At 36.4% G+C, this 72,089-nt stretch overlaps 1 protein-coding gene across 2 annotated transcripts; it reads left to right on the forward strand.

Annotated features, from left to right (window-relative positions):
- Positions 1-9,149: 9,149 nt before the first annotated feature.
- TNFSF13B (TNF superfamily member 13b) lies at positions 9,150-48,375 on the forward strand. Of its 2 annotated transcripts, XM_003914065.5 has the most exons (6): positions 9,154-11,108; positions 11,214-11,298; positions 26,668-26,724; positions 43,332-43,444; positions 43,533-43,683; positions 46,735-48,375. In XM_003914065.5, exons 1-6 carry the CDS (start codon positions 10,770-10,772, stop codon positions 46,845-46,847), a joined length of 858 nt encoding a protein of 285 aa, XP_003914114.1. In that variant the 5' UTR covers positions 9,154-10,769; the 3' UTR covers positions 46,848-48,375. The 2 variants fall into 2 exon arrangements, with proteins under 2 accessions (XP_003914115.1, XP_003914114.1); XM_003914066.5 differs by lacking the exon at positions 26,668-26,724 and having other exon boundaries at positions 9,150-11,108.
- Positions 48,376-72,089: the final 23,714 nt, after the last annotated feature.

Here is a 72,089-nt window from a genome sequence, read left to right on the forward strand (position 1 = left end):
TTTATAAAGTTGTCCATTTTGATTAAAATTTTAAGTATCAGGCCAGGCGCGGTGGCTCACGCCTGTAATCCCAGCACTTTGGGAGGCTGAGGCGGGCGGATCACAGGGTCAGGAGATCGAGACCACGGTGAAACCCCGTCTCTACTAAAAATACAAAAAATTAGCCGGGCGCGGTGGCGGGTGCCTGTGGTCCCAGCTACTCAGGAGGCTGAGGCAGGAGAATGGTGTGAACCCGGGAGGCGGAGCTTGCAGTGAGCCGAGATCGCGCCACTGAACTCTAGCCTGGGCTACACAGCGAGACTCCGTCTCAAAAAAAAATAAATAAATAAAAAATAAAAAAAAATTTAAGTATTCCTTGTACATTTGGGGAAAAGTTATCTTTTTGATAAACATAATTTATTATCTCCCTCTCGTTTTTATCTTTGCACTGAATGTTATAATGCTAAATAATATAGTTTCATTAACCATAAAACTAAAACTACGAGAAAAACAATTGGAAATACACAGGAAAAAACAGTAGATATGGGAAATTTTACTCATCTGTATTATTCTATGACATCATATAAACAAAAATGGAGATATTGTAGACTAAAATAATAAAATTATTAAGGATATCCCTTCTTTTCAAGTAGCTATGTTGTATTCACACAAATGACAATACTATTAATCCCTAAAGAAACTCTGATTAAGCTTTGTAAGTAGAAATAGTGAGAGAAAATAATCTGAATGCAATACAATAAAATAGAAGTTAGTGAGAAAAATGAAAAAAAATTCTGGAAATTAAAACAAATTAACAAATATCTCTTAAATAACTTTTAAGTCAAATTGGAAATCCAAAGAAAATTTTTAGATTAATTTATATTATTAATATTTTCTAGAAAATAATAAGCACAATATATAAAAAACAATAATAATAAAACACAATACATACCTGATATCATTGAATTTTACTAAGCAATGCTCTTAGGAAATTTAATAGCCTATCAACAAATAAGAAAGGAAATGAATGTTTGAACACTCAACTGAAGAAGTCAGACTAAAGAAAACAACAAAACAAACTTAAGCAGAATGAGACAAATCATAACGATAATAGAACCATCTGCTGATTACTTACATGACAGTAACAAAGCAGATAAGTTTTAGCTATTCTTTCAAGAATAAAAGGAGAAATCATATGCATACAATTTTTTTAAATGCGTAACCACAGATACAAAAGAAATGAAAAACCAGATGAGAAACTATTTTGTATAAATTTATCAAGTAAAAACTGAAATCGTTTAAAATGATCTTATACAATAGAATTTAACTCCATGGCACAGGAGTTTTCTTTTTTCTTTCTGACTTTTTTTCTCCCTGTTTTAATTTTTGTATGCCTAGTACCTAGAACAATACTGAGAGTGAATGGTGAATATCCTTCCTCTGCAATTGGTTTACCTACTTTGTTATTTCATTTTTTTTTGTACTCAAGAGAAATGCATGTATACTTCAGTTTGCCCTTAATTTTACTGCACAAATTTATTCATAATATCCTCTTACCTGTTTAGGATCTGTAATAGCTCTAAAATGTCCCTCTTTTAAAATTTCTGTTATTAAATTTCATACTTTCTCTCTTTTTACTTTGTCTTACTACAAATTATTCATTTTCTTTGTTGTTTCAAACAACCAATTTTTAATTCTCTTTATTGTATAGTTATTATTTATTTCACTAATCTCTTTTATATTTTTTACTCCTATCTTTTAGCTTAATTTGTTTTCACCTTTTAACTTGTTAGGGCTTTGTGAACTGTATGCTCAGATTATTTCTTTCCGTTCTTCTTTTTAAACCATGCCATCAAAGATACCATTTTTTTCTCATAAAAACAGCTTTAAATGCATTTTATAAGATTTTATATACTTTATTTTCATCATATCCCAACAACTCTTTCTATATTCAGTAATACCATCAGACATTACCTGGGTCGATTTTTCTCAGCACTTTTCCCTCCCTCCCTCCCTCCCTCCCTTCCTTCCTTCCTTCCTTCCTTCCCTTCCTTTTTCTTTCCAAAAAGCTACCTATACAGATTTTCTCAGCATTTTAACCTATGACTTGATAAGCACTTTCAAACTGTAGTTTCAGGTCTTTCATAGATTAAGAAGCATTATTATTTTCTCCTGTAAGTTTTTATGTCATTGCCTCTGTTTAATCTATATCCTCTCCCTCCTTTTATGTTCCCATTTTTCTTGCATGTGAGTTGCAAAACACTCTGAGTTTTGAGATTTTAATTCTGTTTGAGCCTACAGGCCAGTAACTCAGTGCTCAAAAGTGACCATCCTTTTCTTCAATGCATATATTAAATTGTTTAATTGAAAACTATAGAGATATTTTTTAGTTCCTAAAAAATTTCTTCAGTTTAATCTTAAATCCTCTATTAGTTTTTAAAATTCAAGTTGTCTCCATCCCTTTGTGTTGTGTGCAGGCTGGGATGTTCTGTGCTCACCTTCTTTGATGGCTTCTCTCTCTTAAACACCTCCTGTGTTTGATTTGATGGCTCAGCTGGGGCAGTCTAGCCTCAGGAGGTGAGAAATCAAGTCCTGTCTAACCCATGAGTCAGGACTGGACTAGCAGGGAACTTTCTAGTCTACTCTGAGGCATTTGGGGGAGACTTTCGTTTCTTGTGATCCTCTGATAGTCTCTCAGCTTTAGGGACGTGGAGGACTAACCCTAAACACTTACTTCCTTTGTGGGTGCTCAGAGGCCTAGGAAACTTGGCATATTCCTGTGAGGCTGATGTAGTCACTGCCTGGGGCCCACAGATTTCTGCTCAATCATTCTATCTAAGACCCATTGAGACTTGGGTCTCAGATATAGTACTACAAATACTCTTGAGAAATAAACCTCAAAACATTATTTTTCTCTATCTAGGGCCAATTAGAGCAAAAAGTCCCTCACTAACACCCAATTACCTCTAAGTTCTACTGCAATATGGCTCAGAGAAGAAAGATAATTTACAACTGTCAGTAAAGGAGAAGAAAGATGCATTCATGTTGCAGTTTTCTCAGAATACACTATATCTCTCTTGTTTTTTTCTTAGTTTGAAATTATTCCCTTCTTACATGGAGATGCACAAATTCTGATTTTGCGTTTTTTTTTTTCTGAAAGAGGTGACTACATTTATTTTGGTTCCACATAGAAAAGACAGATTCATTAAATACATCTTCACATAATAGTACTTTTTCTTAAGATTCCTAACATATTAAAGAGCTTAAATTATTGGCTAGCCATAAGTAGAAAGCTGAAACTGGATCCTTTCCTTACTCCTTATACGAAAATTAATTCAAGATGGATTAGAGACTTAAATGTTAGACATAATACCATAAAAATCCTAGAGGAAAACCTAGGTAGTACCATTCAGGACATAGGCATGGGCAAAGACTTCATGTCTAAAACACCAAAAGCAACGGCAGCAAAAGCTAAAATTGACAAATGGGATCTAATTAAACTAAAGAGCTTCTGCACAGCAAAAGAAACTACCATCAGAGTGAACAGGCAACCTACAGAATGGGAGAAAATTTTTGCAATCTACTCATCTGACAAAGGGCTAATATCCAGAACCTACAAAGAACTCAAACAAATTTACAAGAAAAAAACAAACAACCCCATCAAAAAGTGGGCAAAGGATATGAACAGACATTTCTCAAAAGAAGACATTCATACAGCCAACAGACATATGAAAAAATGTTCATCATCACTGGCCATCAGAGAAATGCAAATCAAAACCACAATGAGATACCATCTCACACCAGTTAGAATGGCGATCATTAAAAAGTCAGGAAACAACAGGTGCTGGAGAGGATGTGGAGAAATAGGAACACTTTTACACTGTTGGTGGGATTGTAAACTAGTTCAACCATTATGGAAAACAGTATGGCGATTCCTCAAGGATCTAGAACTAGATGTACCATATGACCCAGCCATCCCATTACTGGGGATATACCCAAAGGATTATAAATTATGCTGCTATAAAGACACATGCACACGTATGTTTATTGCAGCACTATTCACAATAGCAAAGACTTGGAATCAACCCAAATGTCCATCAGTGACAGATTGGATTAAGAAAATGTGGCACATATACACCATGGAATACTATGCAGCCATAAAAAAGGATGAGTTTGCGTCCTTTGTAGGGACATGGATGCAGCTGGAAACCATCATTCTTAGCAAACTATCACAAGAACAGAAAACCAAACACCGCATGTTCTCACTCATAGGTGGGAACTGAACAATGAGATCACTTGGACTCAGGAAGGGGAACATCACACACCGGGGCCTATCATGGGGAGGGGGGAGGGGGGAGGGATTGCATTGGGAGTTATACCTGATGTAAATGACGAGTTGATGGGTGCAGCAGACCAACATGGCACAAGTATACATATGTAACAAACCTGCACGTTATGCACATGTACCCTACAACTTAAAGTATAATAATAATAAATAAATTTAAAAAAAAATAACTTTATATTAAAACTGGATATAAGACTCTTCTTAATAAATGAATTAGTTTTTCTAGCTTGTGGGTGTTGACCTTTTCTCTTTACACCACAGTTTCAAAAAGTGGACATTTGGAAAAATTCTGAAAGAACATTTAAAACTCTCTTATACAAAGTTCTTTGGTTGTATAAGATTACAATTCTTAAAACTAGCAGAATTAGGATGTCTTTGGATCCTAATCAAACTGATAATCTAACTAGCAGATGATGTCTTTGGATGAATTAACACCTAATCTTGTCTCACATTGGCATAAACAGTTAGGAAATAGTATGATCAAATAACAAATGTGAAGAGTTGAGTAATCCAGCAGGACAATTATGTCCTAACAGAGCCAGCTTCCCTCCAGAATCATGTTCTCGTCAACAGGGTTTCAGTCTGGGCCTGACGGCAGTTGCAAGATGGCAGTTCTCGGTGATCACGGGCAGGCTTGTAATGTCTACTGGGAGAACAGCATCTCTTTCTTGTCAATCTCTTTAAGAATGAGGAACTGTCTCTTAGCAGTTCCCCCCAGGAGACCACCTCACAACCAACTGTAAAAAGCCTGTCTCATTTGTCCACCCTTAGCAATCAGTGGTGATGTGGATGGAGTCATCGTGAGTAGATTTCATGATTAGGACTTCCCTAAAGTGTGAGATTATGTCAGCATCCCACAGAGATAGAGATCTAAACAAAGTCGGCTTCTAGATTTGGGGCAAGAAAGATTCTGTTAAGATGGTGAAGCAAAATTGGGCATACAGACGCTTCTTCTGGCTTCAGAGTCTACACTCTTAACCCCATCCTCTTCTCAAAAGTTAATAAGCAAAATTTAAAATAAACCATTAAAATATTTGCAGTCCATTTATTAAATTTAAATTTAAATTTATTTGTTTTATTGATACAAAACAGATGCACATATTTTCAGGATATATGTGAAAATTTGATACATCATATAATACGTAAAGAACAATTCAGGGTAACTGGGATATTAATCACCTTGAATATTTATCTTTTTGTTTTGTGGGAACATTAAAATGATTCTCTTCTAGCTATTTTGAAATGTACAACAGGTTAATGCTAACTATAGTTGCCCTACTAATCTATCAAGCATTAGGTTTTATTTTTTCTAACGTTAATCAACCTCTCTTCATCCCTCCACCCTTCTCCCTACTCTTCCTGGCCACTGGTAAGCACCTATCAACTCTCTATATTCATAAGAACTACCTTTTTAGCTCCCACATATAAATGAGAACATGTGATATTTGTCTTTTTATGCTTGGCTTATTTCACTTAGCATAATGACCTCTAGCTGGTGAGAATGTGGAGAAAGGGAACGCTGGTGCACTGTTAATGAGAATGTAAATTTAGTACAGCCACTATGGAAAACAGTATGGAGGTTCCTCAAAAAACTAAAAATAGAACTACCATACTTAAGCAATTCCATCACTAGATCTATAAAGAAAGCAATCAGTGTATCAAAGAAATATCCCCATGTTGATTCAGCACTATTCACAATAGCCAAAATATGGAATCAACCTAAGTGCCCATCAGTAGATGAATGAATTTTTAAAATGTGGTATAACACAGTGGACTACTATTCAGCCATAAAAAATAAAATCCTGTCATTTGTAGCCACCCGGATGAACCTGGAGGGCATTATATTAAGTGAAATAAGCTAGGCACAGAGAGACAAATACTGTGTAATCTGACTTACATGTACAATCTTAAAAAGTTGATTTTATAGAAGTAGAGAGTAGGAGAGTGGTTACCAGAGGTATTGGGGTGGAGGTTTCTCACCTGGTACAAAGTCAGGGTTAGATAGGAAGAACGATTTTCAGTGTTCCGTTGTACAGTAGGGCAGCTATTGTTAACAATAATATATTACATATTTCAATAGAGCTAGAAGACAGGATTTTCAATGTTCTCACCAGATAGAAATGATAAATGTCTAAGGTGATAGATATGTTAATTTTCCTAATTTGATCGTTACACATTGTATACATATATCAAAACATAACACTATCTCATATGTAATATGTGAATTAAATTTTTTTAAATTAAAAATTGTATACAGTGATTAACATTTCACCTTTCAAATCAAGTTTAACTATATAATAACTTACTGCACATACTCTCTCTCCATTATATATAGTGTGTATATCTGTACATTTTTATATATATTATTTTATGTATATATGTATAATATTTCTACTGGAAAACAGCATATTTTCCTGAAATGCAATACTTAACCTATATCATGCTATTTTCCATATTCTGAGTGCTTTAGGATGCCAATTTTATCTAGATATACTTTTAGGTACATTTACAGATCTAAAAGAGCTGTTGTCGCCATGCTTGACTGGTCTAAATCCTTGTTAAAAACACCCTTTTCCTCAAAGAAAAGGGGCATAGGAGAGATTCCTCAAACCTGTAATTCTTTATAGCACTATTTAGCCAGAAATTTATAATTCATTTTTAAAAATATTTTTGAGGTTGTCAGTGTAAGAACGTAGAGAGTGAATGTTTATTTTCTGCTGTTTCTGACTCCCGGACAAACTCACAAGTTATATTCTTTTCAACCCCATCTGCCTATTTCTGAGTGGATAGAACAGTTTCGTCAATCACAAAGCACTAGTATCTCAGTTTGTTGATTGAATGACAGAAGAATGCTTTACACTTACATTGAGAAAAAGATGTGTGTAAAAAGCAGCTAAACACTGTCAGTAAACACTGAATATAGTATAAGAAGATCGCTGCACAATCTGGCTCAGATACCGTGGTCTTTTGTCCCTGAATAAACTTGTGATGTGGTGTATTATTCAATGAACGTGAATATACTTCTTGTTTAACAGAATTTCTGTTAAATTATTGCCAAACCATTTCCTCTTCAGGAAACAGATTCTCGATTTATGGAGTAATAACTTCCTTTTGTTCATCGAATAAGAGATTGAAGAGTCATGAATGTCACTTTGTTTTCTACCTGTCTTTAGAGAAAATGCAACTGTCAGATCCCTGTGGAGGACGTGCACATTGCCATCCCTGCTTGCTGTCCCTCTGGCCAGAGGGACACCACGGCTGCCCTTCGTGGAAGAAGCACTTGCCCATTTTATGCATGGTACTGCTCGTTGCCGCAACAAACATCGGCCACTGGTTTAAAAATGGCTGAGTGTAGGCTGTCCAGTGACTTTCTTTTGAGATGGTCAGGCATGAAAGTCTCTGCCCAACAGAGTGACGAAGGCAGAGAGAATTCCCTAAAGCAGTCAAATTATTCCCTATCTTCAAAATTTTCTCTGAGGGATATGGAGGGGAATGACTCACCAGAAGTGGGAGAATGTCAACGGACGGAGAGAAGCAGTGGCTACGGGAAACCCTGAGCGAAACGCAGAGAGAAGTTGCTTTCTAGCACTGCCTTGCATCCTTTCATTTCTGCATGTATTTAGGTCATAAGAATACACAAACACATAATCTGAAGGATCTCAATTACTTTCAGTAAGAAGGCCTTCATACAATCTTCATACGAATTCCATTTTTTATGGCAAGGTTGCTCCGTATGACTCACCCTAATTGATCTGGAACAAGAACTGACAGAAAAGAATTGTACTGTGTCATGCCTGATGCAAAAGGGTTTACAAACATCCTTATAAAAGAAGACTTCCACCTGGAAGATGGAAGGACCTCTTATCTATGTACCTGTTAGACTGGGGCACAGTCACCTTATTGTGGGAGTTATAGGTAAGAGAAATTAGAGAGCAGCCTATTTTTGAGGCCAGGATAATGATCATAACGAGTTATTTTAAAAAGATCTTGGAAACTTGCAGATGCAAAGGAAAAAAAAGAACAGTCCTAATGGTAAAAACAAGTAAGTCTGACTGCGTCATTTTGTAGTGAGACAATGAGGAAATGAGAACTCATCAGAGGGTAACTGGGTGGCGCCTGTAAAAGTGAAGATGTGCTTATCCCTCAGCAGACATTTGCTGGGAAACCCTTGCAGATGTTACAAGCACAGTTGTAGAAAATGTCTATTAGAGCACTGTTTGTAACTGAAAAATGTTTCATTCATACTTTGAATGTAAAGAATAAAAGTGAATGAAAAACTGGAAGCATCACACTGTGCTTTTGATTTGCATTTCCCCAATCATTTAGTACAACCACCGTGAAAAACAGTGTGGAGATTCCTTAAATAACTAAAAGTAGAACTACCATTTGATCCAGCAGTCCCACTACTGGGTATCTACCCAGAAGAAAATAAGTCGTTATATGAAAAACATACTTGCACACACATATATATGGTAGCACAATTCACAATTGCAAAAATGTAGAACCAGCCCAAGAGCCCGTCAATCAATGAGTGGATAAAGAAACTGTGGTACATATATATAATGGAATACTACTCACCCATAAAAAGGAATGAATTAATGGCGTTCACATCAGCCTGGATGGGATTGGAGACTATTATTCTAAGTGAAGTAACTCAGGAATGGAAAACCAAACATTGCATGTTCTAACTCATAGTGGGAGCTCAATTGCAAGGACGCAAAGGCATAAGAATGATATAATGGACTTTAGGGACTCAGGGGAAAGGGTGGGAGGGGTGTGAGGAATAAAAGACTAAAAATTGGGCTCAAAGTCTATACTGCTCGGGTGATGGGTGCACCAAAATTTCACAAATCACCACTAAATAACTTAATCATGTAATCAAATACCACCTATTCCCCCAAAACCTGTGGAAATAATTTTTTTTTTTAAATGGAAGCATCCAAAGTGTAATTTGTTTCCACATTCTTGTAAGCCTCATTACGTATCTCAGGGACAGTTAATACCGTCATACGAATTCAGAGGTGAGGAAATGGAATCACAGAGAGTTTAAGTACTTTACCTAAGGAGAGTGAGGGGTGAGGCAGGATTTGCAGTCTAGAAGCCTGGGTCTAGAGTTCTCCACTCTGCACTATGTTATTTCTGTAAATTTCTTACTGAAGACTGTATGGAAATGTAGAGTGAGACAGAACTAAAGCTCACCAGTCTTAGTCCATAGGGGAGTAGTGACTACCCAGGGCTTGCTAAGTGCTCAGTAATGTTAATTGAAAGATCAATCAATATTTCAATGCTGGGGCAAAGAGTGAGAAACTGGGGAATGTCCAGGAACCAGCTATCAGGATAAGGCAGGACTAGAATTAATGCAATAGTCCTCACAGGTCCCCAAGTCAACAACAGAAAAATCAAAAGCTAAGGTGGCTCTTGTTTGATCAAGGACCTCTTGTATACCGACCTGTTAGGCTGCCGCACAGTCAACATGGGAGTTGTAGAAAAGCTACTTGAGAGTGGTTGATGGTAGCAGTGAGGCATTTGGAGCTGGAGAGAAGGCTGATTCTCCTCAACTAGTATCAGACTGAGTAAGGACTTAAAGCTTCAGAAGTCTGAGCAGCAAACCTGAGACCAGGCTCCTCGGGACAGGCCATTCATATGCATGATAGAGTTTCAGTGATGAGTCTCAGAAGAAAAAAGTTTATGCATGTTTTCCTTAAAAATATGTTCACTTATATTTAGGGAATCCTTCAGATAGCTAATCTAAATATGTCTGTAAAATGTAGTCTCATTCTTTTTATGACATTATTAGTATAATAATATGAATATTTCCCAGTGGACTTACTTCCACACTTCCTTCAAGGAGTCTCCATTTTATTTCATACTTGAAGACTGTTAATAAATAACTCTCTAGCTAAGAACAAGTCAATGCTAAAGCACTTAGCTTATGTGACCTTCACATTAATTATTTTTATGACAGCAGCAGGAACTTTCAGCTGCTTTTCCCCCTTCCTTATGAAGCCACGTGGCCCCAAGCAGACACAGTTCCCTTACTATGCTTAACGGTGGGCTTCTTAGACCTGTGCATATCTTAAAAGCTCTCCCTTGAAGGTGCCAATCCAAACTCCAAGTTTCCCCAGCAGATTTAAGGGGCTTTACATCTACTTGAGCGTGAGTGTTGTGAGATGACTTTGAAATTCTTACAAAAACTGAAAGTGAAATGAGGAAGACAGATTGAGCAATCCAATTGGAGGGTAAATGCCAGCAAACCTACTGTACAGTAGGGGTAGAGATGCAGAAAGGCAGAAAGAAGAAAATTCAGGAGAACTCTCCTGAGGGGTGAGCCAAGCCCTGCCATGTAGTGCACACAGGACATCAACAAACACAGATAACAGGAAATGATCCATTCCCTGTGGTCACTTATTCTAAAGGCCCCAACCTTCAAAGTTCAAGTAGTGATATGGATGACTCCACAGAAAGGGAGCAGTCACGCCTTACTTCTTGCCTTAAGAAAAGAGAAGAAATGAAACTGAAGGAGTGTGTTTCCATCCTCCCACAGAAGGAAAGCCCCTCTGTTCGATCCTCCAGAGACGGAAAGCTGCTGGCTGCAGCCTTGCTGCTGGCACTGCTGTCTTGCTGCCTCACAGTGGTGTCTTTCTACCAGGTGGCCGCCCTGCAAGGGGACCTGGCCAGCCTCCGGGCAGAGCTGCAGGGCCACCACGCGGAGAAGCTGCCAGCAAGAGCAAGAGCCCCCAAGGCCGGTCTGGGGGAAGCTCCAGCTGTCACCGCAGGACTGAAAGTGAGTTTGCAGCAGCTGCAAGCCTCAGGCAAGATCCTGCCTACACTGCTGCCTCTCCCTCGCCTCAGCTGTCTTTCCAATAATGTGGAATTTTTCTGTTCATAGATCTTTGAACCACCAGCTCCAGGAGAAGGCAACTCCAGTCAGAGCAGCAGAAATAAGCGTGCTATTCAGGGTGCAGAAGAAACAGGTATGTTTTGGGCGCAGACACTCCCTTAGGAGTCAGGGATTAGAGAAAAACATCTAGTGTGGGGGAGCTAGAGGTGAGTATCCCCTCTATGAACCTATTAAATAGAGACTATAAAATTTGCCATCCAAAGCAGACATTGCTTTAGAGCAAAGCCCCAGCACTGGCAAATGTAATAGGCTACATGGGTGTGCTTTTTCCTCCAATGAGCAGATGGTGTGAGTGGAAGCATTTCTCTGTGCATGTGTAAGTATTTATCTGTGCATTAAGCACAGAGGAGGTAAAAGGGCCATATGTGTTTCCTCAAGTAGATAATGCCCTCCCATGTGAGAAGCATTATTCATCATTCCAGAAAAATCAAAAAAAGCCCTACGTGTTAGATTTAGACTTTGCTTATCTCGGTCATAGAAAGTGATAGACATCTATTTTCTGAATGTGCATTACATGTTGTGAAACCAGGTAAAGGTTGTAATGAAAGGCCCTGTATGTTGTGCTTTAATTTTATTTGTTAAAAAGGTTATTTTACACACACATACGCGCACACACACACACACAGATTTTAAAGCTTTTCTTTAAGGTATGCTTTTCCAGGAGATCCATGCATTTATCATCTTCTTATCATCATCCTTTAGTGATTTCTGACTTTCTTCATGTTCTGCTCATTCCCCAGAACTCTACAGAGTTGGTGGGGCCTACCAAAATGATCAGCTCTAGTTCTTTCATTTGAAGGTGAAGAAAAGAGTCTTTGTATTACATTTATTAAATTATAACGTAACAACTTCTTGATATTATTGTCCTTCTATTAAATATATTGAAAGAATATTTTTGAACACCTGGAACGTATCGTACAGCTATAGACCAGAATAGGCATTTTCAAACATACTATTTTGTTTAACCTTCACAGTGGCTCTATGAAGTCCACAGAATACTTGCAATAATTTATGTGTATTTTCACTTCTGGAGAGAATTACATAAGAAACGTAGTGAGAGATAGACCAGGGACCCTTCTATCTCTGTCTCTCTCTCTCTCTCTCTCTCTCTCTCTCTCTCTCACACACACACACACACACACACACACACACACACACACGTGTGAGGTACCCTGACTATAAATTTATTTTTTGACTATATGCTTTATTCATTAAAAAATTATTTTTTATTTTATAAAACCGTAATTTTTGGTATCTGATTATTATATCTTTGTACCAGTGATCAGGAATAACTGGGCGTAAACTAGGAAACATGCACATTTTTATTATTTTAACACATGAATTATTTTTATTGTTTGCACTTTATAATCTATATTTCTGACATAATTGAAAATAATATGAAATATATACTATGGCATTTTTTGTTTTGACTTATACAATAAGGATTTTTCCTATTTCTAAGTATTTTTCATATATCTGTATAAATTTATCTAACAATTGTTTTAGTTATTTCTATTCTCTTTGTTATAATAAAACGTGCAAAAGTTTTGTACAGAATTCTTTTATTTCTGTGAAATTATATATTCCATATAAAATCCGTATAGTGAAATAGCTGAGCTAGGGAGAAGAAACATCTTCATCATCCTTGTTTCCAACTGCCATATTGTTTTCCAAATGAGTTACACATGCAATCAAAAATGTGGTGTACCAGTTCTCCACATTCTTGCTAGCATGTTATTTTTAAAATGTATTTTGACTAGTTTAGTAGTTGTAAAACAGTATCTCACATTTACTAATATGAATAAACTTTCTGTTTGTTTACTAATATGAATAAACTTTCTGCATATTTTGATTATTTATAGTTTTATCTTTTGCTTGTTTACTAATATGAATAAACTTTCTGCATATTTTGATTATTTATAGTTTTATCTTTTGCAAATTTTTATTTATAACTGTCTCCAGTTGTCTGTCCCATGTTTTTATAATTTTGGATAAGCTCTTCCTAATTAGATATATTGATTATTGATCAAAATTTTGATGTAAATATTTTAACGGTTTTGCTGCTTTTTTTACTTGAACATTTTGCATTTCTTTATAGTAAAGCGATAATCTTTAAAAAATTTTCCCTAGTATTAAAGCTAAAAATACATTTGTTCATGATTTGTTAAGTAGTTGACTCCCCGCCACTTTGACTTTTTGATAGTTGAGTGTTTTGTTTTAACTCATTAGTCCTTCTGTTGTTTATTTTGATGAATCATCTCGCATTGGCTTTAACTTCCCCCTCTGTCTTTCTTCCTTCCAAACTGCTATCGCAACCAAATGTATTAAATAGTTCTTTGTAACTCCTTGGTGTTGAAAAGCTTACTGTGTTTCATTCAGTTCCTCATAAGAGTTGAATCTATGTGAGACTCTTTTTTTTTCATTGATTAATTATTCTATTTATATGCTTTAAATAATCTTTTTAAGGTCATTTGTATTATAAGAGGCTTCAATAACTAGTAGGGTCAGGATTCTTCAATCTCCTTAACCTTCACTGCTAGTATCCTCCTGTTTCTAAGTACTAGTTTTAAAAATAAACTTTAACTTTACAATTTAAAAAAAGGCGTAGACTCATTTCAGCAGATTGAAGAAGGAAAAAAATAATAGAGTAGGAAAGAAATATCTTCTTGGGTCACATTGTCCCAAAATTCTCCTATTAATACTTTCATGTATTTGTGTTTTAATGGTATCCAGGAATAGTATACTGATGAGAATCTCTCACCAAATGATTTGCAATTTGTAGATTCAAACGAAGTGAAAAAACATGTACCCAGTTTTCCACAGCCCAGAAGTAGTTACTATAATTATTTCATGGTTTGTCCTAGACTTTTTAGTAAACCTTGATACAGTGTGCAGATAGGTATATATTGCACACAGTTGAGACTTGAACAACACAAGTTTTAACAGCATGGGTACACTTACAGGTGGATTTTTTTTTCAATAAACCTATTGGAAAATTGTTTGCAGATTTGCAATAACTTGAAAAAACTCATGGAAGAACTGTGTATCCTTGAAATGTTGAAAATATTAAGATTAATTAGCCGTGTCATGAATGGATAAAATATATGTAGATACTAGTGTATTTTCTTATTACTATCATAAAATATACACAACAGTTAAAAATTCTCAAAACATATGCATACAAACAGACTGTACATGGCGCCATTTGTAGTCTAGAGAAATGGAAACAAACATAAACATGCAGTATTAAGTCATAACTGCATAAAATTAACTGTGGTACATATTGTACTACTGTAATAATTTCATAGCCACCTCCTGTTGCTACTGCAGTGAGCTCAAGTGGTGTATCTGCTTAAAACACCATGTGATGCTCATCATCTCTGCATGAGCCAGTTGTATCTCCAATAAATTGGGAATTGCAGTAAGAATGATTTCTCATTATTTGTGTGTATTTTTCATCTTGCTTAATGCAATATCATAAACCTTGAATAACACCATGAGACCTATGGAAAGTGCGACTAATGATGCTGGAAATGCTCCCAAGAAGCAAAGAAGGGTCATGACATTATAGCTGACCCTTGAACAACACAGGTTTGAACTGCGAGGGTTCACTTATATGTGGATATTCTTCCACTTTTCACCCTGGAGACAACAAGACTACCCCCTCCTTTCCCTCCTCCCCCTTAGCTCACTCAATGTGAAGAATGAAGAACTCTCTAATGATCCACTTCCACTTAATGAATGGTAAATGCCTTTTCTCTTCCTTATGATTTTTTAAGTAACATTTTCTTTTCTCTAGCTTACTTTATTGTAAGAATACACTACATAATACATACAATTTATGAAATACGTATTGATTGAGTTTTTGTTATCAGAAAGGCTTCTGGTCAACAGTGGGCTGTTCGTAGTTAAGATTTTGGGAGTCAAAAGTTAAGCACAAATTTTTGACTGCATGGGATCAGTGACCCTAACTCCTGTGTTGTTCAAGGATCAACTGTATTTGTTCATATATGTATATGAACAAATATATATATATTTATACAAATATATATACATAAATATATATTCACACAAATATATATACATAAATATATATTCACACAAATATATATACATAAATATATATTCATACATATATACACAAATATATATACGTGTGTGTGTATATATATAGTGTGTGTGTTACGTGTATATACTCAAATAGGACATAGTATGGACACTCATAACATTCATAAATCCAAGGTGGAAGGTTTGAAGATAAGAATCTTAATGACAGGTGATGTCTACTATTCCTTGTTAATAAAATTATGAAATTCATTTGAATGTTGCTCTAGATACTATTCTTTGGTGGAGGGAAAATTTATTTTGTTTAGCATACTCCAAAATTAATGTTTATATTCCCAAAAAAGTTGTAACACAAGGACTTTTTTTAGTAGAAATTTTTTGGCATTGAGAAAATTCTATGCAGCTTTCTTTGATTTTTGTTTTCATTCAAGTTCTGATTTATTTTCAATAGGACTCAAAACCGTAAGTTGTCCTTTTTACTTTTAAAGTGTTTATTTATGTTCATGTTTATTAATTGTCTACATGTTTTAGAACCAAGTATTTTTATTGGAACTTCACACAAACTGTAGATGAAGGGAGGGGAATTACCATCAGCCAACATGTCCCAGTGATACTCTCTTCCAGGCATCCCATGGGTAAACAGTGATTTTACTTAATTTCTTAATTTTAGAATTTAGTACTTTGGCTTTAGTTTTGTTTTTCTTAATTACTTTGTGTTTCAAACCAAAATCTCATTAAGCTTAATGCATTTCATAATACCATTTTTGATTGTAGTATAATAAACAGAAATGTGGGGAAATCCAGGATTAAAAAATTGCCAAATAGCTCATATTAGCCAAAAATTCACTTTTAAGCCCATAACTCTGTTTGGAGATATTCCCAATTTAAAAAATAACTAAAACAATATGGCTTTGAAAATATTACATAATAAAATTTATTTACAAATGGAATCATGAAGATCCACATTTTGAACATCACTTAACTATAATTTTATTAATTTTAAGAACCTAAAGATAAACGTCTTTAGAGTCTGTCAAGAAAGTGAATTGTTTCGAATGGGTTATCACTGACCTAAAAAGGTTCATTGTTAAAATTAGGTAACCTTTGTATTTTCTTTCCTGTTAATTAATAACTATTGGAAATTTATGTGTTTTAGGTTACAGAAAGACAAAATTATTTTTATTGATAATGTTTATTATAATTGTCTCAATTATAATAATAAAATAATGGTAAAAATATGAACAATTCAAAGTAATGTAAAGCAAGAATAGAAAAAATTGTCCGTAGTTTACCTTCCAAATAATTATTGTGAGATTTTGGTCAATCTACTTTAAGTTATATTTTTCTTCATTTTTAAGTGAGCTTGGGATTGTGTAAGAATTACACACAGCTTGCGAAGAGTACAGAGTGTTGGCATGTACCCCATCCAGCTTCCCTAATCCTAACATCTTATATGACTGTGGTATTTCATTACAAAAAGGAAACCACCATTGAGACTTAACTATTAGCTAAATTCTACACTTAATTTGAATTTCACGAGTTTTTCCACTAATGATTTTATGTTTTAGGATCCATCAGGATATCACACTGTATTTACCATTTTTTAAATTAAAATTTTGAATGTAGCATATATAAACAAACACCTAATATTATAACTTAAGTTTTCTATAGGATAAACCTTTCTAGTTGCTAAAAGTAAAGATATCAATACTATTTTTGAGTCTTCTTTTTTGAAATCCAAAGTCCAACTCCTTTGCAAGGAAAGATGAGATGTCTGACCAGTCTGTAATGTCCAGTCTTTGCCCGGTTGGCATTTCTGGCTTAGCTGTGAGTTCCAGGCTGTAACATGAGTGTTGGAAGCATGCAGTGTAGAACTTGACCATCCAGCCCTTATCAAAATTAGTCTAACTTGAGCCTCTTACCCAGCAAGGGTGTGTTCCTTCGTGGAACAGAACCAGCTGGCTGCTGCTTAGGCGATCTTTGACCAGAGCTTTCCCTGAGAGTTCTTTTTTCTTTTCCCCTGCTTCAATACTGAGACTTTTTTTCAATGTTGCAAGAACTGTCTTCTGCTCAATTTCTGGAAAAGTATTTAAAATTGAAAACACTGACCTTCCAACCAAATCTTTGACCTGTTCTTGTTAAGCTTGAGATTTTGGGAAACGGAAGAGCTAGGAAACAAATCATTCCACACAGTCAAATGTGATATAATGTCTCTTTTACACAATCTTACATTATCGTGAGTTGAAGAGAAACAGAAAAATGATAGTACATATAGTTAATTAGCAAATTAAAATACCAAAAAATGGTAAATATGTTGAGAACGTTAAATGGTTAGGGCCAGGTAATGGGTATCAGGAATGTGAAGGGTGAGGAAGGGAAAGAAGTGTGGCTCCATTTTGAATGGAGAGGCCAGGTTAATTAAGCCCTTCTGTCTCTTCTTGAAAGCTCAATAATTCTTTATACTTTTGACTTATTTTTTTTTTAACATTGCAGACATGGGTAGGTGATTTTTTAAATAAATTCAAAATGTTTATGCCTGTGTTGTTTTTATCAATACTTCCATGTGAATGGAAAATGTTAGTTTTAATGCTTATTCTTTTTATAGATCAACTCCTACTTAAAAGAACTGCATTAAGCAGCTGCATTTTTGTCGTGGCGATATATTTTTTTAAAAGACACTAACGTTTCTGAAGAGTTAGAGACAGAGAAGGTTTCTCTTCGAATAGATTTGTCACCCACTGTTTCTGCAAATATCTGAGGTAGGCACTCCATAATATACAGAGAAGAGGAGAGCAATGCAACAATTATTAAGCATGTTTCAGGTGCAAACACTGTGTTGGGCTCTGGGAATGTATATCATTTAACTTCTGAACAACTCTGTTAGCTGGGCATTATTGTTTTCGTTTTAGATGAGAAAACTGCAACCCAGAAAATAAATTGCCTCTCTCAGCAAGCTAATTAATAGTTGGAGAAGTTAAGCCAAACTGATGCAAAATTTAAAAGAACCATAAAATAGATGTTACTTACAATTCATAAAACACATCTAAATTATGACTTCAGTCTATTTTCGCAACAGTATGAAATGGATATTGCTACTCCCATTGTTACAGGACCCAAAACTTACCCAAAGTTAATCTTTGGGTCGAGGGTTTCTGTACGATGGTCCCTTCTGTGGTTACCAGAGAAATGTTACAGGAAAGGAGTCCCGATCCGGACCCTCAGAGAGGGTTCTTGGATCTCATGCAAGAAAGAATTCAGGGCAAATCCACAGAGTGAAAGCAAGTTTATTAGGAAAGTAAAGGACTAAAAGAATGCCTACTCCATAGACAGAGCAGCCCCGAGGGCTGCTAGTTGCCCATTTTTATGGCTATTTCTTGATGATATGCTAAACAAGGGGTGGATTATTCATGCCTCCCCTTTTTAGACCATATAGGGTAACTTCCTGACGTTGCCATGGCATCTGTAAACGATCATGACGCTGGTGGGAGTATGGCAATGAGAACCACCAGAGGTCACTCCTCACCATCTTGGTTTTGGTGGGTTTTGACTGGCTTCTTTACTGCAATCTGTTTTGTCAGCAACGTCTTTATGACCTGTATTTTGTGCTGACCTCCTATCTCATTCTGTGACTTAGAATGCCTTCACCATCTGGGAATGCAGCCCACTAGGTCTCAGTTATTTTACCCAGCTCCTATTCAAGATGGAGTTGCTCTGGTTCACATGTCTCTGACATCATTATACAGATTTAAAATGCTTCAAAATTAAGTGTCAAACTCATGGTTTGACAACTAATTGATTGGAGAGGTAAGATTTGAATTCATTATCTATTGACTGTAAATTCTGATTTTTTTCAATGATAATAGCTGTACATGCTTAATTTTCAAATGTGACACCAGATTTGAGAAAAAGTATTGGGTCTGACAAGCTCCAGGGTATTACAATTATTGCTAGTGAGAGAGACATCAAGTTGAGGAATCAGAGAATGCTGTTAGTGGTAGAGATCACAGACTGCGAGATTATCTAGACCGTGGTCAAGAGAGCTGAAGTGGGTTTGAAGATGGAGCAGACTTGGGTAAGAGGACAGAATATCTGAGGTTATGAGGACAAGGTAGAAATAGGAAACAGAAATAATTCAAGAAAAGGTCTTGTTTTAGTAGGCATAGAGGCTTATCCCATGCAAACATCTTTATATTATCCCTTTCCTCTTCTAAATTTGTAAATTTTTCCAAGTGCTGATCTGTTGAAGAGTTTTTGCAAATGCAAGCTTTCTTCCTCCCCACTCCTCTCCTCTGCTTCTGCTCCTCTCCCCTCCTCCGCCTCTGCTCCTCTCCTCCTCTTCTTCCTCCTCCTCCCCTTCTCTTCTCCCTCCTCCTCCCCTTCTCTTCTTCCTCCTCTTCCACCTCTCCCTCCTCCTCCCCTCCTCTCCCTCCTCCTCCCCTCCTCTCCCTCCTCCTCCCCTCCTCCCCTCCTCTCCCTCCTCCTCCCCTTCCCTTCCTCCTCCTCCCCTTCCTCTTCCCCTCTCTTCCTCCTCCTCCTCCCCTTTTCTTCCTCCTCCTCCCCTTCTCTTCTTCCTCCTCCCCTTCTCTTCTTTCTCCTTTTCCTCCTCCTCCCCTTCTCTTCCTCCTCCTCCCCTTCCTCCTCCTCCCCTTCTCTTTGTCCTCCTTCTCCTCTCCTCTTCCTCTTCCTCCCCTCCTCTTCCTCCTCCTCCCCTTCTCTTCCTCCTCCACCTCCTCCTCATCAGGCTGACACAGGGAAAGGTAAGAGAAAGGGGAATAACTGTGCTGTGACAGCTCCTGACAGCAGCTATGAAGTCTCACTTTCAGGCCTTTTTCTCTTTGTCTGCCCCACTGGAGCCTCTGGAAATTACAAATTAAGACATTTTAGGAAAATGGTGCACAACCACTTACTTTAAAAATATTATAGAGTGCTACACTCCTGTGGATAGAGATTAAAAAATGTATTACTAAGATTTTCTCTTGCGGAAAGTGTTTGCTACATAACTGAGGGTTCAAAGTCTATTATGAGAGGGTCCACAATTCATGGAAATTGTTTTGTTTTACGGAACCCCTTTTCCCTCAAGCATTGACTTAATTTGATTTAACATGTTTCATAAAGCTGGATTTAGTGACTGGTTTTTAAGAATTGTTTGGAAAAATTGAGTGCTATTTTTCATGTAAATATTGTTTCGTATATTATTCTACGGATTTTTTTTTTAAGTTTGCTGTAAATCAGATACTGAAAATTTGTGAATGATTGTCCTTAGTATCAAGTGATTCACAATCTAGGGAGAGAAACAGTTACAGAAACAATCATGTGTATAGTAACATGTATTTCAGTAGATGATATGTAAAGTATAGTGGGATCAAATATGTAGCTTAAAGGATTGTAGAAAAAGTTTGTATTTGATTTGAGTACTGAAGGATGAATGGAGTTCCACTGGATAGAAGGTAAAGTATATTTAGTAGGAGGGAACAGCAGACATACAGTCGTGGAAGCACGGAAGATGACCTGTCATTCTGAGGTGTGTTTAAGTACAACTGGGTGTGGGTGGGTGACATGCATGAGACTGAATGTTGACTGGGCCAGGGCGTGGAGGAACTGGTTTGTATTCCAGGGAGATGCAGTGAGTGAATTGTAAGCATTCGAACGAGAAGAACAAATTTGCACTTAGAAAGATAATTCAGGAGGAAATGCAAATGATGGACTAGGAATTGTGGAAAAGAGAGACACAACTTGGCAGGCTAATGGAGTTGTCAGGAATGGTGAGGTAGGGATCCGAATTTGGGCTGCTATGCTCCTCCTCTTCCTCCTTCTCTCTCTGTGTCCCTCCTAACATCACCCTCTGCATAGATTCATGAACTGTTAATTCTGTCCGTGATGCTCCTATTGCTCCTCTTTTTTTCTGGTTTTAGTTGAAGTGTCACCTCCCAGAGAAGCCTTCCTGATTGGATCAAATGCCCGGCCCGGGCACCAGGAATTAAAGTTGAAACTTTAATTCTGTCCGTGTGATGATGAGTAATACCCATTTCTTCCACTGGATTGTAAACTCCCTGGGGAGTTTACAGGGATGGCATCCGCTGTTTTTTTGTTTTTGTTTTTTTTTCTAGTCTTAGCACAACACCTGACATAGATTAAGTCCTCAGTACATTTGTTAAAATGAAGTGGATAAGAGATGGAATCTAAATTGAACAAAAGTTAAAAATTTAAACCATTCAAACTTCATTATTAGTTGAACTCCAAGACTGAGAAGGGAGAAATCAGGCATGTTTATAAAGTTGGTAACTTGGACAACTCAGAGGATAGTTATATATTCACTCAGAAAGAAAATAAGTATGCATGAGAAAGGTAAAGCATTATATTCGAGACGTTGAATTTGAAGCATCGCTAAGGCATCCAAATGGAAATGTCCAAGGGGAAGGTGAAGACTTAATTGCTGATTGTGCAATTCATTAGTAACTTTATACAGGTGTTCATCTGTGTTTATATTTTTGGCTTTATCTTACTTGACATCAGGTTGGTTTACATGTGATATCATGAAGCTACTGTTCTTCACTGGCAGGATCCTGATATTCAGTGCATTCTGAGAATATATTATTAATAAATTGAAATATTCTAACATAATTCAGTGAAGTCGTGGAGAAACACAGATGATGATATAAGTATAAAATTATCGATTTAAAATGAAAATATTAGATAAATAGTAAACTGAAGCAACATTAAGTGATGAAAATGCTTTTTTTTTTTTTTTTTTTTTTACTCTTAGTGCCTATGAGGCAATGCAAAAGGCCTGCAATTTTACATCTCCTATATTGCTTTAAGCATAAAACATAGTTAAAATATGAGTGGATACATGACAATGATCAATTACTGCTTAAGATTCTGTCTATACAAACACACACACACACACACACGCAAGTTATAGAAAATTATCATTTGAGGCCGGGTGTGGTAGCTCACACCTGTAACCCCAGCACTTCAGGAGGCTGAGGCAGGTGGATCACCTGAGGTCAGGAGTTCGAGACCAGCCTGACCAACACAGAGAAACTGTCTCCACCAAAAATACAAAATTATCCAGGTGTGTTGGCGCAAGCCTGTAATCCCAGCTACTCAGAAGGCTGAGACGAGAGAATCATGTGAACCTGGGAGGTGGAGTTTGCAGTGAGCAAAGATTGTGCCATTGCACTCCAGCGTGGGCAACAAGGGCAGAACCCTGTCTCAAAAAAAAAAAAAAGAAAAGAAAAGAAAAAGAAAAACAAAAAAAGAAAAGAAAGTTATCATTTGAAATATCTATCATTACTCCATCAGCTGTGGTTATTTCTATTCTATCAACTCCTTTCCCACACCCCCTTCCAAAAAATACCTGGCACCCCTTTCTTACTTTCTCTGGAGCACTGTAGTGCTATTATCTTTCTGAATTCTCCAAAATTAAAAACTTATTTTTATTATAAATGTTTAATTCTCTTTCAAACACACATGACTATTGGTCATGACTTCAATTTTTATTCACAATGTATCTTAGATGCTGCATTTGCATAACTGCATTTGAGGGCAAACCATCATCACCCTATGTCTTTTCCCAGTCAATCACTGAGACCTTTGCTGTCACCCTCCCTTCACAGGAGCTCACTTCACACACACACGAACATGATTTTCCTCAAGCACAAGGTCTGTCAGGCAGACCCCTCCCAAGACTGAGAACTCTTACAAGGATTTCTAGTAGGCCAATATATACTTCTCAATCTAGTTCTCTCAAAATTCAAAGTTCTCAAATTTTATTACTTTTTAAAGTAAGCAACCAAAGCACACTGCTTATCGATGGTCAAATAACACCTTATAAACTAATTCATGTATTTTCATTTCATCCTCTAAATTCATGTATTTTCATTTCAGTGAAAGTGTTACTTTAATATCATGCTTTCCCCATTTTCTTCATAAGTCTACGTCAAATATTAGATCAATATTGAGATCTTTAGTGGTTTTCTCTAGTTAACATTTTTCTGCCACTGATTATTCAAAGCTAGTTCAAGAAAAATTAAACTGCTACATTCGTCATAACTTATATCTACCAAATGATAAGTTATGCAGAAATGAAAGTGAGGCATTGCCATCCAAGATCCTCCTTCTTTAATGATGTATGGTGTAATAAATAAGATGACAGGAAAAAAAAAAACACAAAGAGATAAAGGAAGACACAGGACGCACATCTCATCCAGACTGAAAGCTGGAGGAGGCTTCTTGAATGAGATGAATGAGAAGCACTATGAAGAATCCGTGGGTGCAGGTGGTACGGATGGGATAAACGTAATGGGAATGCTGTGTGTGTAATGTTTTTCTGTTTTTCATGGGAGCCACACACAATCTGCAATAATTGCATTATTTATGGTAGTTCATATTAGATTTAGCTGTGTTGAAATAATGTATAATAAACCAGTTTCAAGTTTTAATGGATTCATTCCAGTACAGAAAATAGTATAACAGATAGTAACAATTATCTAAACTTTCAAATCACTTTTTCTGATTAAATGGTATTTAGACATTATGCTTCAAAAGGTGGCCTTTCAAACTGTAAAAATGTTTCCCATATGGATAGTATTTAAATTACACTCTAATTGTGAAGTATTGAATTTTATTGTGTCAAATATTGATCAATAGCAAATTATTTTTGTCCTTAAAGTTCTTATTTTGGCGATTTTATTTTGTAAACATTTTTGTCATTACAATATTTTGTTTTTAGAAATATTTTATGTGAAGTTTATTATGATGAGTAAATTTTCTTATGCTGTAAAATGGTATTTTATAAGATTACGTATTTTATACATTATTACATCATAATCCCCAGAAACGTATATTCAGAAATGTGTCTCCATAGGCTCAGAAAGGTTTTAATGTATATTATTGCCTTGCTTAGTTAAAAGAAAAAAAAAAAAAAAAAAACATAAAAAATCTATTCTTAACCTGTTGTGTAATTCCTTTCAATTGCAGTAGAGGGAGAGATGTGTAAAAGGCATTTGAGAACCAAACAATAATCAATTAATATGACAATTGTTATCAAATTGTGTTTCTTATGTTAGACTATGCGTTTTCAAAACTCTTGTGGTTAGATATCTATGCTACTGGAAGACATTAAAAATAATATCGCCTTTTTTGCTCCTTTCTTTGTGAGACAAATCTTTAGCTGAGTGCTAATTTCCAGCCTAAGACCAGATCTATGTTGAATGAGAAAGAAAGTCTTAAAAGACTGAATAGGAGATAAGTTGATAATAGCTGAAACAGTTGAAATTTGATAATAGCTATCAAATTTCCTAAAGCGAGTTGTCTTGGAAAAGCCAAGTAACTTTCTCTGGAACAAGGACAATTGTTCATTCTGTATACATTCTGCAACCCTAGGCAATTTTATCATTGTTCAAACATCAGAGCATACTTACACAACTTCAGTGGCTGTAATTTACACCTCATTATTGAAACGTCAATTTTATATCTTATTTTCTCTTCTGAAGAAGAGTTCTTGAAATAAACTTTTCTCTTTAAAGCACATTTTCTGCTAAATGTTAGATTTCTGCTACTACATGAGAGAATAGAACACTGTTTTTCAACGTGTAGGTTGTGGCCAAGTTTTAATTGGGCTGTGGAGACTAAAATGGAGACATTTTCATAGTGTCAAGGCATTACTTATTAGGTAAACTTCTCTCTGACTACACAGAGTATCTAAATCTGCTTTAGTTCATTCAAGGCTGTTATAACAAACTACCATAGACTGGGTGGCTTATACACAGTAGAGATTTATTTCTCCTAGTTCAGGGGGCCGGAAGTCCAAGACCAAGATGGCTGAAGATTTTGGTATCTGATGAGGACTTGCTTCCTGGGCTTGTAGATGATGCCTCCTCACTGGGTTCTCATGTGGGAAAAAAGGGCAAGCTGGCTCTCTGGGATCTCTTTTATAAGGATACTAATTCCATTCATGAGTGCTCTGCCCTCAAGGCATAACCACCTCCCCAAAGCTTTACTTCCTAATACCATCACCTCAGCAGTTAGGTTTCAACATAGGAAACTGGGGGCAACACAGACATTCAGACCATAGCCATCTCCTACTGAAGCTTTTGGGAAACAGGGAAAGGATGACTTGAAATAGGAAGTCATGGCTGGGCGCAGTGGCTCACGCCTGTAATCCCAGCACTTTGGGAGGCCGAGGCGGGCGAATCACCAAGTCAGGAGATGGAGACCATCCTGGCTAACATGGTGAAACCCCGTCTCCACTAAAAATACAAAAAAACTAGCCGGGTGTGGTGGCAGGCGCCTGTAGTCCCAGCTACTCCGGAGGCTGTATGCATTGAGAATCATCTTCATAAAGTATTATTTTAACTCTGAGTAAAATATTTGCTAGATAAAAAACTAAACTAATATTTTCTTAATCTAAAACATGCAAGCTTAGATTTATGTTTCATATTTTTCACAGATGTTTACTGCTTTATTGTATCCTTCCAGCAGGTGTCCTTAATTTGCTTTTGCCTAAAGGCATTTCTCCTTATTTAATGCAATGTTAGTTTCTTAAATATTGACTGAGATATTCAATATGTAATATATGATGTTAATTGATGTTTTCAGGAAGCTTTACTGATTATATGCAGTCTCATGGAAGTCTTGCATTTTATTTGTAAAAGATGTTCTATCTCTCTTTCTCTCTTTGGTCCAGTATATTTTACCAAAAGCTTGACTTTGGATCCAGCGTGAAACAGGTGGGGTTTAAATTCTGGTCCCATCACTTTCTGTCTCTGAGTTCCTGAACAAGCTGTTTACACTTTCCAAGCCTTAGTTTCCAATCTCTAATTTTTAGGATTCCTGTGAGGATAAATGGAAGTGATATATACTAAGTCTTGGTACACTGTCTGCACTTAAATCTGTTCAATAAATATTAGCATTTTTTAATTTCAGAAGTGTCAGAAATAGTATTTTCTGTGGTAATAAGTCATGATCTCATGTTAGATTTTTTAAAGCAAAAGACTAGAATGATCTTATAAGGTTAACTGTTTCATGTATTTGGTAGATGTGCTAAACAAATGATTAAACTTGCTTTCTCTTCAGCCACTTTTCAAAGCAAATTAGGTTAAACTGTACAGGTGATATACCTATTATATTTTAACAGCACATAGAGCTTTTCTGAAATGTCATGAATTTCATAGATATATGATATATATAAATATATATATAAATCAATGGGCAAATATCATAAAGTAACTTTAAGAATAATATTATGCAATCAATGTAAAAAGTGTAATTGATTTAGTGTTTCTGAAAGAATGGGTTTGTAGCTTTGTGTTCTCAGTTCATTTCTTTATTATTTCTACTCAAGTAACTAAAATGATAAATTTTTGCTTTTTAGTCATTCAAGACTGCTTGCAACTGATTGCAGACAGTGAAACACCAACTATACAAAAAGGTAATAAAATATCCCCAGTACTTTTTCTACTTAGAATTCAGTCCACTCCAAATATTTGTAAGTTTCAAGTCTAAAGACTATATTTGAATTGCATCTAAAGTCAATCATCCCTCTCAAAACTTCTTATAACCAAATAAAAAATAATAAACTTACATTTATTCAAAATGACTTGGGAATAAATAATAATTAAGGCTTAAGTAAGGATCTAATAAGGAGAATGACCTTAGAGGCACTAATACTTAGAAATGTTAAATAATTAACATTACAATAAAATAAAAATCAATACTAAATCAAATTTAATTTTTATTATTTAGACAGCATTTTGTCTTTTAGAATGAGTCAAGACCATCTTCACAAACACAAATTCTCCTGTTATATTCAGTTGTAAAAATCATAGAAAGAGGAAAATAAAACTGAACAGATTATTAAAAAACTGTATTTTTAAAATAAATTTCCAATGTCAAATTATTGCTTGATAATTTACCATTTTCTCACAGAGGTAGAATGTTTTACATTTTTCAGTTATTTGAAGCTTTTTTTAGTTTTAATTTTAGACAAGTGTTTTCTGTAATAGTGGCCTGAATCCAGGTTCACAAAGAAACAACTTTTAATGTCATTTCCCAATATGTATCACCCAGAATATTAATGCAGAGAAATGGTCCTTGAAATAAGAGTTTCAGTGTCAAATAAATTTGGAAACATAGCATCTTATATATTTTTCTTTGGGTCACAAGGCACATTAGCAAGTTATTGAATCTAAGTAGTCCTACTTTAATAAAAAAATATTTGTTTAACTTTGTTTCATCCAGTTTTCACAAATTTTTGTGACTATGCCACTTTATGATGTGTCGACCTCTCTCCGAAAAGAAATGGAAATTGCTGCTCTATAGTAACGTTTGTTTATGTAAGATAACTAAGGAACAAAAATGTTCTAAAAAAGAACCATTTGTTCACTCACACATTCGTTGATTCATTTATTTTACATTTATTGATTAAGAACATACAATTTCTAATTACTTTATGTTCACTGGGGGTATCAGTGATTAAAATATGTACAAATGCTCCTCGGCTTACGATGGAGTTATGTCCTGATAAACCCACCCTAAGCTGAAAATAACGTACATTGAAAAAAGCAGTTAGGACATCTAACTTACCAAATATCATAGCTTAGTCTCGCCTATCATAAACATGCTCAGAACACTTACATTTGCCTGCAATTGGACAAAATCATCTCACACGAAGCCCATTTTATAGGAAAGTATTGAGTAGCTCATATTATGTTTTGAATACCGGACTGAAGTATGATTTCTCCTGAATGTATGTGGCTTTCATACCTTCGTAAAGTTGAAAAGTCTAAGCCAAACCATCGCAAGTCCATATATGTGGTTTTCTACTTTGAAAGAGCTTACCTCTTGATGAGGAGAAAACAAACAAAAGACCCAGCAGCCCTCAAATGAACAAGTAAAATATAGATGAGATGAAATGCTGTGGAGGGCAGCAAAGCAGGCAAGGGCAGGAGGAAGTTTTGTGTTGTGAACCAACTACGAGTTCAGGAGTATCTGGAGGTTAAGCTAGGCAATGAGGAATGGGCAAAACAAAACAAGCACAGATAATGAATGTGAGTTGGCCCTGGTAATGATTCCCCGGCATGCTCTTTTCATTTGTGTTTTTTTCTGTGTGACTTTAATTGTCCTAGATACAACACAAGTACTAAACTACTTGTAAATCTATTATTTATTGCTCAACATTTTCCCAAATCATGTTTGCAACTTTTAATAAGCAGCACACTGTTTCCTAAGAAGGAAAAGAAAGCCAGGAGATCTTAAGGGCCAAAGTTCCAGTTTTAAAAAGTTCCTTGGAAAAGGTTTACTTTACACATTTTCCCCTACCCCCCAAAATGCTATAAATTGCACCAAATGATGCTATACTCCAATGTGCTTGTGAATTGGACAGTATGCTGTGGTCTTCCTGGAGTGGTGACCGCTTCCCACAGATCCAGGGGTGCTGAACTGGGATGCTTACCTGGGATGCTTGCTTGCAGTGCTCCAACCTTTAGGATGAAGAGGTTGCCCTTGTGATGTCAGCAAACCCTTGACCAGTATATAAATGTTAGTGTGCATGGACATTTAGCAGGGAGATAGAGGCAGGTTGCATTTTGTTAAAAAAGGTTGTACTCAATGAAGCATTTTACTTGCACAGTAAAATAAGAAGTCTTCTGGGAAAAGATAATAATATATGATTAGTATTATTAGCATATAATATATAATTATACATTATATAATATATAATGTATTATAATAATTATGTATAATAAAATTAATATATTATCTTCTGGGGAAACAATGTATTATTATTAGCATATTATATATTATAATATTATTAGTAAATTCTATATATTATCCTATTGTATTATACATAACATCAGGTCGTGAGATGAAATCATGTTATGTATTCCGGGAGGTTCAAAGGAGCAGGGCTACGTCCATCTGATATTTTGAGTTCCTATGCTTGCTCTCCCCCATACTTTTGTCCAGACAGTGAGGGCAGAGGTAAACTTCACAAAACAGAAGAAGACAAGAGGGGTTTATCAGAATGTAGTCTCATGTCTTTTCTGTTCATTTGTTTTTTTGAATTTTAATCTAAATTTTGAATAGGTAATGCATTCACATGTTGCAAAAAATAAAAAAGCACAAAGAGTGTGGATTGCTCTTTTTCCCATCTGTTCCTGCCCACACTCACCTCACTTTTAGTTTCCTATGTAGACTTCAGACTCTCTCTATGTTAACACAAACAAATGCAAATGTAGTTCTGCTTTCCTCCTTTCCTATAGTAAACACTTAAAAACCATATTTGCAATACGTATGATTTGAAAATGAGATTATAACCTGCATTCTTTACTTAACAATGTATATTGCAGATATTTTGTTGCCTGTGTACAGAGTTGCTCATATTAAAAAAAATGCATAGTATTCCATTGTATGAATTTAATGTATTTAATCATTCTCCTACCAATAGACTTCTTGGTGTCCATCTTTTGCAATGCAGGTGCCGCAAAAAATAATTGTGTGCATCCATAACTTCTCATATGTCAGCCTATGTGTGGGACAGACTTTGAATTTTGACAGTTATTGCTAAGTGGTCCTATAGGGATTATAAAATGTGATGCTATCGCTGGCAGCAAAAGAACATCAGGTGAAAAATAGCATCTCTTAGCTTTCTTTAAGCCATTATTTTATATGTTTTAAGAACCATTTGTATTTCTGTCTTTACATTCTTCCAATTTTTCATTTCTATTTTTATTTTTTGTGAGCCATCTGTTCATATTTTTTTTCCATTTTTTTCATTGGACTTTGGTCATTTTTAATTTGATTTCTGTGAGCTCCTTATATCTCAAGCAGATTAATTCTTTATATTACAAATTGCGAGCATTTCCTCCCATGCTGTCATTTGTCTTAATTCTGCATGAAGTTTTTTTCTGTCAAATTTATCCGTTTTTTTAAAGGATTCTGGATTTGGGGTTGTGATTAGAAAGGCCTTTTACATTTAAACGTATTAAGGAAAGATCTCATGTTCCTTCTGAAACCTTTATAGTTATTTTCTACCTTTAAATAATGTATCTATTTGCAATTTATCCTGGTATAAGATGTGAGGTATGCAACCAACTTAATTCTCCCCCGTGAGGGCATCACAAGTTTTTTTAATTGTCCATCTTTTCCACACTGCTTGAAGATATTAACTTTAACTTTTATTAAATTCCCGTGTTTAGTCTATGTTTTTTTCACTTTTAAAATACTTTTCTGTTATATCATGTTGACTGAATGTCTGTTTATGCACCCCAATAAAATGGCATTTTGGTTCCTAAGGCTTTGTTTTATTTTCTGGTAAATTTAATTCGCTCATTTTTTTCTTTTCACTTCTAGAATTTTTCCGTTTTTTTTAATTAAATATAGGAACTATAAAATCAGCTAGGTAATTTACCTAGTTAAAAGGAAAAAGAAAAATGCCTGCTGGTTTTTTTTTTTTTTTTTTTTTTGGATTTCATATTTATAAATTAAGAAAAATACCCTCATGATGTACAAATCAAATCCAATCCAAGAACATGATATATATTTATATTTGTTTAGTCTCCTTTTGTTTCTTTTAATATGCATTGAAATTTTCTTCAAGAAGTTCTTGTGTATTTCTTATTAATATCATTACAAGGTATTCTACCTTTTCAAATGCTATGATAAATGGAAACATTTTCTTTCTTTATATTTTCCAGCTGGTTGTTCTTTTTGTGTATAAAAACCTTGAATTTCATGATATGTCTTTTCACTATTAAGGTTAAAATGTTTTCTTTTTATTTTTGGATTGCATTTCCCTAGCATGACTTTGCCCAAAATTTTACTTTTAACTTCTCTGAAATAATTTTTCTGTGTTTCCCATGTATGCAAAACAGAGTTGCTCTTTGTTTTCTTATCTCATCTTAAAATAATTTTCATTTATTGGGTGATATAAATCAATTTAGGTTTACTTATTTCAGAAATGTATTTGGCTTTCGTTCATGATATTGTGCTATACCGTGTATTGTTTTTCACGTTAACAAGAGTTTCTATTTTATAGTTTTGAAGAGGTTGCTTACTACATAGGCTATTTGTTTTGCTTTTTCTGTTAGTGTAGACTTCTAAATGCTAAATGATCGGGGTATCTACCTTTTCAGTTATATCTTTTTAATTGAAATTAAATTCATATACCATAAAATTAAATGCACAATTCATTCTCATGTAGTATTCACCATATTTTACAACCACCAACTCTCTCTGGTTCCAAAATATTTTCTTCAGCCCCAGAGAAAATCATGTATCCATTAAGCAGTCAATCACCATTTCTCTGTCTCCCCACGCCCCTGTAACCAGCAATCTGCTTTCCGTCTCTGTGGATTCACCTATTTCAGATGGTTTATATAAATGCAATCATACAATACGTGACTTTTAATTCCTGTCTTCTTTCACTTAGCATAATGTTTTGAGGTTCACCCACATTCTAGCATGTATTCCTACTTCATTCCTCTGTATGAATGTATATTTTTCTATTACATGTAAGCCATAATTTTATGAATGGGCATTTGGTTTGTTACCCCCTTTTGGCTATTTTGAGTAGTGATCCTGTGAACATTTGCATAAAGTACTTCCTGAGTGCCTCTTTTCATTTATTTGGAGTATACATCGATGAGTAGAATTGCTGAGAAACTGTTAGCCTGTTCTCTACAGTGCTGCACAATTTTGCATTCCCCCAGCAATGTACAAGTGTTCTAATTTTTTCACATCCTCACCAACACATCTTATTTTCAATGTTTTTATTATTATTGCCTTCCTAGTGGGTGTGAAGCCATATCTCATTTTGGTATTTATTTGCATTTTCCTTATGACCAATGATGTTGAGCATCTTTTCATGTACTTTTTGGTTTTTGTATATCTTCTTTGGAAAAATATCTATCCAAGTACCTTGTCCATTTTTTAATTGAGTTGTTTGTCTTTTTGTTGTTGAGTTGTAAAACTTCCTTATATATTATGGATACAAGATCCTTATCAAGTATCTGATTTGCAAGTATTGTCTCCTATTTTGTGGATTGTCTTTTACTTTCTCAAGAATGTCATTTGAGGCACAAGAGTATTGTGCATTAGATAAATGAAGTAAAACTTATCTTTTTTTTCTTTCTTGTGATTTTAGTGTCATCATTGAAGAACTCATGCCAAATTCAACATCATGATTCACCCATATGTTTTCTTCTAAGAGTCTTGTAGCTTTATGTCTTATCTTTAGGCAATTGATCTATTTTAATTCATTTTTGTATATGGTGTGAAGCAGAGGTCCAAAATCATCTTTTAGCATGAGGATATCTAGTTGTCCCAACATCATTTGTTGAAGAAGATGATTTCTTCCACATTGAATGGTCTTGGCACGCTTGTTAAAAATCAGTTGGACATAGATGCATGGGTTTATTTCTGTACTCTCAATTTTATTTTGTTTGTTTATATGCTTTGCCTTATGCTGGACCACCATACTATTTGGATGACTGTTAAAGTTATAGTAAACTTTGAAATTTAGAATAGTGAATCTTTCAATTTTGTTATTTATTTTTAAGATTGTTTTGGCGGCCGGGCGCGGTGGCTCAAGCCTGTAATCCCAGCACTTTGGGAGGCCGAGACGGGCGGATCACGAGGTCAGGAGATCGAGACCATCCTGGCTAACATGGTGAAACCCCGTCTCTACTAAAAAATACAAAAAAAAAACTAGCCGGGCAAAGTGGCGGGCGCCTGTGGTCCCAGCTACTCGGGAGGCTGAGGCAGGAGAATGGCGTGAACCCGGGAGGCGGAGCTTGCAGTGAGCTGAGATCCGGCCACCGCACTCCAGCCTGGGCGACAGAGCCAGACTCAGTCTCAAAAAAAAAAAAAAAAAAAAAAAAGATTGTTTTGGCTATTTGATACTCTTTTGCGATAACAAATGAATTGTAAGGCTGGCTTTTTCATTTTGGAAAAGAAAAGGTCACTGAAATTTGTATATGGATTAGACTGAATCTGTACATAATATTGGGTATTACTGCCATCTTAACAAAACTAAATCTATCAATCCATGAACACAAGATATCTTCTCTTTTATTTATATGTCCTATCATTTCTTATAGCAATCTTTTGTAGTGTTTAGTGTTAAAGTGTTTTATGTCCTTGGGTAAATTTACTCTTAGGTGTTATGTTCTTTTGAATGCTGTTTAGTCAGTTCAGTTTGCTATAACAAATTCCAGTAGACTGAATGGCTTAAACAGTAGTAATGTATTTCTCACACTTCTGGAGGCTGGAAAATTCAAGATTAAGGTGCCAACAGATTTGGTTTGTGAATGGTGGTCTTTTCCTTGTGTTTTCATATGGCTGAGAACAGAGACAAAAGCAAGTTCTTATGTCTTTTCGTGTAAGTACACTAACCCATCATAAAGACTGTGCCACCATGACCTGATTATTTCCCAAAGGCACCATCCCCTGATACCATCACATTGGAAGTTAAAATTTCAACATATCAATTTTGGGTGACAGAAATATTCAGTCCATAACAGATGCTACTGTAAATGGGATTCTTTTTTAAAATTTCATTTTTAGATTATTCATTCCTGGTTATTGAAACACAACAGATTTTTAAGTGTTGATCTTGTACCCTGCAACTTAACTGAATTCATTGATTAGTTTTAGTAGATTTTTTTGTAAATTCATGGATTTTTTTTTTTTTTTTTTTTTGACATGGAGTTTCGCTCTGTTGCCTAGGCTGGAGTGCAATGGCATGATCTGGGCTCACAGCAACCTCTGCCTCCAGGGTTCAAGTGATTCTTGTACCTCAGCCTCCCAAGTAGCTGGGATTACAGGTGCGTGCCACCACACCTGGCTAATTTTTGTATTTTCAGTAGAAGCAGGGTTTCACCATGTTTGGCTAGGCAGATCTCAAACTTCTGACCTCAAGAGATCTGCCTGCCTCAGCCTCCCAGTAAGTGTTACCAATAAGTAATACCAGTAAGTGTTGATATTACAGGTGTGAGCCACCACGCCTGGCTGAAAATTTTCTACGTATAGGATTATGATATTTGCAAATAGAGATCGTTTTACTATTCTCCTTGCATTTGGATTTTTTTTAAATTTCCGGTATATGTTGAATAGCAGTGGTAAATGCAGGCATAGTCTTGTTTCTGATGTTAGGGTAGTCTTGAGGATTATTACATTTATATTCATGATTGATTGTGGCCTGTAGTTTTTTGTGGTGTCTTTGTCTGGCATTGGTATCAGTGTAATTCTAGATGTACAGAACAAGTTAGGAATTGTTCCCTTCTCTTTTATTGTTTTGTGGAAGAGTTTGAGAAGATTGATGTTAATTTTTCTTTAAATGTCTAGTAAAATTCACCAATAAAGTCATCTAGTTATGAATTTTGAGGGAAGACTTGGATTAATTTAAACTCTATACTGGTTATAGGTCTGTTTAGATTTTTAAATTTATTTTTTGAGTCAATTTTGGTAGTTTGTGTGTTTCCAGGAATTTGTCCCTTTCATCTACATTATCTAATTTGTTGGAGTACAATTATTATAAATAATAAAAAGGTATAAACATTTTATTTCTAATAGGCCATTAACAATGCCTCCGTTTCTTTAGTGATTTTATTAATTGGAGTCTTTTTTATTGGTCAATGTAGCTAAATGATTGTCATCTTTGTTCATATTTTTCAAAAAACCAATGTTCAGTGTTACTGTTTCCAGTCCTGTTCTTTTTTTTTTTTTTTTTTTTTTGAGATGGAGTATCTGTCACCCAGGTTGGAGTGCAATGGTGCGATCTCAGCTCACTGCAACTTTCGCCTCCCAGGTTCAAGTGATTCTCCTGCCTCAGACTCCCAAGTAGCTGGGACTACAGGCGTGTGCCACCACACCTAGCTAATTTTTTTTTTTATATATTTATAGTAGAGACAGGGTTTCACCATGTTGGTCAGGCTAGTCTCCAACTCCTTACCTCAAATAATTCACCCGCGTTGGCCTCTCAAAGTGCTGGGATTACAGGTGTGAGCCACCGCACCCAGCCCTTTTTCCATTGTTTATTCCATCTACCTTCTTTATTATTACCTTCTTTATTATATTATCTGATCTTTATTATTTTCTTCATTCTGTCAATTTTGGGTTTAGTTTCCTCTTCTATTTCTATTTCCTTAAGCTGAACTTAGAATATTGAGTTGAGATATTTTTTGACATAGGCATTTACAGTTGTACGTTTCTTTCTGAGTGCTACTTTCACTGCTTCCTATGAATATTGCTATGTTGTGTTTTTATTTTCAATCATCTCAAAGTATTTTCTATTTTCTTCTAGGATTTATTCATAGATCAATTTGTTGTTTAAGAATTTGTTCAATTTTCACTTATTTGTGAGTTTTCCAATTTTCCTTATGTTATTGAAGGTAGCGAGAATGAGTGCTTACCAGAGATTCATTTCAGATGGAAAAACATAAACAGGTTTCAAGGTCAAAGGATGAAAAGCATATCTTTTTAAAATAAAAGATATGCTTTTGTAGAATTTAAATACTTTAAAATTTAAATTTGTAGAATTTAAATATTTTAAAATCTAATGAGAATTATTCTGTTGCACAGCATGGTCTATCTTGGTGAATGTTCCTGTGCACCTGAGAATATGTATTCTGCTGATTTTGGGTGGAGTGTTTTCTATATGTCTGTTAGGTTCAGTTAGTTTACAATGTTGTTGAAGTTCACTGTTGCCTTATTGGTCTCTTCCCTAGATGGTCTAGCTATTACTTCAGGTGAGATACTGAAATTTTCAGCTGTTACTGTAGAAATGTCTATTTCTCCTTTCAGTCTAGCCAATATCTGCTTATATCTTGAGGTTCTGTTGAGTGATGTTTATAATTATTAGGTATTCTTGATAAGTTAACTCTATTATCAATATTTAATACTCTCTTTGTCTCATAAAAATTTTTGGCTTAACATGTATTTATTCTGATATCAGTATTAGCCATCCCTGTTGCCTTTGGCTGCTATTTGCAAGGAGGCATATTTGTCATCCTTTGATCTTGAAACCTTGAAACACAAAAACCTGTTTGTGTTTTTGAATCTGAAGTGAGTCTCTAGTAGGCAGAATATAATTAGATCATGAGTTTGGGCTTTTAAAAATTTATTTTGCCAATCTCTGCATTTTAATTGCCAAATTTAAATTCAGTTCATTTATATTTAAAGTGATTACCGATAAGGAAAGAACTACTATGTTGCTGTTTGTTTTTTTATAAGTTTTGTTCCTCAATTCCTTTATTTCTTCTTTATTTTGTTTTTAATATACCTTTATAAGTACACCATTTTGTTTTTCTCTTAATTTCTTTTTGTGCATCTTAAGAAGTTATTATCATGGTTCTTATTCTGGTGATTACAATAAACATCCTAAATTTATAACACTGTGGTTTGAATTGATAACAACTTAGCTTCTCTCTTATGTTGTTATTGTCACAAAATATACCCTTAAACACTGTAAGCCCTTAACATAAATTAATAATTATCATTTTATGTATTTGTCTTTTAAATAGTATAGGAAACAAAAGAGAAGTTAAAAACTAAAAATACACTTACAATGGCTTTTATATTTACCTACATATGTACCTTTACTTCTATTCTTTATTTCTTCATCTATCTTTCAGTTCTCACTTCGTGTTTTTTGTTTTTGTTTTTTTTTTAAATTTCTATCTACTTTAGCGTTTCTCACAGGGTAAGTCTGCTACCAATGAACTCCCTCAGTTTTTCTTTATTTGAGAATAACTTAATTTTTCTTCACATTTTAAGGATATTTTCCCACATATGGAATACAGGGTAGACAGTGTTTTTCATTCAGTACTTTAAATATGTAATTCCCCTGCCTTCTGGCCTCCATGGTTTTTGATGACAAATCAGCTTTTAATCTTATTGAGCATATTTTATATTTGATGAATTGCCTCTCTGCTTTCAAGATCTCCTCCTTGTCATTATCTTTTAATAGCTTGATTTTAATAAGTCTTGGTAGGAATCTTTTGTGTTTACCCTTCTTGGAGTTCACTGAATTTTTTTAGACGTGTACATTTATGACTTTCTTCAACACTGGAAAGAGTTTGGCCATTATTTCTGCAAATATTCCTTTTTCGTATTTTCTCTCTCTTCTCCTTCTGTAACTCTTGTAATGCATATATTCATCTGCTTAATGTATCCTGGGGGTCTCTTACAATCTGTTCACCTTTCTTTATTCTTTCTATTTTAACTTTATCTTTAGAGCCATTTTAGATTCACAGAAAAATTGAGAGGAAGGTAGAGAGATATCTCATCAACCTCATATTCCCTACTGGTGCATATCCTCCCCCATTATCAAATCCCCCACCACAGTGATACATTTGTTGCAACTGATAAACCTACACTAATATATCATTATCATCCAGAGTCCAGGGTTTACATTAGGGTTCACCTTAGTGTCGTACTTTCTATAGATTAGCACAAATGTATAATGGTATGTATTCACCATTGTAGTAGTAGAGTATTTTCACTGTCCTGAAAATTCTCTGTGCTTCACTCCAACTACCTTTCCCTTTCCGCTGCTTATCCCCTGGAAGTGGCATTTTTAAAATGTCTCTATAGTTTTAACTTTTCCAGAGTGCCATGTAGTTGGAATTGCACAGTATGTAACATTTTTATTTTCACTTCTTTTTTTTTTTTTTAGTAATAGAAATTTAAGTTTCCTCCATGATATACCAGTGTAGGTTTATCAACTGTAACAAATGTACCACTCTGGTGGGGGATTTTGATAATGGAGGAGGATATGCATCTGTAGGGAGTGTGAGGTCTATGAGATATCACTGTACCTTCCTCTCAGTTTTTCTGTGAATTTAAAATGGCTCTAAAAATGAAGTTAAAAAAGAATAAAGAAAAGTGAACAGATTATAAGAGACCCCCCCAGGATACATTAAACATAAGCATTATGAGAGTCACAGAAGGAGAAGAGAGATAAAATTTGAAAAAAGAATATTTGGAGAAATAATGGCCAAACTCTTTCCAATGTTGAAGAAAGTCATAAATTTACACATCTAAAAAGTTCAGTAAACTTCAAGGAGGGTAAAGGCAAAAAGATTCCAAATCTTATTAAAATCAATGTGCGTGTTTCAATTTATTTATTTATTTTTAACATGTGGATGTTCAGTTGTGCTGGTGCTATTTTTTTTAAAAAAACTATCTTCTCTTTATCATATTGCCTTTGCCCTTTGTCAATGATCTGTTGATTATATGTGAGTCTAGTTTTAGGCTCTTTATATTGTTTCGATAATCTGTTTTTCTCTTCTTTCAATAATACCACATTGTCTCGATTACTGTAGGTTTATAGTAAGTCTTGAAGTAGAGTAGTGTTAGTTCTCCCACTTTGTTCTTATCTTTTAATATTATGTTGGCATTTCTATCTTTTGCTTCTCCATATATTCTTTAGACTCAGTTTGTTGATATTCAACTTGCTTTGATTTTGATTAAGATTGCATTGAGTCGCCCGGACACAGTGGCTCATGCCTATAATCCCAGCACTTTGGGAGGCCAAGGCGGGATCATGAGGTCAGGAGTTTGAGACCAGCCTGGCCAATGTGGTGAAACCTCCTCTCTACTAAAAATACAAAAATTAGCCAGCCGGGCATGGTGGTGCATGCCTGTAGTCTCAGCTACTCCGGAGGCTGAGGCAGGAGAATCACTTGAACCCAGGAGGCAGAAGGTGCAGTAAGCCAAGATCGTGCCCCTGTCTCCAGCGTGGATGACAGAGCAAGACTCGGAAAAAAAAAAAACCAACCACCATTGCATTGAATCTACAGGAAGAACTGATGACATCTTGACAATATTAAGTCTTCCTATTTATGAACATGGAGTATCTCTCCATTTATTTAGTTATTTAAATCTTTTACATATTTTGTTGGATTATTCCTAAGTATTTCATTTTTTGAGGTAATCATCTAAATGCCATTGTATTTTTAATTTCAAATTCCACTTGTTTATTACTGGTAGAAAAGTGTTAGATCACTGGTAGAAAAGTGATTCCCTATTGAGTATTAATCTTGTAATAATGACTTTATTCTTTTGGTCCACTGAGTAGTTCATAATTTTCTTTCTTTGTATGCTTTGAAGTTTCTTCTTGAAAATTGGACAGCTTGGATGTTACAATGTAGCAAATCTGGAACTCAAAATTACTCCCATCCTCAGGGTTTTCTGTTGTTAATTGATGTGGACTGCAGTTGTTCTCTTGTTTAGTAATTTTTCCAAAGTACTTTTTTTTTTTTTTTTTTTTTTTTGCCTAGACTCTATTCCTTGTCCTGTGTGGACATAGGAGTCTTTCTTCTATTATCTGTTTTCTTGGCCTGATAGAGATTATTTTATTGCTAATCCTCATCCTGACAGAGATTTTGTTAAACATTAGAAGTCGAAAAACAAAAATAAAAATCTCTCTTGGTGTTTACAAACAGCCTCTGAACCGGGGTATTTCTTCAACCCTTCACTAAGCTGTCTGCAGTTAACCTTAGTCTTTATCTCCTGTTTGCAGAGAGCCCAGGTAAGTATGTGGGTGTGCATATGTGTGTGTGTGGATGTGGAAGGAATAAAGACAATAAATAAAAATAAAAATAAGTAAACATGTTCTCTATCACTTTAATAAGATTATTGCCAGAAGAGATGATAAAATGCCTAAATAAAATATTAGGAGACATTAAGAATAGAGACCTACTATGTACTTGTTTTATTTTCTATGCTGACAATACACCAGTGACATTTACTAAGAAGTGGGTCTTTAATTATATAGATATTAATTGAATGTAAAAAATCTAAGAAATCAATCTAAATTGTTATGAAAATTTTAGTAAACAAATATCTCTAGCCAGATGTAAACAAGTGATTTTAGAAATTTGTATTTTACTTCAATTTAAGAGAATATACTAGCTCTATGATGGAGGGCATTTCATTACAAGAAGTGCAGTAACTTGGTAGTAAAGTGCTTTAAAAAAACCAATTGAATACCTGCGATTAATTTTTACAGTACATTGCTATTTTGAATTATATTATGTTTAAATTTGAATTAATTAATAAATATTTGCTGCATGTCTACAGTGGGTCAGTCATGATGTTAAGCCCTGGGAAAATGACGGAACCAAACACAAATGGCCCTTTAGCTCAGAAAATTTAGTATCTATTAAGTGTATTATTTTTTTAACATCTCTCTTCACTCCAAGCATCAAATGAATATCATTAAGCTATGAAAGCAACTGCCTTGGTGAAGTCATCAGTTTGTGTTTTACAATATCGACAGTAACTGTATTAACTCTTCCTCATTTTTCAGCACTCCAAAAAGTGCTTGGCATACATTATGTCATTTAAACAAAATTAAAAACTATTTTATGATAATCTTTTCACTGAAATTATATCATAAAAGAGGCGATGATGATTTTGCATTTGTAATTTGTCATTGAGGTGATCTTGTGTTAACTATTACTATACAAGAGGGCTTTTCTTTTAAGGAGAATGTTCCCTTCTTTGGGAAAAGCCACTTAAGATGATGAGACCTGCCCATATCAGGGCACATTCACCCTTGGTGAGAAACAGTGATGGACGTGGCTCCTGGGAGTGAGCAAGAAGCACAGGTCGACAAGAGCATGTGCTGAAGAAGACCTGGGAAGTTTCTTGATCCACTCATAGATCCTCCATCCTTCCTCCCCACTCTCCCTGACATCTTTCCTCCCTCTGTCTGTGGTAATAGGAACTCAAAGGTCTGACTAAGGAAATGTTATTTATTTCAACTTGAATTTACAATGTAGTTTGTTTTGTTGTCACCTAGGATTCTTACTCCTTAGAAACAATCAGAAATATGTGGTTCTGATTTTACATTCTTCCCTCAAGAATCTTATTTGGACTGGGAATATAAATTAGTATAGCCATTATGGAAAATAGTATAAAAGTTTCTTTAAAAATTAAAAATGAAATACCATACAATCCATCAATCCCACTACCAAGTATATATCCAAAGAAAATGAAATCAGTGTGTCAAAGAGATATCTCTCATCCAAGGACTAACCATGCCCCACCCTGCTTAGCTCCTGAGGTCAGACAAGATACAGTGCATTCAGAGTGGTGTGACCATAGATGAGATATCTGTACTTCAATGTTTATGGCAGAATTATTCACAATAGCCAAGATACTAAATCAACCTAAGTATCCATCTGCAGATGAACGGATGAGGAAAATGTGCGATATATACACAGTGGAATATATCGGCATAAAAAGAAGGAAACCTTGTTGTTTTCAGTAACATAGATGAACTTGAAGGACATTAGAACAAGTGAAATAAGCACAGAAAGACAAATACTACATGATCTGACGTATATGTGGAATCTAAAAAAAGTCAAATTCAAAGAAGTAGAGGGAAGAATGGTGTTGACTAGTGGCTTGGTGGTGGGGTGGGGGTGAAAAGATGTTGGTCAAAGGTCACAAAATTTCAGATAGACTGGAGGAATACGTTCAAGAGATCTCTTGTACAACATGGTGACTACAGTTAATGAAATGTATTCTTGAAAAATGCTAAATGAGTAGATATTGTGCTCTCACCACAAAAATGACAACTATACGAGGTAACGTATATTTTAATTTGCTTGACTCAGTCATTGCACAATGCCTACATATTTCAAGACATCATGTTGTACATGACAAATATGTACAATTTTATCTGTCGGTTAAAACATAAGATCAAAAAAGAATTTTATTTGGAAAAAGTTTAAATATACTTGGTTTGCCTTGGAAACTATGTGAAGAAGGCACGTACACTTGACAGTTGTATGTACGGAATGTGAGCACCTTGTTAACTACCACATCATCCTGTGCCCCTCATGAAAACCCACAGGAAAAAAATGCTCTTTAATTTCAATTCTAGAAAAATTGTTATCTTCTTTGGCTTCTAGCCTGTTGTCTGTTGTGGACTCTGAATTTTATTATCAATTTTGTTTTCATTTTTGCTGTGATCAGGATGAAATTTGGACACAGGTATGGTCCACCATTACCAATTATACAGCGACATTTAAAGTATGATTCTAGACTAACTTCCACAGCTCTGTTTTACTATTTCATCCTTATATTACAGTCCCCCTAATCTTCTTTTTATTCATTTTACATCACTTAATTTACACTCCCCAAATTTCCTAACCTCTAGCCTTAGGGCTCACCCTTTACTCAGATAGTCACATGACACACCCATGAGAAATCCAGGGAATGTAAAGTATGAATTCACAGGAAAGGAGTGTCTCTGCTCTCTTAATGGGTTTTGGTGTCTGAACGCACTTACAGATTCTGGCTCAGCAATGTAGTCCCCCATGTGCCTATTCACTGATGGCTACTGTCTTCTCTCTGTCTCTTTCATCTCACCCTTGAGCACAGTGGCCTCCTTGTCACTCCCCAAGTGATTTTTGATGGGTAATGGAGGAGAATTATCAGTGAACTGAGCAGAAGCCATTGAAACTCAAATATGATAGATCATTGTTACAAAGTTCCTTGACTGTTCTTAGTAAAGATTGTGTCTTAGTCACTTTCTTCTTTCTCCCATAGGCTCCCTTCTGTTGCCACATTTGGGCCAAGGAATGGAGAGATTTCTTCCTCCGGAAACCTTTTGCCAAACTCTTCACATACTCTTTCCTCTCTGAGAATCAAAGGAAAATCTCCACTAGTGTGTTATTCAGAGAAATTTTGTCCCCTTTTTGCTTCAAACTCTCTTATCCAGACCAGCTTTTATTATGAAATAGCCGAAACATAGACCAATAAAGGGAAAACCCAGACATTCATATAAAGGGTTAGCTCTTGGGTTCTTGTATCTGATATATTAACCCAGGTTAATATATAAGTGATGGCAAAGAATCCAATGCAGTAATGTGACTTGTCTTCTTCTTCTTCTTTTTTTTTTTTTTTTTTTTTAGGATGGAATTATCTTCTAAATTTCAGAGGTAGCTTAACAACTAAATGGAGGTGGAGGTGAAAACTGCCTTTCTTGGTTTCTTTCCTTATAAATGATTCTCTTCATTGCAGGATCTTACACATTTGTTCCATGGCTTCTCAGCTTTAAAAGGGGAAGTGCCCTAGAAGAAAAAGAGAATAAAATATTGGTCAAAGAAACTGGTTACTTTTTTATATATGGTCAGGTAGGTTCAAACCCTAATTCTGATGTTACTGTCTGAAGCCTCCCATTTTGTGTTCATTTCTGACAAAGTTTCTTGGTTTGTTTCTCAGGTTTTATACACTGATAAGACCTATGCCATGGGACATCTAATTCAGAGGAAAAAAGTCCATGTCTTTGGGGATGAATTGAGTCTGGTGACTTTGTTTCGATGTATTCAAAATATGCCTGAAACACTACCCAATAATTCCTGCTATTCAGCTGGTAAATAATAGTTCTCACACCCTGCTAATTGTGAAATGAAGAGAGTTTGATGAAAAATCTGAGCTGCAAAATGCGAAAATGAAAGGATGGTGCCCTAAAATATGAAGAGACAGAAAGGCATTCCTCAATATATTGTGTTTTTTAAATCTTGAATGATAAGCTAGTCTGTTTTAATTGAGAAAGATGGAATTATTACTAATAACTTTACCATCTTTATATACATTTAGAAAGGGTAGTAACTTCATAGCAACTTCTACATTGTACATAGTACTTCTACATAGTAACTTCTACACTGAGAAAAATTCAAATATATTTTCTTCAACCCTTAATAACAACAATAATAATATCTGACAATGATAGAGTGATTACCACTGGCCAGGCACTCTTTTCTGCATTTTATATATGCATGCTTATTTAATCTTCCCATTTAAGAGAGTGAGGATCTAGACACAGAGAGGTAACGTAACTTGTCCCAGGTTACACAGCTACTAATTTTTAGACCAGCCAGTCTGATTCCACACTGGGAGCAACCAAATCTCTTCTTGCATGCTGTGGAAGAAATGCCCCGGCCGGGTTTGAGGGTAAGGGAAAGTTGTACAATGGCTTCTTTCTCACACAGGTGACATCTTGTGTCAGTGGACACCAGACAGGTGACTTAGGAATGTGAAAGTGTAGAAGCAAACCTACCTTTGCACCCAGGTGCAGTGAGAGGCAGAGAGCAGGGCAGGTCTTGTAAACCTCAGGTCTGTTTCAGCTGCAATTGCCAACATTTCCTTCATTTTATTTTTCAAGGGTGATTTAAAATTAATCCAGGCTGGTTTTAAAGAAAAATATTTACCTTAAAGACATTTATTTTCTCTGTTGATTTTGTAAAAATCCAGAACCCTGAGGAATGGCTTCAGTTCCAGATGTTTACTATGAATGACTGTGTGACACACAGGAATGGAGACTGGCTATGCATTTTGAAATACTGTATTTCAAAGGCATTTACAAACAAATGCCCAATAAGTCAGTTAGAAACTAAGAAAAATAGTTTCTAATAATGGAAATGATGTCATTCTGGATCTGCAGCCACAGATAGCATTGGTGGGGAGATGAGGAAGTTTATAAAATTAGAATTCCCTAATTTGCATAAAGAGATGTTTCCCTTCACCCAGTGCTGACTAGTAGTTTGGAGTTGCAAAATATTTATAAATGGTGAGACTACTCCAATCTGTTATTTATTTATAGTCATTAATACTAAAAATTTTACAAATAACTCTTTAAAACATTTTTCTAATCATCTGCTCCTCTTACACTTACTTGCTATTAGAGGAGTCTGCTAGATTTCTTAAGGTGTCTTACTTTAAGAATAATTCACCTGACTTTAAAAATATTTTTCATTACTAGTAGCTTACTGTTGTTTATGAGTCCTGTCCTCTAGGAAGTTTCAGGCTTGCAATTTTAATCTGTTTTAGGGCGAATTTATTTAAAGCCATTTAAAACCACACATTAGAGTATAAGTACATAAAATGTTTCCATAGTAACCTGAAAAGATGTGAATGGCCAACTTAAGAAACCCAACATAATATCAAAGAACCACTTACATACATAAAGCTGAATCTTATTACTTATTGTATTAATAAAATGTTTATTAGAAAAATTATACCTGATTGCTGTAATCTGGAAGAATTGAAATAGCCAATAACTTAGTGTTAAAATGTTAAATAGACTCTATAGTTGTTCACACCCACCTAATCTTTAGAGTTAATATTACTTAATGCTCTGTGAGCTATGATCTTTGTCAAAATGTTAGCTCATTTCCAATCTCTATGATAATGACAAGTCTGTTCAACAAATAAATCTCAATCATTTTATTCTTACTGCTTAAGGTAGTCCACAAATGTTTTGTCAATTCTAGAAAGTGTACACATAACCTGTAATAAGTCCTAAAAAACTTTATTTTGTTTGTAGTCTGTCTTTGCCCATTACAAAAAAGCATACCCGGGGGGACAGAAATTTTGTCATCCTTGATCACTACTGTAGGTTTTTCCAGAAGGGTGCCTGGTACATAGTAAATGTTCAATAAATAAACTCCCCCTGGCTGCTGCCTGAGCAAATCTGCATGCTTTGGGCTTTAGGTTAGAATAGACATGAACATACATGTGTTTATGTAGGTACATTTTCACTATGCTAATGAAACAATGCAACTTTTCTAAAAATAGCCACAATTATTGACAATTCAGATGACAGTTTTATTGTTTGTTCGTTTCTTTATTTCTTTTCTTCCTCTTATTCCTCCTCTTTCTTCCCCTTCATATTTTTCTTTTGATACATTGAGTGTAGTCCCTGAATGTATTTTGTATTACCAATTCACAGATGCATTTGTCCTTGTAAATTAGTCGCACACAGATTTATTGGTCATTTTTGAAGAGTTAATTTCATTGTTGTTTTTGATTATGAAGACAAATGTGGTTATATAATAAAACAAAATATAAGAGGTTATGAAAAGTAATCCAGATAATGCTTAAACCCATAGTCTGAACTCTCAAGAAAAACTGTATTAATAAATGTGGTATGTTAAGAAATGGTGTTTTCTTCACTTTTTAATATTTATGCTTTTCATATGTATGTTTAAAAATATAATTAGGAATATCTAGTATATATATGTGTGTGTGTAATTTTTCACATTTTTATTTAACATTATTATAAAAACTTTCCTTGTCAACGAAATTAAATAAAAATCATCACTAATCATTTAATATTCTATCAAGGGATGTGCCATGATTTACCTAATTGTTTAAAAAGTTATATATTGGGCTTCTTTTGGGGAACTTCATTTTTTAAAGAGTAGGTAATAAATTCATACATATCTGTTGTAATTCCTTTCGCTTATTTCTTCTAAATTTTTTTAGGCTAAGACAATTGTAGTGGTTTAGAAGCCCACTGGTATATTCTGAAGTGTGGATGCCTATGTTAACTTTTTTTTTACAGAACAAAATAGTTTTATTTAGGTTTTTTTCTTTTCTGTTGTATAACCACTTATAGTTCTTGTAAATCATTTTTTCCTAGGCATTGCAAAACTGGAAGAAGGAGATGAACTTCAGCTTGCAATACCACGAGAAAATGCACAAATATCACTGGATGGAGATGTCACATTTTTTGGTGCATTGAAACTGCTGTGACCTACTTATACCATGTCTGTAACTATTTTCTTCCCTTTCTCTGTACCTCTAAGAAGAAAGAATCTAACTGGATATACCAAAAAAAAAAAAAGTAGTTACCGTTGCCTTTTCTGTGAGCTATTTGTTTTGGTTTGCTGAAACTAGTCCAAAACAGGAAATTTAACAGACAGCCACAGCCAAAGAGTGTCATGTGAATTACAAGAAACCAGAGCCCATTTAGGGAAAGATAGAACTAGAAAGGCTTTTCACTATAATTCCATGCTGAACAATTGAGTCATCGCTTCTTATCTTGGAGGAAGGACACAATTCAAAGGGTAGTAAGGATTTTGTAAAATGTGGCGTCCATAATTTACTATGGAAGAAGTGCCCACATCTCTAGGACATTAAGACATTTATGAGAAATGTCAGGATTCATTTTCTATTTTTATGTTAAATGCACTCCCTCCTTTTTGGTCAACATTACAAAAAGTAAAAAATAAAAATTTTAGAAATCTTGCAGTAGTTACATGAAATAACTAAAAGTTTAAATTTAAATATGAAACAACTTGGCTGAAAATAGTATCCATGTACTATTTAAGTATTTTATGGTTATTTCAAGTATACAATTTCTATCTATGATGTAATATATTACCCACACATTTTTTCACAGGAGAGAGAGAATATCCTCATTTGTTTATGCTCGTGTATTTCCTATAATGAATTTCAGAAACATTTAATGTCAGGTAATTTCAATTTATGCATGTAAAGCATTGATTGAAAAATAACTATAATTGTTCATATATAACAACATAATCTCCAACAGAAGTTACTGAATACATTTATACTAATGTAATGTAATTTCCCTTTATTTCTTCCTCTTCTGTTTCAAACTGCTGCTATTGTAGTTTACATATCCCAACCTTTAAAAATATTCCTCTTATTAGTTTTATATTCACTTTATAGAGGTTGAGTTTTAATTAAAATTCTTGGCATCTTGAAGTATGTCACGTACCATGTACTCCTTATAAATATGTTGATATCTCAGAAGACATCATCCCGGTTTTCATTTTATAAAGTACCATACTTAAGAATGCTGTAATACTTATCTTTTATAACATGTTTCCTTTGCTTTGCTTGTCTTTTATGTCATTAGTTTTAACTGTTTACTTCATTTAACAGTTTACATCATTCAACAGTTTACTTCATTAAACAGTAGGTGGAAAAGTAGATGCCAGTCTATGAAAATGTTCCCATCTATATCAAAATACTTTTCAAGGATATACTTTTCAAAACAAAGAAAACCATTTACATTTTATGTTTAAAATCTAAACTTTAAGTTTAAACTTTGTTTAGGTATCTGGTTCCTATGATTTCGACTTCAGTAAGTTCAAATAAAATATATTTTGCAGTTCATTTTGTTTTACATTGTAATTTAAAAAGAAGAAGCGATAAGTGGAGTCAGAGTTTCAATGCTAGGAGGGGTGGTTAATGATTTTTCTGGTGTTGCTGCTAATATGGATTAACAAATAAAAACCTTCATTGCCTTTTGCCTCATTGTCTGACTGAATTTCTCTAGCAACACCCACCTTTTGCATTCTCACTATATAATTAAATGTTATTTTTAAAATCAGGTGAAACATGATAAATTAATTTGTGTTAGGATTCGATAGTTTGGAAATGTGAATATTTTCCATATCTGAAAAAGGATCTGTTCACATCTGCATCTGTCTAACTACTTAATTTTAAACTATTTAGAAGGAGACATCAGTTATATTATTACCTTTAGAGTTGAATTTATCCAACAGTACAGTATATTTTGTGGGATTTTTAGTACAATATTAAGTATATATTATTGGTATAATATTGAGTATTAATATATATACTTATAATATTAAGTAGATGTATAACTGAGAAAAGCTAATACCAGGTCAAGCATTCTTCTTCTGAGGAACTGACTATGAGGTGGTGAAATTCAACCAGGACAAGCATCTTGTAGGGATCACAAAAGGTATCACTGAGGGCAATCTCATTGGCAGCAACCTCTTATCACATATTGGGCCCAACCCCTGCTCTGCTGTAATTAGAAGGTTGTATTAGTCTGTTTCACACTGCTGATAAAGACATACTCAAGATTGGGTAATATATAAAGAAAAACATTTTAATGGACTCACAGATCCACATAGCTGGGGAGGCCTCACAATCATGGTGGAAGGCAAAAGGCACATCTTACATGGTGGCAGGCAAAGAGTGAATCAGAGCCAAGTGGAGGAGGAAACCCCTTATAAAACCATCAGATCTCATTAGACTTATTCACTACCACAAGGACAGTATTGGGGAAACTGCCATCATGATTCAATTATCTCCTACCAGGTCCCTCCCACAACACATGAGAATTATGGGAGCTACAATTCAAGATGAGATTTGGGTGGGGACATAGCTAACCCATATCAAAGGTGCAATGTAGAATTCATAATCCTCACCATTTGAGGTTTGATGATGGTGATGAAAGGAAGACAACAGGATTATAGATATAAGAGAAGGGAGGAAATTCTTTAGCATTGAGCTAATCACTTTGCACGTTTTTAAAACTTTTTGACTTTTCGTTTTGAAATAATTTCAGACTTTTAAAAATATGAGAAAGAAAAGTGCAATGAAACCCTTATATTCTTCACTTATATTCCCAGTGTTAACATCTTACAGCACAAGGGTAAAAGTCAAGACACTAACATTAATACAGCAACTAATGCACAGACCCTGTGAAGACTGACCACATGCTAAGTTATAAAGCAAGATTCAGCACATTTTAAATAGTTGGCTTTATAACAATTACAGTTCCTCTATGGCATCATTAGTAAAAGAAATCAGTGATTAAAAAGTAAGGAAAATATGCACTTGGAAATTAAAGTGGAAAGAAATCACTTCTAAATAATTTATGGCTTAAACAAAGCATACAGAAATCAGAAAATGTTTACAACTAGATGACAAAATACTTCACAAGAAACCCTGGGGTGTAGGAAAATCAGTGCATACATAGGGTTTATAAACTTAAATGCTTATATTATATGAGAAAAATGACTGAAAGTTATGAGCTAAGCACCAACAGCAAGAAAAATACAAAAACAAGACAAAACAAAAGCAAGATAAAAACAAAATAAACAAGAAAAACCCTAAGCCAAAGGAATAGAAGAAAGCAATGAAAGATAAGAGCAGAAATTCAGAAACAGGAAAAGACAGGCAATTAAAAAGGTCAATAAGGCCAAAAAATTTATACAGAGATAAATACATATAAATATAGAGATAAACAAATATAATAAGATACTTTTTTCATAAAAGTAAAGTATTTTTATTTTATCACATATAAACCTCAAGGTTTCTTGTGAAATATTTCATTATCAATATTTTCAAACAAAAGTACAGCAAGCCAGCATAAACAATATTAGAACTGAATATGGGGACAAAAGTATAGATGCCAAAGAGAAAAATGAAAAAAAAAAAAAAAAAAACGCTAAGAATGTTTTGTCAATAAACTTTAACAAGTTAGATTAGAGATAAATTCCTAAATATAAATTGACAAAAACTGATCAGTATAAAAGAGACAAAAATGAATCCATTAGAGATGTTGAAGTAGTTTACAATTTAAACACACAAAAAAATGGTCAGGCCCAGATGGGAAAATTTTCTCAAATATTCAAGGGGCAGACTATTTCTATATTATGTAAATTATTTTAGAGAACAAGAAAGCGAGAATACTCTCAAGTTCAACTTATATTTTCCTCTATAATCTTGATACCAAAACATTCTGAGAGCAGAATTACAAGTAAAAATTACAAGCCAATATTACTCATGAATATAGATGCAAACGTCGTAAAACACTAGCGAACTGAACTCAGCAGTATATTTAAAAAGAGCATGCATAATAACCAAGTTGGATTTGATCCATATTTGCAAATTTATATCTATATTAACAACAGATGTAAGTGATTATAATAAAATATTAAAGGAGAATATCATATGATCACCTCAGTAAATCCAAGAAAGAAAGTACAATTCAATATTTATGGTAAACACTTTTAGCAAAGTGAGAATAAAGAAAACTTTAAAAATCTTGTAAACTTGGCAAGAAACCAGAACAAGATAATTATCCCTGGATTATTATTACCACTTCTACATTATACCAAAGAGTCTAGACATTTTAACATTTTTTCAAATAATATTTATTAAATGTCTAATATTTATAAGGCAATATTCCTGGTAATTATTTAGTGGGAAGGGGGCAAAAAATAAACAAGCAGAACATATGGTTTGCTAGATGAGGACAAATACTATGGAGTCCAATAAAGTAGCAGACATAAGGCATTACTGGAGGAAGATGTGGTGCATACTTTAATAACAATCACAAATATTTATTAAGTATTTATATCGTGTGAGAGACTCTTCCAGGTGCTAATTTATTTCAATTTTCCAGAAACTCCAAAAGATCAAGCCACTATTAATTTCCTTATTTCATAGATGAGAGTTATTTCATAAACTGAGAGGTTATGTAAATTGCCTAACCATTTGCTGTAAATGGCAAGGCAAGATCTGAACCCAGGTCTTTTAGTTGTAAGTCCGTCAACCTCAGCACTACGCCATACAGCCTGTCAGTCAGGGAAGGCCTCACTGAAGAAGGGCACGCAGAAGGTAATGTAAATGATTTGGTTTGGCTGTGTCCCCACCCAAATCTCATCCTGAATTCCCATGTGTTGTGGTAGATAATTGAATGAGAGATAATTGAATCAAGGCAGTAGTCTTTCCCATGCTGTTCTTGTGGTAGTGAATAAGTCTCATGAGATCTGATTGTTTTAAAAAGAGGATTTCCTCTGCACAAGCTCTCTCTCTCTTTGCCTGCTGCCATCCATGTAAGACATAACTTGCTCCTCCTTGCCTTCTGCCATGATTGTGAGGCTTCCCCAGCCATGTGGAACTATAAGTCTAATTAAACCCCTGTCTTTTGTAAATTGCCCAGTCTTGGGTATGTCTTCATCAGCAGTGTGAAGACAGACTAATACAGTAAGAGTTATGGGGAAGAGTATTTGAGAGAGAGGAAAGAGAGAGCAAAACCCCTTCAGTGTGTTTGTCGAGGACAGTGGTCCTCGACAGTGGTCCCAGGGTGCCTGGACCACAGTGATCCATGGAGAAAGTAGAAAATGAAGCTAGAGAGGTAGGGAGGGGAGGGCACTGAGCCTACAAGACCTCGCTGAGCATTGGGAGGGAATTGCTTTTAGTCTGAGTGAGAAAAGAAACCCTAGAAAGTTCTGAGCAGAGAAGTGATGTGATCTGACTTACTTGTAAAAGAATCACTGTGAATTCTGTACTGTTTAGTCTACTTAGGAGAACAGGTGAAAGCAGGAGATTAACAGGGGTTTGTAGCCATAATCCAGGCAAGGAATCATGGTAGCTTTGACTAGGGTGGCTGAATTGTGTGTTCTGTGTTGAATAAAATATTCAAGGATAATATCACATGATCACTTCAGTAGATCCAGGAGGGGAAAAGTACAATTCAATATTTACTTATGGTAAACACTTTCAACAAAGCAGGAATAAAGAAAACTATTTAAATCTAATAAACTTTGCAACCAGGAAAAGATAGTTATCACTGGATCGTTATTACTACTTCTATATTTCCCCAAAATATTTGCTAAAGTCCCAACTCCTGGTACCTGTAAAGGTGACCTTATTTGGAAATAAGGTCTTTGCAGATGTAGTTAAGATGTAACTTAAGTGAAGTCATACTGGAGTAGGGTAGGCCCCTAAATCTAATGGCTGGTGTCTTCATAAGAGGAAGAGAAGAAACAGAGACATGCACACAGGGAGAAGGCCACGTGAGTATCAAGGCAGAGATGAGATGGGTGCTTTTACCAGCTAAGAAACACCAAGGATTACCAGCAACCACCAAATGCTAAAAGAGGCAAGGAAAGATTCTCACCTAGATCTTTCCGAGTAAGCAAAGACCTCCCAACACCTTGACCTCAGACTTCTAGCTTCCAGAACAGTGAGAAGTACTGTTTTCAACCATCCAGTTTGTGACACTTTGTTATGACAGGTCTAATAATCAAACACAGGTGTTGACAATGAGAATATTGAAAATGGTCATATTCTGTATAATATCTTTAAAAGTGTAGCCCACAATATTTGTTTATTCTCTAAACATGGGGGCAGGAAGATAAAAAGAGAGGCATGAAGGATAACTCTCAAGCCTTAGCCAGAGTAACATGAATAATAAACATCCTCTAACAGGATGAAGAAGACTAGAAGAAGCAGCTTCAGAGTGGGCAGGAAGGGAGTTCAATTTTGAACATATTAAATTTTCGTTGGAAAGTGAACATTGGCCGGGCGCGGTGGCTCAAGCCTGTAATCCCAGCACTTTGGGAGGCCGAGACGGGCGGATCATGAGGTCAGGAGATCGAGACGATCCTGGCTAAAACGGTGAAACCCCGTCTCTACTAAAAATACAAAAAACTAGCTGGGCGAGGTGGCGGGCACCTGTAGTCCCAGCTACTCGGGAGGCTGAGGCAGGAGAATGGCGTAAACCCCGGAGGCGGAGCTTGCAGTGAGCTGAGATCCGGCCACTGCACTCCAGCCTGGACAACAGAGCCAGACTCCGTCTCAAAAAAAAAAAAAAAAAAAAAAAGAAAAGAAAAGTGAACATCAAAACGGAGACACCGTCTACGTAGGTGGGAATAGAAACCCTGCATGAGATCACCAGGGATATAAGCCCAAAGAGCAGAGAAGACAGTGAAAGAATGGATTCCGAATGTCAACATTCAGGAGTCCATGAGATGAGGAAGAATAAGCAAGGGAGACTAAAAAGAAATTACCATCAAGAAAGAGTAAAAACAAGGAGTCCTGAAGCCAAGTCAAAAAAAAAATCATGAGAGAAGTTGCGCTCAGACTGTTAGTGCTGTTAAATTGCACGAAAGAGGGTGGGGAGGGCATGGTCGGGGAGCAGACTGCAATTTGCATGAGGCCAGGAAACACCCAGATGGGAAAGTGGCCTATATACAAATACTCGACGATATGATTTGGCTGTGTCCCCCCCAAATCTCATCCTGAACTGTAGTTCCCACAATCCCCTTGTGTTGTGGGAATGACTTGGTGAAAGGTAATTGAATCATGGGGCTGGTTACCCTCATGCTGTTCTTGTGATAGTGAGTGAGTTCTCACAAGATCTGTTGGTTTTTAAAGGGGCTTTCCCCCTTTTGCTTGACACTTCTCCTTGCTGGTGCCAAGTGAAGAAGTATGTATTTGCTTCCCCTTCCACCATGATTATAAGTTTGCTGAGGCCTTCTCAGCCATGCAGAACGCTGAATCCATTAAACCTCTTTCCTTTATAAATTACCCAGTCTCAGGTATGTCTTTATTGGCAGCTTGAGAATAGACTAATACACTTGAGGATGAGGGTGCAACTTCATTAGAGACCTCCCTTACCCTAGGGCCACAGAGATAAATTGTGAGAGATGGTCAGGTTCTGTATGCATTTTGAAGGTAAAACAAGCTATCTTCTAACATGAGGTGTGAGATTCACTTTCAAGTTTTTGGATTCATCAACTGAAAAGGCATTATTGACTGAGATGAGGATGGTAAGAATTGGAGAAGAACAAAACATAGATTGTTCTAGTAGGTTTAATTTGGAGATGGCTGTTAGCCATCTGATGGAAACATTGGGCAAATAGATGTTTGGCCATGGATATTGGTATTGTTTCTTTTTCCCTTTACAATAAATACTCCTATACACATTCTTGTACTTGTGTCCCTGTGTGAATATTTAATTCATTCCAGTTCTTACCACTCCTGGGAACATGGTAGAATGATACAGTCTTGTCACTGAATGTGGCCATGTGACTATTTCTGACTAATCCATTGTGAACTGAGCCCTATAGAATACTTTTTTCTCTCTGATCCATGATCAAAAAATTTCAAAACAGTGTGTGTTGTTCCATCAGCCTAGATCCCTCAGAAACTATATTGATCAGAGAACTCCCTCATCCAGCCACTTGCTCTGTGAGATTCACGATGGAAAAGCAATGTGAACAACAAATAAATTTCTATTGCCCAAAGTCACTGACATTATAGGCATGTTTGTTTCTGCAGTGTAATTGAGCCCATCTTGACTGATGCTTTCCAGAATTAATTTTATTGTGCCGTACTCATTCAACCTCCTATGACTCCCATAAAACAAACACAGTCAGGGCACAGAGCCCATGTATCAATTTCCCCTTAGATAGCCCATTGCCACGCTCTTCTTTGACAACCTTGACATTATCTTCCATATCAGATACAGCTGATCTGAGCTTTGTTCTCAGTGCCCTTGGTCACTGTGTTCTCCTGGCCAGACTATACCCCTCCTCCTCAGGGACAGCTTTATCTGCCCATGCCCTGCTGCCTGAATGAGCCAAATTACAGTAAAGCTCATCCTGTCTTAGGTGTAATAATTCCCTGACTTTCACTGTAGCCACACACATACAAACAAAATATACAATTAGAAAGGAATGTTTGAAGACACAGCTGGCTTCTTGGCATGCCCCCTATGTCCAAGGACCCACACTCAGAGAGGCTCTGTGCTTACTTTAATACTCCACTGTTGCCATCTTGGAAATCTTAATCATTTTTGAGCAAGGGTGCTGATATGGCTTGGCTGTGTCCCCACTCAAATTTCATCTTGAAATGTAACTTCCACAATTCCCACAGTCTGTGGGAGGAACCCAGGGGGAGGTGACTGAATTACGGTGGAGGTCTCTCCTGGGCTGTTCTCCTGATAGTGAATGAGTCTCATGAGATCTGATGGTTTTAAAAAGGGGAGTTTCCCCACACAAGCTCTCTTTTCTTGTCTGCCGCATGTGAGACATGCCTTTCACCTTCCGTCATGATTGTGAGGCCTCCCCAGCCACGTGGGACTCTGAGTGTATCAAACTGCTTTCTTTTGTAAATTGCCCAGTCTCGGGTATGTCTTCATGAGAAGTGTGAAAACAAACGAATACGGACACTTACACTTTCATTTAGTGCTGGGTCCTGAAAATCAGGTAGCAGTTCTATTAGAAGATATTAGAGGGAAGGAGTAGAGGATAAGTTAAGAGCCTCATGTCTTTTGCCGAAGGTCTAGCATTCAAACATCAATTTGTCTGCTAATTTTATAACATTAGTAACACTGAATTTGTGGAAAAATATGCACATGTAAAAACTCTTACAATAGTACCTTGCATATTATACGTGCTAAATGCTTTTGCTTAAAAGACACACATGCCTATACCCACATACACAGACATAACAAGAGGAATTTGAATTTGAATTCAAAAGAAGGAAAGAGAAGTGTACTGTCTGGTTTCATTTTAGCAATGAAAACCAATCTGAAAGCTAAATTGGCCGGAAACTGAGGAATATCTGGTTTTGTTATCTTATATTGTTGTTTTGTTTTAAGATATCTTGGGTAGACAGGAAAAAAACAAGAGAGAAAGCGAAAGAGAGAGAAAGCAGAGCGGCACCCTGGCCTTTAGAACACCGCTCGGGTCCATCCATCAGGTCCCAGAACCACATCCAGCAGCGCGAATGAGAAACACAACAGCTCTGACTATATCCCACCCCAGAGGCTACATATTTCCAAGATTTAGACAACTGGGGCAAAGACTTCAGCATGAGAGCAGAAGGCTGCCCTAAATTTAACCTTGCAGGACTGAAAGGCAGCCAGGATTCAGGAACTGGGTGGCAGCATCAAGAAAACAGAATAAGAGGGAGATGGATGAGGAAGAAAATGTACAGGAGGAAGATCATTTCTGAGGCCTGGGCATGTCCATATGGGACCACCCTGGAGGTGTGAGCTGGGGATGAGTAGGGAAGACAGTGCTGTTTGGTCTTTACCCCTCGGGCTGCTCCCACCACCACCCCACAGTCTCCATTTACAATGATAAGAAGCTGGTGAACCCTCACAGGGGCTTTTCTGAGGGAGGGAGTATACGGTGGAGGCTCCCGCTTGCCCATGGAACAGGAGACGCTGAATGGAAAGCACCGCATAAGGAAGGATGGTGTAGAGAGTTGGTGAGAATAAAAACACAGCCACGATTGTATTTGCATTTCAGATAAGACTATTGCATAATACATGGCAATCTGACTGTCTTGGAAATTAAGATAAATTGTTTCAATTTTTTCTCAAAAATAAGCCTCAGAATTGACAGGGCTTCTAGATAAGAGTCCAAAATCACAGTGAAAGTGAATAAGATGTTTCTAAAACAACAAACTGCCTAATGAGGAATCTCCTCTACCCCTCTGGAATGTCATCACCCAGTTTCAGAGTGAATACCGCCAGAGGTGACAACCTATCTTCGTGTTTAAAATCTTTGTCTCATGAACCAAGATGTGGTTTGTACTCTCAAAGCCCCATCTCACCACGTTGCAGGAAAGGAAATCTAGTTCAAAGTAAGTTCCTTTTAACCTACATTATCTGAGTGGATGCAAGACAGAGAGGTAAGTTCCAACCACACATGAGTTTGAGAGGCTGTAGTCATTTTCATTTATGACACTGACTAATTGGAATTGCAGTGATTGCTTGAGTGATAACTCCAGGGACGTACTTGATAGCTCATCTCTGCAAAAGTGTGGTGAAAGGGACCCTACGTTTCTCAATATGAATTACACGTGGTTTTACCTGCTCCATTGCCAACACATTCTATTTCAATAACCACAGCTGGTGCAATGGTAAACAAAAGAAGGCTCTTGCCTTCAAAAAGTTGTACCACCCATTTGTTAAGCCATGTTTGTAAGCCATCCTAGAGTCTCCTGCCCATTACTAAATGCCTCAGCAAATGCCACCACTTGTGTTTCCAAAGTAGACTGCTCTTGTTATTTTTACAAATTAAAGAATTAGAAAAATAATGCAGGCATAAGGACTTTACATATTGATAGTTTATGCTAATTTTGTCCACATATTATGACTACAGATTAAGGCAATATGTTGTAAATATTCTTCATAGATAGGCAGTACATTTTAGTTTATAAGAAGACAATGAGCAGAGTGGTTTATTGATGACATCGATGAAAAACAGGTTGCATGTTTGAGATCAGGGTCCCGGGTTTTCTGTTAAATAGTCTTTTTAAAAAGAGTTTTATAAATTTTCATCAAATCAGTGACAAATTCTGCAATATCTAAATAATTTAATGAATGACAGAATAATATATTTTTCAGAAGTTTTTTTTTACATCATTAACTTTTAAAAAATTGATGATGCTTCTGTTGAATATATTGCAGATAATGGTTGTTTTCTTCTTTCCAACTTTTAGGTTCAGTGGCTACATGTGCAGGTTTATTGCATGGGGAAATTTCATGTCGCACAGGTTTGGGGTATGGATTATTTCATCACCCAGGTAATAAGCATAGTATCCAATCGGTATTTTTTCAATCTTTACCCTCCTCCCTCCACCCACGCTCAAGTAAGCCCTAATATCTATTGTTCCCTTCTTTGTGTGCATGTGTACTCAGTGTTTAGCTCTCACTAATAAGCGAGAACATGTAGTTTATAGTTTTTTTGTTCTTGCATTAGTTTGCTTAGGATAATGGCCTCCAGCTCCATCTATGTTGCTACAAAAGACATGATTTCATTTTTTATGGCTGTGTAGTATTCCATGGTGTATATGTACCATATTTCCTTTTTTATTTCTTATTTTTTTGTTTTTTTGAGATGGAGTCTCACACTGTTGCCAGGGCTGGAGTATAGTGGCGCGATCTTGGCTCACTACAACCTCTGCCTCCTGGGTTCAAGCAATTCTCCTGCCTTAGCCTACTGAGTAGGTGGGATTACAGGTGCCCGCCACCATGCCCAGCTAATTTTTTGTATTTTTAGTAGAGATGGGGTTTCACCATGTTGGCCAGGCTGGTCTCGAACTCCTGACCTCGTGATCCACCTGTCTCGGCCTCCCAAAGTGCTGGGATTACAGGCATGAGCCACTGTGCCTGACCACCATATTGTCTTTAATCTACTGTGGATGGTTATCTAGGTTGATTTCATGTCTTTGCTATCGTGAATAGTGCTGTAATGAACATATGTATGCATGTGTCTTTATGGTAGAATGATTTATATTCCTTTGCATGTATATCTAGTGATGGAATTGCTGGGTGGAATGGCAGTTCTGTTTTAAGTTCTTTGAGAAATCTCCAAACTGCTTTACACAGTAGCTGAATTAATAGCCATTCTGACTGGTATGAGATGGTATCTCATTGTATTTTGATTTGCTTTTCTCTAACAATTAGTGATGAAGAACATTTTTTCATTTGCTTGTTGAGTACATGTATGTCTTCTTTTGAGAAGTGTCTGTTTATGTCTTTGCCCACTTTTAAATCGGGTTGCTTGTTTTCTTGATTGTGGACTTAAGTTCCTTGTAGATTCTGGATATTAGACCTTTGTCAGATGCATAATTTGCAAATATTTTCTCCCATTCTCTAGGTTGTCTGTTTCCTCTGTTGATGATGTCTTTTGCTGTGCAGAAGATCTATGGTTTAACTAGGTCCTACTTGTCAATTTTTGTTTTCATCGCAATGGCTTTTGGAGTATTTGTCAGGAAATCTATGCCAGGGACATGTCCAGGATGATATTTCTTAGTTTTTCTTCTAGGATTTTTATAGTTTTAGGCTTTGTATTTAAGTCTTTAATTCATCTTGATTTGCTTTTTGTGTATGGTGAAAGAAAGGAGCCCAGTTTTAGTCTTCTTCATATTCGCAGCACCATTTATTGAATAGGAATTCTTTTTCCCATTGCTTGTTATCATCAGCTTTGTCGAAGATCAGATGACTAAAGGTGTGTGGCTTTATTTCTGGGTTCTCTTATTTGTTGCTTTGGTCTATGCGTCTGTTTTTGTACCAGTATCAGTGTTATTTTGGTTACTGTAGGCTTGTAGTGTATGTTGAAGTCAGATAATGTGATATCTCCAGAATTGTTCTTTTTGCCTAGGATTGTTTTGGCTATTTGGGGTTTTTTTGTGTGTGTGTGTCTATGTGTGTGGTTCCATATGAATTCTGTAATAGCTCCTGCTGATTCTGTGAAAAATGTCATTGTAGTTTGATAAGAATAGCACTGAATCTGTAAATTGCTTTGGTTAGTATGGCCATTTTAACAATATTGATTATTCCTATCCATGAGCATAGTTTTTCAATTTGTTTGTGTAATCTCTGATTTCTTTCAGCAGTGTTTTGTAATTCTCATTATAGAGCTCTTTCGCCTACCTGGTTAGCTGTATTCTTAGGTGTTTTATTTATCTCTGGCTATTGTGAGCGGAATGACTTTCTTGATTTGGCTCTTAGCTCTTTTGGATGTGGGCATTTAGCATTACAAATTTCCCTCTTAACACTGCTTTAGCTGTGTCCCAGAGATTCTGGTGTATTGTATCTTTGATTTGACTAGTTTTGAAGAATTTCTTGATTCCTACCTTAATTTCATTGTTTCCCCAAAAGTCATTCAGGAGCAGATTGTGTAAATTTCTATGTAGTTTCATGGTTTTGAATTACCTTCTTGGTATTAATTTCTTTTTTTAACTTTTATTTTAAGTTTAGGGGTACACGTGCAGGATGTGCATGTTTGTTACATAAATGAACATGTGTTTCAGGGGTTTGTTGTACAGATTATTTCATCATCCAGGTGTTAAGCCTAGAATCCATTTGTTATTTTCCTTGATCATCTCCCTCATCCCATCCTCTACCCTTCAATAGGTCACAGTATGTCTTGTTCCCCTCTACGTGTCCATGTGTTCTCACCATTTAACTCCCACTTATAAGTGAGAACATGTGGTGTTTGGTTTTCTGTTTCTGTGTTAGTTTGCTAAGGATAATGGCCTCTAGCTCCATTCATAGCTCTGCAAAGGACATGGTTTCATTCTTATGGCTGTGTAGTATTCCATGGTATATATGTACCACATTTTTTTTTTTTTATCTAGTCTATCATTGATGGGCATTTAGGTTGATTCCATGTCTTTGCTATTGTGAATAGTGCTGCAAGGAACATATGCATGCATGTGTCTTTATAATATAATGATTTATACTCCTTTAGTTATACCCCATATCCAGTAATGGGACTGCTGGGTCAAATGGTAATTTTATCTTTATGTCTTTGAGGAATTGTCACACTGTCTTCCACAGCAGTTGAACTAATTTACACCCCCACCAACAGTGTAAAAGTGTTTCTTTTTTTCTCCATAACCTCACCAGCATCTGTTATTTCTTGACTTTTTAATGTTAGCCATTCTGACTGGTGTGAGATGGTATCCCATTGTTGTTTTGATTTGCATTTCTCAGTCAGTGGTGTTCAGCTTTTTTTCATATGCCTTTGGGGCATGTATGTTTCCTTTTGGGAAGTATCTATTTATGTTGCACTGTGGTTTGAAAGTGCGGCCGGTATGATTTCAGTTTTTTTTTTTTATTATTTGTTGATAATTGCTTTATGGTAGAGCATGAGATCAATTTTAGAGTATGTGCCATGTGCAGATAAGAAGAATTCTTACATTCTCATATTCTGTTTTGTTGGGTGTAGTGTTCTGTAGATGTCTACTAGGTCAATTTGCTCAAATGTTTAGATCCTGAATATTTTTGTTACTTTTCTGTCTCGAACATCCACCTAATGCTATCAGTGGGGTGTTGAAATTTCCCACTATTATTGTGTGGTTATCTAAGTTTCTTCATCGGGCTCTATGAATTGTTTTGTGAAACTGGGTGCTCCAGTGTTGGATGGAAATATGTTTAGGATAGTTAAGTCTTCTTCCTGAATTGAACTCTTTATCATTATGTAATGCCCCTCTTTGTCCTTTTTGATAATAGTTGTTGGTTTGAAGTCTTTTTGGTCTGAAATAAGAATAGCAACCCCTGCTCTTTTTTTTTTTTTTTTCCATTTGCTTGATAACTCTTTCCCCATCCCATACTTTGAGCCTCTGGGTGTCACTGCATGTGGAATGGGCATCTTGAAGACAGCATACAGTTAGGTCTTGCTTCTTTATTCAATTGCCACTCTGTGCCTTTTAAGTGAGGTGTTCAGCCTGTTTACATTCACAGTTAATATTGATATGTGTGCATTTGATCCTGTCATCGTGTTGTCAGCTGGTTGGTATATAGACTTGATTGTGTAGTTGCTTTATAGTATTGAGGTGTTTAAGTGTGTTTTTTTGATGGCTCCTAATGGTCTTTATTTCCATGGTTAGCACTCCTGCAAGGGTCACTTGTAAGGCAGGTCTGGTGGTAATGAATTCCCTTAGCATTTATTTGTCTGTAAAGGTATAATCATTTAAGCTAGATGAATAGAAGACATGATCAATAGTAGATAGTAGTATATAAAACCCTGGTTAAAAAAAAACCACATGGTTTCGAAACCTAGAACCCAACTTTTGTTTTTCTAAGTTATTTTTAAAGGTAAATTTGATCTAAATTTGTATTAGTCCATTCTTGCATTGCTATGGAGAAATAAATGAGGCCAGGCATGGTGGCTCACGCCAGTAATCCCAGCACTTTGGGAGGTCAAGGCGGGTGGATCACAAGGTCAGGAGATCAAGACCATCCTGGCTAACACGGTGAAACCCCGTCTCTATTAAAATACAAAAAAAATAGCTGGGAGTGGTGGCAGGTGCCTGTAGTCCCAACTACTGAGCTACTCAGGAGGCTGAGGCAGGAGAATGGTATGAACCCAGGAGGCAGGGCTTGCAGTGAGATGAGATTGCACCACTGCACTCCAGCCTGGGCGACAGAGCGAGACTCTGTCTTAAAAAAGAAAAAAAAAAAGAAAAAGAAAAAGAAAAAAAGAAATATGTGATACTGGGTGATTTGTAAAGAAAAGAGTTTTAATCGGCTCATGGTTCTGCAGGCTGTACAGGAAGCATGGTGGCGTCTGCTTCTGGGGGCCCCTGGACACTTTTATTCATAGCAGAAGGTAAACCAGGAGCAGGCATCTTCCGTGGCAGAAGCAGGTGGTGAGCAGGGGCAGTGGTGCTACACACTTTTAAACAACCAGATCTCTTCTGAAAACTCACTTACTATCATGAGCACAGCATCAGGGGACAGTGCGGAAACATTTATGAGAAACATGTCCTGATGCAGTCACCTCCTTCCATGCCCCACGTCCAATATTACACGTCCAAACTTGACATAAGATTTGGTGAGGACACAGGTCCAAACCATATCAAGACTCTTACTGTTGCTGAAATAATAGAGCAAGTAAATGTTTTGACTTTGAGCCTAAAGGTTAGGCTCAACCTCCTGTATCATGTTTCTTCTCCGATTTCTAGCACTGTATCATCAAGAAGGGACAATGTTTTTCTCTTATGTTAGAAATAACACTTGAAACTGAAAATAAGACTTTTGCTTTAGAACCAATTGATATATTGCATTCAGAATGGGTCACAAATGTAGAAGTTTTTTCAGACTCTGGGACGTGTCTAAGAGATAATGACCTGACAGTGAAAAACATAGAAAATGTCAAATAATGAAATGTAAAGACTTAAAAACTTCTCTACAGAAGGAAGGACATCCTCCCCTCAAATAAAGAAGGCAAAAAAGAGAAAAAAGAAGGAAGGGGATATTTTTGATATTTAAAGAGCAGTAACATGACAGGATGAAATTAGAATCAATTGATAGAACTTACAGAGTTTAAGACTTTCTTGAGATATAATTACATACTGTAAAATTTACCTATTTTAAATGTAAAATTCAATGATTTTAATATGTTTACAAAGTTGTGCAAGAAGTTACAGAATTTACTTAAAAATATTAGGAACCTGAAATTAGAATCACAGAAAGAGAGGACTTAAAGGAATATGCAAAAGAAAGAAAAGAAGAAAGGAAAGAAAGAAAGAAAGAAAGTGAGAGAGAAAGAAAGAGGGAGAGAGAGAATGAAAGAAAAGAAAGAAAGAAAGAAAGAAAGAAAGAAAGAAAGAAAGAAAGAAAGAAAAAAGAGAAAGGAAGGAAGGAAGGAAGAAAAAGAAAGAGAGGAAGGTGAAAGAGAAAAAGAAGAAAGAAAAGAAAGAAATAGAAAGAAACAAAGAAAGAAAGAGAAAGAAAGGTAGGCTGAGAAAAGTCTTGATGCACCCTTTGAGAGAACATGTCAATTTTAATATCTTTTCAATTTTAGAATATATTTAGATTTACAAAAGTTGCAAAATTGTACAGATAATCCCTATAATTCCTCACCCAGTTTCTCCTATTTTTAATACATTACTCACAAAATATTTGTCACAGCTAAGAAACCAACAATGATACATTGTTATTAACTAAACTCCATACTCTATTGGGATTTTAATAGTCTTTCTACTTATGTTCTTTTTCTGGTCCTGAGTCTAGTCACCTGTACCTCATTGCATTAGCTGACATGTCTCCTAACATCCCCTGGTCTCTGACAGTTTCTAGTCTTTCCTTGTTCTTCATGACCTTGACAGTCTTAAGGAGTATTGGGTGTTTTATAGAGTGACTCTCAGTTTGGGTTTATCTGATATTTTTCTTATGGTTAGGAGGGGGTTATATGTCTTTTGGAAAATAATATCTTACATATCTCATCAAATCAGGGTACCTGATCACCTGGCCACATAGTGTTTGCCAAATTCCCAAGAGATCACTTTGAAATTCAGATTTTTTTCTTTACTCATGAAACTATTTAACTGTACATGCTACATTAATTTGGAAACAAACCCACAAAATATTCAGGTTAGACAATGTAGCCTATTCCTTCCTTTACATTGATGTACATGTGTTTCACCACTAGAGGGAAGCACCTGAACAAGTAAAGCGAACAGTTGGGTTATTCTCAAATGCAATTAAATTGATGATAGACAAACACCAAAATTTATAAAAGCATGAACAGAAAGAATATTAAGAGACCAAACAGATATTTTCAGTGTTTCCTCAAACCATATTCCGTGCCTAATGAAAGTTTACGACATGGCAGCTTCTACTTTTTTCCTATTTGTTGGAACCCATGGTTCCAGTTCAGTTCCAAATCAGTTGTGTACCTGAGGACTTTGACACACTTACAATCTCCAGACCTTGGGGGCAAAGAGGAGGAATGATGGCAGACAGAGGCTGTAGAGAGGGAGGTTAGAGGACAAGGTCTACCCTAAATTGGTTCAGGCCTTGTAGGAATCTCTTTCCATTTTTGACTTTAAACAGCTCCTCCTCAAATTAGCCTGTATTTCCCAGGAAACGGTTACTGGGATTTTTCCTCGGTCTGACATATTTTTTTCTGGTTCTTCAATGTCTTGACTTCCTAATCCCTTTCTAGATTATGAACGCTTTTTTATCTTCAGCCCAAAATATGCACATCCTTGATTGATGTACAATGAGATATAGACCTGCCCTTTATTGTTTTTTTGATATATCCTGACACCTACACATAGCACATATTTGTCTCCTTCTGTTTATATTTTTAGGCTATTTATGTATCAGTCACTGCTCTAACACAATTTCATCTATTATCTAATTTAATTTTTAAAAATTAATTTCTTAAAATTAGTAAACTTTAGTTTTGTAGAGAAGTTTGGGGTTTATAGAAAAATTGTGCAGAAAGCACAGGGTTCCCACATACTCCCTGTTTCCTAACCCCACAGTTTCCCCTATTGATGAAATCTTGCATTAGTTTGGGACATTTGCTATAATTAATGAACATTTTTGCGTTTCTTGAAAAACGTTGATGTGTTAACTCAAGTCCATAGTTTGCATTAAGAATCACTTTGTGTCATAAAGTTCTGTGAGATTTGATGAGTGCATGAAGTCCTGCATCCACCATTAACAGTAATGCGGAATATTATTGCTGCCCTGTACAGCCCCTGAGCTCCACCTCATCATCCTCTCTCCTCGCATGCAAACCCATGGCAATCACTAATACATTACCACTTCTATCATTTTGCTTTCTTCAGGATGTCATACAGTTGCAACAATCGTATGTAGCCTTTTCAGATTGTCTTCTTTCACTTAGCAATCTTCACTTAATGTTCCTCCATGTCTTTTCACGGTTTGATATCTCATTTCTTTTTATTGCCTAGTAGTATTCCATTGTGTGGATACTCCACAATTTGTTTATCCATTCACCTGTTGAAGGACATCTTGGTTGCTTCTAATTTTCAGCAATTAGGAATAAAACTGCTGTAAAGGTAGGATTTTGAGTGGATGCCAGTTTTTGACTTATTTGGACAAATACCTCATACTGTATAGCACGACTGCTGGATCTGATGGCCAGACTATGGTTAGCTTTGCAAGAAACTGCCAACTTGCCTTCTAAAGTAGCTGTATCATTTTGCATTCCCACAAGCAAGGAATGAGAGTTCCCGTTGCTCCACATCTTTACCAGCCTTTAATGTTGCTGTTTCAGATTTAAGACATTCTAACAGGTGAAGAGAAGTGTTTTATTGTTGTTTTAATTTGCAATTCTCTCATGACCTATGATGTTAAGCGTCCTTCATATGCTTTTCTGCCATCTGTATATCTTCTTTGGCCAGATACCAGTTTAGATCTTTTACCCACTTTTTAATTGAGTTGTTTTCTTATTGTTAAATTTTAAGAATTCTTTGTCTATTTTGGATGCAAGTTCTTTGTCAGATATGAGTTTTGCAAACATTTTCTCCTCATCCATGACTTTTTATTGTTTAAATCAAATTTGATTTTTGTAACAACTCATTGGGGCAGATGTTATTATTAACTGTACCTTACAGATGAGGAAATAGTGCCATAGAGTCTCAAAAACTAGTGTGAAGTGTATCTAGAATGCAGAGCCTGGCAATATGAGTGCAGTTTGTTAAGCTTTCTGCTTCGTCGCCCTTGTCCTAAGCACTCATTAGCTTTGCAGCGCAGGCCGCCGCTCATACTCAGCTGAGACCAATTATGATGGCGAGCCCCTGATATTGGTCTATTTTCCATTTGTGTTACTCTGGACACTAATGCTTACTTAGAAATGAAAAGAAAAAGAAGGGCCATGGGCTAGCAATAGTAAATGCTTAAGAACAGATTTTAAATACTGTAAAATCAGATATAGCCTTTAAAATGTTGGATTGAGACCAACAGGAGGTGATTTTTTACTGTCAGTGAATAATGAGATGGTTTCTTAAAGAATCACATTTTAAAGTCTGCTGTAACTTTCACACAGAAAATAATTTTAGCCTTTTCCTTTGTGGAAAGGAAAATGAAACTTCAGGAGTGAGATCTAGTGTGCAACTATCTTCATTTTAACCACTTTGGCCTAGATATGTTCCAAGGAGAGAGAAATGGTGTTCTGTAGTACTCTTAATCAAAGGACACTCACAGAGGAAAAGGCGTATGGGTGACATTGTGGGTGTGTTACCAACGGAGCCAATCTTTCTCAAAATGTGCTGAGATCAGCAACACCTTCTAATACCAAACTATCAAACTGAATGACTTCTTTCAGGCCTTCCCTAGCTTAAATTCTGAAACATTCCATGATGTTCAGAATCTTCGTACTACTCTTAGGTAAACATTAATTTCCAATACATTTAGGTCTAATATCGTGATAACCATTTAACTATTGATCTGTCTGCCTCTCATCAACTCATCTTTCCATCCATCCGCCAACCAATCCATCCATCCGTATGCCATCAGGAGCCTCCCTGCCTTTCAGAAATTGCGTAGCTTTTCCAGAATCTAATCCCATGGTCCCTAACATCCCAGCGCTCTTCCTGATCATGCTTCCTTTTGCTTCTATTTTTCCTTGTCGTAACACTCTCTCCTTTTCCTATTGTAGCCTGGATGCAGGGCTTAATCTCACTCATCAAGGTATATTTCAAATCCACCATTCTTAAGCATTTTGTGATTTCTTTTTTTTTTTTTTTTTAATGAAAATTTAGAGGATCATGAGGGTTCATGACATTCCCAGCTGACAATCAGCTCTACACACTTGTGGCCCACATCTCCCTGGCTTCTTTCCTCACTTTATCTTTCTTCTTTTCCCATTGCCTCCGTAGTCTCCAGGGTATCAAGCCAATCACTGGTCTTTTGCTTTGCAGGATATGCTTTTCACCATATCCTGCCCTCTCTGAGTCTCACCAGCCAACACTTACATTTTTTTTCCCACCAAAATATTTTTATGTTTCTAGCAGTGATTCTGGGAGGAAAATATTCATACTTACACACACACATACAAACACAAACACACACACACTCTCCAGTGAGCAAATACCGTTGTTGACACTTTCATATCACCATGAATTTGATATATTAGACAGTTTATCACTTATGGCTACCCTATTTTGCCTTGAAGTGGCACACTGACATCCTGAGAGCTATTATTTCTCTTACAGGAAAAAAAACAGCAAATATGTACATAACGTCTAAATAAGCTATGCTGTCCTTAAACAGTTCCCTGGTCTTGCCCAGGAGTCTGTGCTGAAGCGCTGAGTACAAAGCTCACTCACTTCCCTTATTCTTTTCCCCCTGAGCTTTCTTATCCATAAATCTGAATGAAATTCCTATCCTTGTTCCTTACAGAACTACATAGAGATCCAAAAACAATGTCTGCCGAGTGTTTTAAAACGGTCAAAGGCTAAGCAAATATAAATTCTTATATTTGTTCTCAAAAATGAATTAAATCTATGAAATAATGATTATATAGCGTATTCAAATGAAGAGAACAGCTCCCAATTCTAAAAGTGCTTTTAAATTTTTCGTGTTCGCCTATTATACTATATGAAACACTTCTAGGCACTCATGTTAGAGATTGTTAATCATTTTTGTTCTGCTGTGGCTGTGAGTTATTTAAAACAGGAAGTATTTCCCACATAGAGCCATAGCAAGCGGGTGGAGGGTGAGAAGCAAAGATGTGTTTACCTAAGAAGACAAAGCAAGGACACTGCAGCCGCAGCCTCTGCGTGTCAGCCTTTGGTGAACCTCCTGCCTGGATCTCAGCAGTGGGCCCTCACCACTCTGCCGAGTTTCACAGTGTGCTCTGAAGCTTAACACTTAGTACCAGTTAATCTAATTCCTTAGCCACTCATCAAATTAATTTTAGAATAGCCATGTTCAGTAAGGCCTTTGAGTTGGGGATACAAAGATGGTGAAGACAAGGTCCCCACTTCCAGGCAATTTGAACTGAGTCTTTCTCACTTCATCTCCCTCACCTACCTCTCTTCTCACCTCTTTGGAAATGCCCTGCTGTCTTTATCCTCCTGTTATTATTCACACAAATTAGGAGAAATCTGGGGCCAGAAACTGAGGATCCTTTAACTGCAGAAATATTCATTCATTGGCAGCTTGCTGGCAGATTGGCTTTGTGAGCTCCACCATAGGGAATTACCTATGTTTTACATCAATGGTAGCATTCATCATAATTCAAATAGGAAAAACAATGCTTGCCTTAATGCCACTCCTTGTTTTCCTGATTGCCCTCATTGTCGTGAGTTGCTTTGTAAAATCAGTTAATAAGAGTGCGTTGTGTTTATACTGTATTGTATGATATATGTATTCATCTGCTAAGACTGCCATAACAAAATACCACAAACTGGATGGCTTAACTAAGAGACCTATTTTCTTTTTCTTTTCTTTTTCTTGAGACAGAGTCTCACTCTGTTACCCAGGCTGCAGTGCAGTGGCAAGATCTTGGTTCAATGCAATCTCCACCTCCCAGGTTCAAGCAATTCTCATGCCTCAGCCTCCTGAGTAGCTGGGATTATAAGCACCTGCTACCACACCTGGCTGATTTTTGTATTTTTAGTAGAGATGGGGTTTCACCATGTTGGCCAGCCTGCTCTCAAATTCTTAGCCTCAAATGATCTACCTGCCTCAGTCTCCCAAAATGCTGGGATTACAGGTATGAGCCACTGTACTCAGCCAGAGACTTATTTTCTCATGGTTCTGGAACCAGATATCTGAATGCAAGGAGTCACCAGGGTTTGTTTTTTCTGAGACCTCTCTCCTTGGCTTGCAGATTGCTGTCCTCCTGCTGTGTCCACAAAAGGCTTTTTCTCTGTGCATGCATCTCTGCTGTCTCTTTCTCGGCATTAATCCTATTAGATTAGTGCCCAATCTTATCACCTTTATCTAACCTAAATTACCTCTTTAAAGGTTGTAGCACCAAATATTATCATATTGAGGCTTAGAGCTTCAAATATGAATGGGGGCACAATTCCGCCCATAGCAATACATCCGTACAGGTTCCTGCTGATACATTCTGGGGTTCCCCTCCAGGGATTTATTTCCTGGCTCCCAGTGTCAACCTTGAATATCAGGAGTTTGCAGCCACCACTATGGTTTTATTTAGTGATCTATTATGGATCTACTATCTATTAATTCTTAAATTCTTTGAAGCTCTTTATACTGTCAGCTAGTGTTTTCTCTTGGGTAATAAGTTTGACATGTTGTTTTTTTCTAGAGGAAAATGGTGACTAGGAGGCAGGACTAAACCGCATCTCCCACTTGGATGGAAAAAGCAGCAGGTGGAGACTCACATCGCGAACTTTTGCTCCAAGAACTACCACAGGAAAATACCGAGAAAGCCAAGAGGATCCACAGGCCCTTTGAAGGAAGCAGATGGCTCCTGCAGGCCCCAGGAGGCGCCCCCAAACTGTGAGTGCCCAAAGTGTGAAAGTATAAAAGGGGGACCGTCCATCTCCAAACAGGCACCCTCACTGGGAAACCTGATGGTCTAGATCCCGGAAGCAGGATTTCACTTTGCCTAGGGCTGAGACAACTTAGAGAGCTGAGTGAAATACAAAGGTAGAAGAATCAGCAGAGAGCACCCTGTGGGCTCTCTCGGTCCCCAGGGAAGCCATCTCTGACTTTGTCTCATAGACGTCACTGGGGAGGGCTGCAAGAAGAACTGGGAAAAGACCACAGGGAGAAGGAAACTTCCAGCTGAACTTTGTTAACAATTTCGATGGAAGGCAAATGTTCCTGGACGGAACTCACGGGGTGGGGGGAGGGGGTGAATCAGGAGTGCAGATGAAGCACGGAAGCTGCGGCAGGTGGGGAGGCACAAAACCTGAACGCCCTGCTTGCTTTCACAGCCAGGAGGCTGGTAGCCTGAGGCAGGTTCTCAGCCCTGCTCACCCACTGTCCAGAAACAAACTCCGCGCTGTTGAGGGAAGCACAGTAGGAATGAGACTGGCCTTTTGAGCTGCATGGGGAGCTGGGGGAGGGTTGTCATTGCCAACTTTCCCCCACTTCCCTGACAACCCGCATGACATAGAAGAGGCGGGCAGAATGCCCCCGGGAGCATAACTCCCTTGGCCTGAAGAACCACGCCCCCATCCCCCACAGCAGCCACAGCAAACCCAGGCCAAGGAGAGTTTGAGCTCAGACAGGCCCAACCCTCCTCCCACCTGTTGTTTTTCTCTACCTGCCTTGGTAACCAAAGACAAAAGACTTATTCTCTTGGGAGCTCTAGGGCCCTACCCAGTGCCTGATCCTCTCTATGCTATCACAGCTGATGCTCTCTTGAAGGCAGCACCTCCTGGCAGGAGGCCAACCAGCACAAAAATAGTGCAGTAAACAAAACCACAACTCACAGTGTCCATTTCATTCCCCTGCCACCTCCACTAGAGCAGGCACTTCTATTCTGAGAGACATGAAGACAGTTCACATTGCAAGACTCTGTGCAGACACCCCCTAGTACCAGCCTGGAGCCTGGTAGCTCCTCTGGGTGGTTAGACCAAAAGAGGCATATCAATTACTATAGTTCAACATGCAGGAAGCCACATTGCTAGGAAAAGGGGGAGAGCATTACATCAAGGGAGCACCCTGGCCGGGCGTGGTGGCTCATGTCTGTAATCCCAGCACTTTGGGAGGCTGAGGCGGGTGGATCACAAGGTCAGGACATAGAGACCATCCTGGCCAACACGGTGAAACCCCGTCTCTACTAAAAAAAAAAAAAAAAAAAAATTTAGCCGGATGTGGTGGTGGGTGTCTGTAGTCCCAGCTACTCAGGAGGCTGAGGCAGGAGAATGGCGTGAACCCGGGAGGCGGAGCTTGCAGTGAGCCAAGATTGCACCACTACACTCCAGCCTGGGTGATACAGCGAGACAGACTCTGTCTCAAAAAAAAAAAAAAAAAAGAAAAGAAAAAGGGAGTACCCTTTTGGACAAAGAAATCTGAACAGTAACTCTTGAGCTCCAGATCTCCCCTCTGACATAGTCTACCCAAATGAGATGAAATCAGAAAAACAATTCTGGGAATATGATGAAACAAGCTCTTGAACACCCCAAAAGATCACACTAGCTCATCAGCATTGGATCCAAACCAAGAAGAAATCACTGAATTGTCAGAAAAAGAATTCAGAA

Source organism: Papio anubis, chromosome 15 (genome assembly GCF_008728515.1).
Source record: "Papio anubis isolate 15944 chromosome 15, Panubis1.0, whole genome shotgun sequence".
Lineage (NCBI taxonomy): Eukaryota > Metazoa > Chordata > Mammalia > Primates > Cercopithecidae > Papio > Papio anubis.

Excerpts from the sequence above, each read along its gene's own strand:
- TNFSF13B (XM_003914065.5), top strand. The coding sequence starts at position 10,770 with ATGGATGACTCCACAGAAAGGGAGCAGTCACGCCTTACTTCTTGCCTT. Across the intron at positions 43,445-43,532 it reads ACTTTTTTATATATGGTCAG|GTTTTATACACTGATAAGAC; the intron begins GTAGGTTCAAAC and ends TTTGTTTCTCAG. Across the intron at positions 43,684-46,734 it reads TAATTCCTGCTATTCAGCTG|GCATTGCAAAACTGGAAGAA; the intron begins GTAAATAATAGT and ends ATTTTTTCCTAG.